The sequence below is a fragment of the Vigna umbellata genome, chromosome 4, assembly GCF_029865625.1.
Source record: "Vigna umbellata cultivar VRB3 chromosome 4, Vumbellata_1.0, whole genome shotgun sequence".
Lineage (NCBI taxonomy): Eukaryota > Viridiplantae > Streptophyta > Magnoliopsida > Fabales > Fabaceae > Vigna > Vigna umbellata.
The window spans coordinates 1,881,853-1,953,941 of NC_142168.1; the positions used below are offsets into that span (position 1 = coordinate 1,881,853).

At 32.1% G+C, this 72,089-nt stretch overlaps 4 protein-coding genes and 2 pseudogenes across 4 annotated transcripts; 5 read left to right on the top strand and 1 right to left on the bottom strand.

Annotated features, from left to right (window-relative positions):
* Positions 1–6,322: 6,322 nt before the first annotated feature.
* Positions 6,323–15,087, top strand: LOC148198954 (uncharacterized). The gene is made up of 14 exons (XM_088113751.1): positions 6,323–6,570; positions 8,771–8,854; positions 10,612–10,813; positions 10,980–11,071; positions 11,802–11,894; positions 11,982–12,120; positions 12,311–12,556; positions 12,930–13,069; positions 13,169–13,363; positions 13,512–13,602; positions 13,695–13,842; positions 14,099–14,209; positions 14,305–14,404; positions 14,597–15,087. The coding sequence occupies exons 1-14, from the start codon at positions 6,416–6,418 to the stop codon at positions 14,637–14,639; spliced, it is 1,839 nt and encodes a 612-aa protein (XP_087969877.1). The 5' UTR covers positions 6,323–6,415; the 3' UTR covers positions 14,640–15,087.
* A 3,275-nt stretch (positions 15,088–18,362) lies between these two features.
* On the top strand, positions 18,363–21,601 carry LOC148198955 (uncharacterized). Its single transcript, XM_088114166.1, has 8 exons — positions 18,363–18,594; positions 19,088–19,200; positions 19,610–19,686; positions 20,144–20,230; positions 20,318–20,456; positions 20,646–20,833; positions 21,208–21,325; positions 21,424–21,601. The coding sequence occupies exons 1-6, from the start codon at positions 18,444–18,446 to the stop codon at positions 20,808–20,810; spliced, it is 732 nt and encodes a 243-aa protein (XP_087970292.1). The 5' UTR covers positions 18,363–18,443; the 3' UTR covers positions 20,811–20,833; positions 21,208–21,325; positions 21,424–21,601.
* Positions 21,602–44,005: 22,404 nt separating this feature from the next.
* Positions 44,006–46,291, top strand: LOC148198956 (uncharacterized). Its single transcript, XM_088111552.1, has 3 exons — positions 44,006–44,015; positions 45,220–46,002; positions 46,110–46,291. The coding sequence occupies exons 1-3, from the start codon at positions 44,006–44,008 to the stop codon at positions 46,142–46,144; spliced, it is 828 nt and encodes a 275-aa protein (XP_087967678.1). The 3' UTR covers positions 46,145–46,291.
* Positions 46,292–53,209: 6,918 nt separating this feature from the next.
* On the top strand, positions 53,210–54,529 carry LOC148198957 (akuammiline synthase 2-like). Its single transcript, XM_088111869.1, has one exon. It carries the CDS (start codon positions 53,210–53,212, stop codon positions 54,527–54,529), a length of 1,320 nt encoding a protein of 439 aa, XP_087967995.1.
* Positions 54,530–64,639: 10,110 nt separating this feature from the next.
* Positions 64,640–65,986, bottom strand: LOC124841125 (pentatricopeptide repeat-containing protein At2g02980, chloroplastic pseudogene; annotated as a pseudogene).
* Positions 65,987–68,109: 2,123 nt separating this feature from the next.
* LOC148198958 (uncharacterized) lies at positions 68,110–71,302 on the top strand (annotated as a pseudogene).
* The last annotated feature ends 787 nt before the right edge of the window (positions 71,303–72,089 follow it).

Sequence of the window (72,089 nt, forward strand, 5' to 3'; positions counted from 1 at the left end):
AAATAATTTGGTCCTTTTAGTAAAAATAATTTTCTTTCAGAAAATTAATCGAACAGTTGATATACGTAAAATAAAATGAGTGTAGGGAATAAGAAGATCAACACAGAATTTTTATCCTGGTTCGAATCAAAAGATTCTACGTCCAGTCGTTAATCACTATAAATAGTGATTAACCTTTTTCACTAAAAAATTGTTTAACAGATTACAAGATAATAAACAAGAATAAAATGAATAGAACCACTCTACCAACTTGAAGAGAACCGCTTCAGCAATCGACCAACGATTCACAAGCTTCTCCTTTCACAAGACCAGGCAGAGCACCTTGCTAACTTGAAGAGAGTCTGCTCCGACTATCGACACACAATACGCGAACCTCTCCTTTCACAAGACCAAGCAAGGGAACAATGAACAAAAAGCTTTCTGAGAACGTTCCTCTGACACACAGTGTTCTAAGCTTTCTCAGTTCAAAAAAAACGTTACTTTCTAATTTCTCCAAAACAAAATATATAGCCAAGTACACTGAGTGCCAAAGGTCAGCTCCCAACTGCCATGAATAATCGATTATTGTAAGTGATAATCGATTATTCAAGTCCGTTATAGGTTTTCAAAAATGTGATAATCGATTATATGAAGTGATAATCGATTATTCAAGTATGACTTGTGATAATCGATTATTGCTTAATCATAATCGATTATTGTAGTTAAAAATGCAAGTTTACAAGGTTTACAAGAATTTCCTACTACATTTAATTTCTACAAATTGCTTTTAACTAATTCTAATATTTTCTGCAACTAAAACTTCTTGTAGCATCATCAAAACAAATTTCTTCAAGATTTACCAATACTCCTTATTGGTAACAGTACATTCTTTGTGTCAAAGAAAGAGTTGTTCGTGCCTTCAAAAGAGATGCTTTCTAAGATTTACTCTACTATTTGTTATTGTAAGTTCTTGTTATTTTTAGTGATTAGTTAATCCTTATTTAGAGAGATTAAGAACTGGATGTAGGGTCTTTTAATTTGAACCAATATAAAACTATATATGCAACTTCCTCTTTCCCTATATTATTTATCCTTATTGTTCTTTTTTAAACGAATAAATTTGTTATGAAATCAATCCATAAAAAGAGAAAATTTTAAAAAGGCACAATTTTTATTAAGTAAATTAGTTCACCCCTCTCTTGGTTAACCTCATGTGAACATTCTACTGTGTGATTCTAACACTTGTCTTGGTGGAGTTTCGGTCAAGGCTGACTCGGTGGAATTTCAGTTGGGGTCAAATTTTTATTAGGACCTTTTTAGATGAATTTCAATTGATGATGACTCGAGCCAACCGTTAGGGAAGGAAGACCAAGATTGACCTTCGATTGGGGATGACTAGGTTGTCCCTCAACTGGGAACCTTAGACAAATTTTAAGTTATCAAGAAGAAGATAAATTACTATCAGGCCAATGTTCTAAAACTATACCTCAAAAGAAAGTAACGTGAAGTCTAACTATAGTATCTGATATAATGTATGATTTCTTCTTAAAACTAATTAATATTTATGGCATTAACCAACATATGTATAGATTGTACTCTAAAACTTCATGATATATATTACATTGACCTAATAGTAATTTATCTTTGAAATAACTTGTAAACAATTCATAAACTATTATTGGTCAATTCCACAAATGTTAATTTATTTTAAAATGATTTTTTTATGTGATTTCAAAACCAAATTTTCATATTGAGTGAAAAAATTTCAATGTAAATAAATATTATATTTTTGGAGTCGAATGTACTATAAGAAGATGATTTTCATGGACTTTCTTAGTCTTCTATGTGTTATGTGAGCTTCCTTCTGTTATATTTTTTATTTTCGTTCTCCATAAATAAATGGTAGTGTGTCTGTAAAAATACTTTGACACCAAGTTAAAAGACTGTGCTTCACATAATAATTGATGTTGTATAAAAAAAAAACTTAAATCATTTACTTTGAGGTGTATACTACTTATAAGATGGTTATAAATACTATGAATTCTTACCTATAGGGTTATGATGCACACAGTGACTCATTTACCTTTGATGTGTATTATGCTAAGTTAAATAATAACATCCAATAGAATATGACAGACAAGTTTATGACCGAGTGGTAAAAGCTTGGCTTGTGATTAGGTAGCTTAAATCGTGTGTAGTACATAAATCCTCTGGTCTTCTCATGATTTAAAGACGTGTAAAAAATTTTTAGTAAAATAATTATAGTTGACTTTACTGACAACCGATATTTAGTGATTGTCTTGTACCACAAAACAAATGCAGAAAAAATTACATATTTATTAATAACATTACTGACAACCTTACTGGTACAAATATTTTTATGTTGAGTGAATAAATTTCACTGTGGACAAGAAAATATTTAGAATGAATTGAAGAAATCAAATCTACTAGTATATTTTATTGTTAACAAAGTTAGTTGAAATGACTTCTAAACAAAGTTAATTAGGAAGTTACTGGAAAAAGTTGTGAAGTCCCATATCACCTAATCCAAGTAACAAATACATGTGATACAACTTATATATTTGTTGACCAGTTTCACAAATGTAAATTTATTTAAAATGAATTTTTATATGGTTTTAAAACCAATGAAAATATCTAAACTAAATTTCCATATTGAGTGAATAAATTTCACAATAAATGTTTATAAGAAAAAAAGTATTTAGAATGAATTAAGCTTCTCAAATAAATAAAAATATACTATTTTAGTTATTAGTTGAGAAGACTTCTATGAAAATTAATTGTACAAGTCATAAAAAAAATACTCAGAAAATCTGGTATCACCTTACTCAAGTATCAACTTATACATAAGGATATGCTAATTTATTTTAAATTAAATATTTATATGGTTTCAGATCCAACAAAATATCTACAAATCTCACATCACCTATTAATACATTCAAAAATTAATGTATTAAATGATTAAAAAAAAGATCAATACACACATTAGTAATGAAACTCAAATGAACAAAATAACTAATAAAATGTATTTGATTTCGAGAGTACACGTGAAAAAGAAGGTTGAATACTAAAAAAAATATAAACATATATTTTAAAGAAATTATTTAAATATACCTTTAAAATAAAAGTATTTTTAACATACAATATATTTGTTTCGGCCTTTAATATTTTAATATTTTTTAGTCATGGGAGATGTATGGAAAATTTGATTTTTAATTTTTCTTCCATATGAAATTTAAATTATGTAATATCCCAATTACATAGTATAAAGGAACTGTCACATGTAGATTAGTTAACAAACAAGAATATAAAATTAATTTACAGTCATTTAATATAATTATAAAAATAAATTTTATATATATGGTATTAAGATCAAAACTATATGTATCTAGCTAGTTTAGAAAAAACTAAATATATGTTGTCCTTTTATCCAAAGTTTGCTCTACAAAAATTCTATTACCGTCTGCTCATACTTACTCAAATGATCATAGCCGAAACACACGAGCAATAAAAACACTTAAATACATAAGAAAACAAAACAGGGTAAGCTAATGTAAACATAATTATCATATAATAATTAAGATTCCAACCTAGATCACATTCCAAGCCAAATAATCAAACACCCTATAAGCATGCAATAAACTTAGATTCGACTCATCCGGATATCGTATGAATATCGAACTATGGTAGTTCATGCACTTATAGTGCTGAAACAGCTAGCCCACCCCAAACTACCACACAAGGTTAGTTCGTTAACAAATGCTCCCCTCGACTAGGATCTCCTACTATCATCTTTCTCTACTTGAGAATGAATGACCATTAGAGTGTCAAGATAAACTACTAGTACTTAGTTTCTTACATTCATGCTAACACATTGATAACCATCATTAAGAATTATCCTTAAAACTCTCATAAACCTCACATCCATTTAACCACATATTCCAAAACATATCACTAAGTATCATATACATTACACCATATAAATCCAAGCAAAAATAAGAAATAGAAAACAAATCAATCAAACAACTTCAACTCATTCGTCCAACTAACAACCTTTGCCCAGAAAGAGTCAAAACAACAAGCCTCTCAAACTAAGCAAGCTGGCTCGCTTAGCCTCTGCAACTCTCTGCCAAAAATCCTAAATACTCGCCCAATGACTTTCTTCACTTGTCCAACAAGTTCGAAACAGCAAGCTCCCCAAGCTAAGCGAGCTGGCTCGCCCAACCCCTAGAACCCAATTAGTGTCAGAACTTCCCTAAACTCGCCCAACGAGCCCTTGTTGCTTGCCTAGCCTCACTACACAATTTTACAGCACCAAAATTGCCTAAACAACACCTCTAGACTACACATGACCTATTATAACCATTTTTACCAACTTCTAACACTCCTAAATTGAATTCTAAACTACCATAGACCAAAACAAATGCGTATAACCTATCTTATACTAGTTTAACACTATTATGCAACAAGATTTCAACTTAAAACAACTAAATCCTCAACTTATAGATCAAAATCGAATTCCACCAGTTCTAGCTAACTTTTAACCAATTTAAGGACCCCAACAAGTAAAAAATGACTCGTTAACATACCACAAACCCTCCTCTTTGACACATAACTCCTAGTTCAAAATTTCACTAGTTCAAACCCCCATCCAAAATACACTGAAGCCACTTTGCAAACATGCTAAAACAACTACCACTCCATTCTAACACACATATAAGCTACTTCTCATCCCAAACAAGTTACAAATGACCAAAATAACTATCCTAAACCACACATTCTTACATTAGACCAATATTTTAGAAAATCACCTCTCAAACCTCCATTTTAGACCAAAATTGACCTATAACTCTACTCACACCATTACTCCTAGCATTTCAACCCAAATTATACCAATACAAACATATCAACTGCATTCACAAGGTTACTCCAAGTTCACACAAATATCCAAGCATGATATCATTCATTGTTCTCAATCAAACACAATTAACACTAAAACAATCATTTTAGACACAGCCAACAAATTGCAATAACATACATACTAGTAGTCACAATTTCATACATTATAATCCAATTTAAAGGCAAACACTAGCTTTTCTTGCCTTACACTAAAGCTACTGAGCTCTATAAATGTCGAAATCCTTGCTTAGAATTCAAGAAATTCTAGAGACACCTATAGAACATAGAAAAGTGATCAAAGAGAGTCCTTAGAACTCTTGATCAACAAGAAACTAAGAAATTGAGGTACATAACACATGCGACCAAAAAGTCCTAGACATGATCTCAAATTAAGAGCAAAAAGGAAAAAAAGAGTCAAAACTTACTTGCTCTAAATTAGAAACTGATCGGTAGATGTTGGAGAACGCACTACAATGATCTTCTAGGCACTTCTTGATCGTTAAATAAATGATTCAGGGGTTATAATTCTTAGAGAGAAGGTAGAAAAACTCAAGAAACAAATTTTACAGGATTTGTTTTAAGTAATGAGACGTGTTTAAAAAATTCTATTTATATTATTGAATTATTTTAAAACTAAAAATACTTAATCTCATTATTTTAAAACACCAATCAACTCTAATACTGTAATTTCTAGGTTCTTGCAAATCATATTTTATTTATCGTGGAGAGTTATTTTGGGTTTAAATTTTTTAATGTTTTTAGATAGATCTTTTAAAAAAAAATATGAAATATATAAATTCTAAATTTATTATAAAATATTAGCATAGGTACTCTCAGCACTTATATATACATATTTTTTAAATATTTATAAATTTTTTAAATATTAAAAATAGTAATTAAAGGGATAAAATTGATAAAATAAAATTTGTATATAATTATTGATGTAATTATAGATAAAATAATTTTATTTATTGAAATAAAAATATTATATGTAATATTGTGTAAATATTTTTAAAATTTTAAAAAAATAATTACTAAAATAATAAAAGAGTAAATAAATAATTCTTTTATAATGAATAGTTATTTGAATTAAAAAAAATAGTTACAATAGATTTATTTATTATTATTGCTTATTTAAATTTTAAAAATAATAATTAAGAGAGTAAAATTAGAAAAGGAATCACCAAAAAATATATCCTATTTATATATAAAGTAATATAATTAAATACAGTCATGAAAGAACCAAAGAATAAAAAATGGATAGAAGAAAAAAAAGTATAACTTTTATTTTTAAAAAATGTTTTGTATATAACAGTTTTCAATTAAAAAATTGGTATATAATTTTTAATTTTACAAAGTTTATGTAAAACAATAAAATATATTCATTTGTATTCATTCTGGTACTTTCAGTATAATTATGGAAACCTGTTACCAAATATAATAAAGTTCTGTATGATAACAATTCTTTGAGAGAAGAAGGAAGGAAAGCTGAAGCTATTAACAGAGCAACATCTCTGCAATGTCCGATGATGCGACTGTCCCCTCCGGCCGGTTCTTTATTCTTCACCATTCAACTCGCTCCAGACTCAGCGCTAAAGTCGGTCACTGCTTGTTCATCTGGGTTTCATACTTGTGCCGCATGGTGGTCGCAATCGGTTCATCTTGGTTCCTATGGTATTTGTTTTCACTCATTGGAAACCATATTTCTGTTCTTCTTTTCTCAACATATGAACTGAATCAGACCATACCTATGATGAGTTTGGAAGAAGTAATTTACTGTTAGGGTTTATATTAACTCACTCAAGTTCATAAGATCATGATTGGCCTTCTCAACTCAGAATAGTTCATAAAATTGGTAAGAAATTTAGAGCATGCACATAAAAGCTGTAGTTTAATAATAATAGTAATTATGAAAGGTCTATTGGTCTGACCTAATAGGTGTTATTTGTAATTTATGAAAATAAATTTTCTAAATTTGATACTGTAAAGACAACTTATACAAAGGTGTTTCCATTTCTGGTAAAAATATTATTTTTTTGGAAATTAGAGTGTTTGCATTTGTGTAAATGTTTGAAACGATTTATAAGTAGGTTAATAAACTATTTTCAGTTTATCTCCTCATAATGAGTTATCAAGACAACTTACACTTAAACTTACATCCCAAGTGTAACACCTTATTTTTAATTTATTTTCAATAATAGAAATAACTTGTTGCAAATGCTTGCATCATAAACACCTATAAGCACTTTGGTGGTGTTTGAATTAAATTCAGTCTTAAATATTTATAATGGAAGAAACCTGTTAAAACGAATTGAGTTTGTCCAATAAAGTCTACTTGTAAACTTCACTTGTTGACAAATTTAAATCAAAAGTCTGATGTAAAAGCTAACAGCACAAGTTATAAGAGAAATGTTTAGAAGTCCCACATTGCATACATCAAGTCTTTCAGTGCAACTTATATGTATGTGGGGGCAACTTCTTTGGTTAATACGAATCTGTTTTAAGATGGAATATTACTTACTCTAGTAGGATTGCCCAGTTTATCAGACATCATTCCCCTGTGGGGATGTGTGTTGTAAAGTCCCATACTGTCTGCTACCTTTGATAGTCCTCCTTAAATAAAACATAGGTTTCAAAACCAGCTAAATATTGTGGTTGAAAGTCTAATTCAAAGGAAGCAGTAGTTTAAAAGAATTCATGCACCTTTGATAGTCGTCCTTAAGACATAGGTTTCAAACTAGCTAAATGTTGTTGTTGAAAGTTTGATTCAAAGGAAGCTGTAGTTTAAAAGAATGAAAAAATGATACTTTGACGCAAATTTTTTACATTCATTTGACACTATCCTTCTTTACTTTTTACTCTATTTTATTTTCTTAAAAGTGTAAAAAATACTCTTTTATGAACATTTTATTCTTATAATGTTTGTCAAATGAATGGAAATGTGTATCATCCTACCATTACTTTGAAAGAATTCACACATTTGGGAGAAGCCAATGGAACACCTGATGTGTTGTCTAAATGTGATTTGGATTTGGAAATTTCCTTAATTTTTTTTATCAGATTTTCTTTCTTTAGCTTTATCAGCTAATACTGTTGGCATTACTTTCTTTTGAAGTAGCTAGTGTACTTCTGGGAAATTGAATTACATAGATTGTATTCATGGTAAGACATTTGATAATGGGTACTGAAACAAATGTTTGATTGTTAGAAAGTTGAAGCGGATGTTCTTGTAATCTTTCATATTCTTGTAAAAAGTTACTCCAAATAGCTTTATTCTTTCTTGTTAGACTGCTTATGTACATCTCTGGTTTGTTGATATATGCTGGATTTATCAAAAGAGGAAATTAATGTAAGTGTCTTAGGGATAACGTGTAATATTTTTCCTTTAATGTGTTATATTATTGCCATTTACAATTTTAAATTAAAGCACTTAAAAATATTCATCTTATTTTATTAAAATCTTACCAAAAAGTAAATCCTTCTCAAAAACAGACTATTGAATGCTGGATAATACTTATTGATAAAAACAAATTATATACACCAGCGACATGCTGTTTTTGTCTTATAGAAGATTATATAATATAAATTCATTAAGTTTTTTAATTGATTTAGCAAGTTCCAAAGCATATGTTCAAACAAGAGGAGGATATGTGGTTTAACTCTGTTGTTACTTCAAAACTTAATCATGAATGTTATTATCAAAATGTAGTGTAAATGTCATCTAGTATGTTTAAACAGTATGAGACTAGACTATTTGAGTCCTAACAGTTGTTTCATGTTTCTCTTGGTGCATTAATGTTTTGATTGAATGATCGTGTGGGTCACGTACTCTTCGTATTGTTTATATCCTGTCATTGTGCCATCTGTTTTGCAGTATGCAAAACTCATGCCATCATGCTTCACATATTCAAATGCTCAAAGCTTGTGGGAAACATGTGCAACTCCAATTCTTAAACAGGTAATCTCATTGTAGATTAATTCTTACCGTCATTGTTGGTTTCAATTTAAATTACTCATAATGTGTTATCTAAAATGGTCACATTTGGATGTATAGTCTAAAAGGCTCAGTGGTTGAATTGTGTGCTATGCACGAGTCAAACCGATATGAAATGTCAATTAACCTCAGTTGCAGGATTTTAACAAGATTAAACATGTTTGTTAATTGTTTCTGCCACATTATCTTTTTTATTCTGAACTAATATATTGGTTAAACAAAACTTGTAGTACAGAGTTCATTTTTGTGTAGTGTCCATGGATCATGCTAAAATTGTCAACAACATATAGGTGTACATACCAAGCAAATAGTTCATTCCTATAAATAGTCATTTTATACATTCAATATCAAGTTCATCCATACTTTTCAATTTGTTTTGTTTTCTATTAACATTAGTTCAAGTTTTCCCTCTAATCATTCCATTCTACCCGCTGCTTGTGTGTCGAACCTCGGTGGCTTTGAACATTAAATCTATCATGTGTTGTCTGTGATTTTACAGGTGAAGAGTGATTTTACCAGATATTGCTATGGAGATGAGCAGCATTTGGATGAGACATGAAAACAAATATTCTTATATGACCATGTATGTTATTTGAATTAGTGAATAGTCAATTAGGTGCTTTTATTTTTTGTATATTATTACTCCATTTTCATACTTTTAGGAAATACATAAAACATAAAAGTAACATTTATTTCTCTCTGTTCTCTGCTTGTGTTTGAAATGAAACACAACACAGTACTTGAACCAATTTGCTACTTAAATTTAGGGTGATTTGGTTCTGAACATGGTCAAAACTGAATCCTTCTTAATACATAATGATATATTTGTCATTAACCAACCATAAAATAAACTTAAACTATTAGGGGATTGCATGTGAATCTTTTTTCATACTACAGACTCTTAACAATCTTCATCCACACTGGCAGCATTAGCTAGACCATTAGATTGCCACTGCATGAACTTGTTGATAATGGAATTTAAACATTCTTCTAAAGTAGCCTGTGATATGTTCTTCAGTTTTGAGACATCATTTTGTCTGTCTTGCTTCACTGTTGAGGAATACGAATAGAAATTCTCCTGTTCTACAATTGATCCTTGTCGAAGTATGATTGTCAAATTTGCATTAGTTAACCAATCAATTGTACTATTACTCATTAGTAATTTTTCTAATTTTAATTTAAACAAAAAATTAGTAAATTAGTAGAATAGGATGCATAACTTATTTTGCTGGTTCATCTCTTCTCTTGTGCACACACTATCACCTCTCTCTGTATTGTTAGCTCTTTTAATCACGTTATGTTCCCTGGTCTTTTTTTATTCATTTGTTACTATTTATTTAATTTAAAACTCCATTTATGTTCATTTGGAGGTATATCATGGACTTTACCTCATCTTAAGCTTATAACTTCTATTCTTATCCTTAGCATTTATACCTCTTTTTCAAGCTTCTTTTTGTGTTGTCTCAGCATTTGAGATTCTACTAAATACTTTTGTATTGTCTCAGGCTTTTTTGGGATCACAGTCTGTGTTGGTTTTAGAATCTAAAGCTATGGCTAATTTCCATTGTAATTCACTTGGCATTTAGTAGACTACGTTTAGTAAATTAGAATAACATCTTCAGAAAATTGTTCAGATTTAGCTTTAATACATTTATAGGTTGATAAAAAAAATCAATATATTCATTGCCGCAATTAATAAAGTTTTTTTTAACTATATATAGAGAGAGACGGAAGGACACTCTCAAAATTCCAAACCAGCCGTCCTTCCTTTGCTACTCCCTTCAACTCAGCATTCAAAGAGAGAATTCCTTTCTCCTACTCAAAATGGACGTGAGATTATCTTCTGCTCAGACTAAGAACTCCGAGGATGTTGTGGCCAGTCCTCCCCTTCAAATTGGTGGAACTGGAAAATCTTGTCATCAAGTATTTTATTAATTCTCTTTTTTACTTATGTGATGTCTAATTTTTCATGTTGCATGTTGGAGTGTGGTGATTTTTTTTTATTACACTTTGTTGTTCAGTTTGTTTCTTGATTTTGTGGTACATTTGGATGATAACACATTTGTTTTGTTGGTTTTCGACTGTGAAGTGCCGGCAAAAGAAGGAGAATTTTGCTGCAACCTGCAAGAACTTAAAGAAAGGGAAGAAATCTCAAGTAGGTTACTGCAACCTTGGGTTTTTTTTTTTATTTTTTATTTTAGATGTTTGTATTTTTCATAGAAGTGTGATATGCTTGGCACCACTGTTGAGGAAGAAATCTCAAGTAGGTTACTGCTATATTCCTTCCTATCATATGCAGCATAGCAAAGATATATATGAAGATATGGGAACAGTGGAAGGGCATAGAGGAGCTCAAGGTCTTGTTTTTGGTCATGTTTATGGGAAAACCTTTTTTAATTTGCAACACCATACAAAGATCCATTGTTTTGCAAGAGTATACAAAGAAATATCAAAAATATCTTGTCTTGTACCAGGTCGCTGGTATCCCTCATGAGATACTATATCTTGTGAGAACAGGGTAGGACCATGAAACAGTTGTTGTCTATAGTGGTTCTGCTTACCTTGAGTAAGATTGTTTATTATGCTGGATACCTGTGTCCTTGTAAGGAAAAAAGACAACACATTTTGGTGGTTTTTGTGTGTTTCAACTATAGATGCAAAGCAATGGAATTTGGGACACACGTCCAATGCAAGGAACAACTTAAATTTTCCTAAAAACTATGACTAATATTGTTTTTGTAAATGTGAAATGTTCCAAATTTGGGGTCCAAACATTCTATACATTTAGAAGGAATTAGACTCTGATTGTCAGCTGAGATATCCTTGGTACAAAATGAAAGAATCGGAAGTATAACAATACAATACTTGTATATATGTATATGTTTTCTCCAATGACGATTTTCCTGTGGTAAATTAGGTATGGAGAGAACGCTGAAGAGGTTGAACAGTTGGCTAATTGGACATGTCCGAAGTGTCGAGGCATTTGCAACTGTAGTCTTTGCCAGTGGGTTTCTTTTTGATGTTTTCTATTTGCTTTTTGAGTTGGTAGTGTATCCATGAGTTCATTCTGATAAAGGAGTTATGTTTGTAGAAAGCGACGAGGTGAACAGCCTACTGGTCCCCTGTATCGTAGTGCCAAGGAATCTGGCTTTAAGTCAGTTGCAGAAATGCTTGCAATGAAGAAGAATTTAGAAACATCAAATCCATTAAATGAGGGTAATCTGATAAAGGTATGCTATTTTTCTACCTGTCCCCTTTGCTAATTCTCTTGTGGTTGACAGATTTGGTTGAAAAGGATCCCTTGTTTAACTGTGCGAATTCATGATAAGTTAATGATGATATGAGTGAATGTGTTTATATTTCAATTTATGATAAACTTTTCATGAGATGGTTCGTGTTCTTTTTTGTTATTTCTTGCAGGAGCCTGAAGTATTTCTCTCAGGGGAACTTGGAAATGAAAATTTTTCAGATGCAAATGTCACTGCAGTTTGCACCAAAGATGATGGTGGTGAGAATTTTGGAATGAACTTAGAGAGCAAAGCAATTGCAGAGGAAATTCTTTTGCCACCCGGCATGGAGTTAAAAGAAATATTTGGCATCGAGTTACCACCCAAAGAGGTTGGGAATGCGTTGCAGATTTTAGAGTTTTGCAGAGTGTTTGGAAAGGTATGGTTTCGTGTTAACAAATTTTCCTGATGGTTTTTCTAATTAATTGCATTTAATAGTTCCCTGATTGAATAATCACGATCGGCAAATTCCTTTAATGCTATAAGGGGATGTTACCAAATTGGAACTAATTATTTCTGTCAATATCACGCAACTTGAAAGTCAAATTTTAGATGATTTTGCAGTTGGTCATTTAATTGAACGTTTTGACCATGAATGATATTCCCTTCTGTTACATTAAATTATATACCCTAGAAAAAATGGTATTATTGTTCAAGCTTAATTCTTGCTTTATAGTTATGGTGTTGCAACCATTCATAATATATTAATTAAGTGTTTCTTCACTGTTATTCCTGTGTGTAATTTTAATCAGGCTCTTGATCTCGAGGAAGGAGAAGCTAAAGCCATTTTTAAAGAATTGATCAGTGATGAAAGTATGGATGAACATAATTCCTCACTGATTCAATTTCACATTAGATTGTTGGAATTGATTGCAAGCAATTCGAAAAAAGAGTGAGTTATCCCTTACAACTCTTATTTGGAGTTTTCTCAGTGATTAAATTTTTTTGAGATGCTTGAATTAAAGTTTCCATGTGGATTATTTTGGTGTAGGTCTCCATCCTTCTCAACCAAGAATGAAACTAATTCATGGTTGAAACATTTAGAGGATTTGATTATGCAATCATATCATCTAAATGATTTTCCTGTGGATTGGTTTCAAGAAGGCATCAGTGGATACTATAAATTGGATTTGTGTAAAAAGTTTAAACTGATGACTCTTCTTTGTGACGAAGCTTTGAACACTCAGTAAGTACTGTTAAAAAAATGTTCCATTTTGTGTATTCTTCTTTTGTTTTATTACTTTCACCACTTCATCTTTCTTTTCTTTTTTTTTTCTTACTTTTGTTGTCTTAATATCAATTAAAGTGGTGGGAAACTTGCTTAATATGTCCAGAAAACTAAGGAGTTATATTCAGGACGAAAATTCAAGGCATGCAAAAGCAGCGAAAGAGACAAAACTTAAGATTGCTGCAGCTAAAGAAAAGGTAATATAAAACAAGGTCTTATGATGCTCTTTGTATATGGATTATCCTTGCTGTTACGGTTCATAATAATTCTGTGTGTATGATATGTACAGATAAAGTGTCTTGGACAAAAGTTGCAGAATGAGAATGCCAAAGTGTCCTCCATTCCAGGGGAGGAGCATGATGCTCATATAAAGATAAGAACTGAGGTTGACGAAGCACACATTGAGATGTTAAGGTTAAAGAGCACAGGTGAAAAATGTATGACATGATTAATTGTTTCTTAATAGATGTTAAGGTTAAACATCTAGGTAGGTCTTGGTTTAATAAAGAAATAAATGTTGTTAATGTGGTAAAAACAGAAAACAGAGTCTGTGAAGGTAATTTTGTTTCTTAAATAAATTAACGCACTTAACTAGGTCAAAATGGAAAGTTTGGATACATATTGTTTTATATGTTACTAGTTTTAATGTTTATGCTATTGTAAGGGTTGACAATTGTTTTTCTTATGTTAAAGACAAAAATGGATGTGATGCTACGAGAATCAATCCAGAGTTTGTGGACAACAATGGGATGACATTTTGGAAGTTACAAAGTTACAATGACGAATCGGTTCTTCTGCTGCAAGGTAATTCTCAAAATTTATGAGCTCAATTTGTCTGATTGATGATACCATTTTGACTAGGGAATTAGCAAGTTTTCTAAAAGAAAGCATCAATGCAGATATGAAGATACAAGATGAAACTGCTACTTTACCTGAAGAAACCTGGTTTGTTTACGGTCTTCCAGAGAAGGACGAGATTGATAAATATATATCTTCAAGGTGAGTTGTTTTCTTAAACTTGAGTGAATTGTTGTTGTGATTTCAGATACTTTACATCATATTTGAAATTGAATTGCTTATATTTTGTCAATGAACATGATGGTGAATTTTTAATGTCCTATTTGGATGTTTTTATTTGTAGACTAAGCCACAGCTATTGAATCACATGTTTCTTTTCTACCTTGGTTGCAGGGCTAAAAGACTTAAGAGTCTCAATTCTCAAAAAAGTTTGTAGGAGTTTATGTTTAATGTTAATTGTTCTTAATAGCATAATGCTGGCAAAAACCCTCATTCCATATGGGTCTTCTTTCAGTGGAGTAATGGTATTGTATTAATGATGAGACTCTTGTAAATTTATCTACTAATAATAATATTTTGTTAAGATTCTTTTTGACATGATATCATTTTTTATTTTTGTAGGTTTCGGTGGAAATCTCCTTTGTTTTTGGACTCAAGGGACCTTCATTACTGTAATCATTGTATATAATTTTTTTGTATTTTATTTTAGTGGAATACGAAATGAAATGATTTTTTTTGTAATTTAATTACTATTTACAGTTGTATTTTTTTTATTTAACTAGTTAGATGTACTATATGATATATTCATTGAAAAGTGATCATGTATTCTGAATATTTCTAATAGTAACAATAAGAAGAATTCTAGATATTTTGTCTTGATCAAATGTTAGCAATATACGACTTAGTGTTACTATTTTCCATAACCATATAATCCATTATTAGAAGTATGTAGCAATATACCTTTTTTATGATTTTTATTTTAAATAAGTGAGTTCAAATATAAGCAAATTTAATAAAATAGATCTCTTCTGTTAGAAATTTATCATATACTTCATTTTTAATATAAGCACTGTGTCTCCGATCATTTAAGGAAAAAAAATAGTGGATACATAATTTAAAAGAAATTGAAATGTTCATATTTATGTTTTATTACATCTTTGGACAGTTATGAGCAAAGCTGTCTGCAATATCAGGTGGAAGCACTGTGTCTCCGATCACAGCAGGTTTATCTTTTCAATGAATCTTGTTTTTGTTGAAACGTTTTCTTTTTGCCTCTTTTTTGAACCAATGAGCTCAACAGGGACCATGGGCTATCAAACAATTTTGCTTGATATTTGTATTTCTGCAGAATGATTAGCTTTTCAATAAATATTGATTTCTTTGAAAACTGTTTTTCTTTGCCTCTTTTCTGAACCAATAGGATGAATATGAAAGAAAGGTAGTAGACGAAACCTCTCTGCAATTTCTAGGGTTTTTTCTATTGCCAACTGTATTCATCTTTTTCAATAGCATCTTTTTTTCATTGAAAACTGCATTTTTTCTGAACCAATAAAAGAACAACCAATTTACTGCTCTGCGTTTATAATAAAACTTCAATGGCATCTTTTTCTTTGAAAACTGTATTTTTTTCTGAACCAATAATAAAAAAGAACAACCAATTTACTGCTGTGTTTCTACTTTAAATGTGCATATCGATATTGCTTCCTTCTATAAATTAATATTAATTCTCGTAAATGTAATAATAGAAGAAATTGATTCAATAATTCAAGACAACCATTTTAATTAATATACAAAAACTAAGTTTCAAAAGTAATTGATTCAATAATTATTACTCTTTCAAAACTAGTTGTAATATGAGTTTAAGCAACAATTATCATCAATGGTATTACATAGTAATCACATCATATGAGTTGGTTTGACAATTATAAATAATTAGAGAAGGAAATGAAACAAACAATTATGCATAAAACGAAAATAACAAATCTCAAGGGATAACAACTATGCAAGCTTTTTTATATAATAGTTGATGTCCATAACAACATGTTATGTCCATGAATTATGAAAAATTGAATGTTTTGGGATATACTTATATAACAATGAAAATTCATAACACCGAGGTTGATGGTTGGGGAGATACTTGTGAAAGGAGAAAAACTACATAACATCCTTGAGGAAAACTACAACTAGTTGCCAATGACATCTAACATCGACTTATTGTTTATGATGTCAATAAGCTTGTGTAATACACTAAGAGAATTGTCTACAGATAAAATATTCTTCTTTAATTTAAATTTTTTTCTCTCAATACGAGTATACCAAGGGATCAGATGTAGAACCAATCAAACTCTTTCACAAATTTCAAACTTGTACAATTATTTTGTCTCTTTTAAATTTCTCATTTTCACTTACACTTTGCATATGTTTTAACAGAAAGAATTTTCAACTAAACTCTCACAAGTCATTTAAATGATGTCGGCCAAGCATGCCATGAACAAAGTTCCTTCATCTTTTTAAATAAAATTAAGATGTAGAGTCTTGAAAAAATAAAGTAAAATTATGGGAGGGATCAGCTCAACTCATGAAACATCCCAACTTTTAATAAAGTTAAGGAATTTTAAATTCATTGAAGTTATAAGAGGGATCATCTTAGTGAATGAAGCTTCCTTACCTAAACTTTTAATTCAATTAAGTTCTGGGAGAGATCATCTCGAATAATAAAGTTTCCCTACCCAAACCTTTAATTCAATATAATTATTGGAGAGATCATCTTATTTGATGAAGGTTCCTTACCCAAACTTTGAATTCATGAAGTTATGGAAGGGATAATATTAGTCGATGAACCTTCCTTATCCAAACTTTTAATTTAATGAAGTTATGGGAGGGATCATCCCAGATGATGAAGCTTCCTTATCATGTTTAACTAGAGTGAACATATGTGAGTAGAATAATTATAACATAATCACATGATAAAATATTGTGTTATTAATTAGATGTCTTATTAAAACCTCTTTAGAACAACATACACATATAAAAAAGAGTGCATCACAAATATATACAACAAGATTAACTATAATACAATTTTAAACGTGATGCATTCCAAGTTATAGATATAACAATTCCATACAAATAATTCTTTAAGTTTCACCTTATATCTTCCAAACTTCTTCTTATACAATAAATTATAAGAGATTAAATGTTATTTATTTTCAATTATTAGATTGAAATTAATTTTTTTTAAGGAAGTATAATTTTTCATATCACAAAATCATATATTTCATTCACATTCTCTTATTTAAATACATTAATGAAAAAGTAAACAAAAAGTATATAAAAATGGATGAAAAAGTAACAGAAAACCATCCCATGTTTAAAATTATGATTTCAAAATATTTTTGGAAATTACAATTTTTACTATCTATTCATTCATTTGTATTTATTTTCATTACTGTATACCTATTATAAATAAGAGAAATTACACTATAAGTCTCATGTTTTCTTTACTAGAGTCTGTATAATGAAACAAATTTTAATAATTAAAAAGATTTAAAATTAACCTCTTACAATATATATTGTACTTTTTAATTATATTAGAATCTATCTATTATGATTTTTCAAAATGAAAAGTTTAAAACATTAGAAATAAATGTTCAAAATAATGATTTAAAAAATTTAATAACAATATAAATTATATAAAACATAATAAATAAAATGGAACAATATCTCCTTAAGGAGCCACTCTATTAAACGAGACATCGGTGCTGTATAATTAAATTAATTGATTACCTAAGAAAATAAAATAAAGAATAATTATACATAAATATATATTCTCTACTAACCGTTAAATATTATAATATAAAACATACATTTTTTAATACTTTATTGATATTTAGAAGAGTAAAATAATGATTTAAAAAAAAATAATATGAGATAAAATATATTAACAATATAAAATATATAAAACATGATAAATAAAATAGATAATATCTCAGTAAGCGGTACTTTAATGGACTGGACATCGGTGTATAAAAAATAAAATGGACATCACGTGGTATGTCATTAAGGAGGCACCCTATTGGACGGGACATCGGTGCATGGCTGTATAATTATGGAAGCATTTTATTGGAGGACACATGGGTGATAACATTTCTCTGCAATGGCTGTATAAAGATGGAAACCTCTTACCAATAAAAATAAATTTTTGTGTGATAACAACGAAAACGCTATTAACAGAGCAACTGCAATGTCGAATGAAGCTACTGTAGATCACCGATTCTTTCCTCTTCACCATCAACTCGCTTCCAACTCAGCACTCAACTCGGTCACTGCTTTTTCATCTAAGGTTCATATTTGTGCTGAATGGTGGTGGCAATGGGTTCAGCTTGCTTCCAATGGTATTTGTTTTCTCTCTTTCTAAATCATATTTTTGTTCTCTTTTCTCAACATATGTTACTTTGTGCATTGAAGTTTTGATTGAATGGTCCCGTGGATGTTTTCTTTTCTTATTTTAGATGTTTGTATTTTTTATAAAAGTGTGATATACTTAGCACAACTGTTAAAGGAAGAAATCTCAACTAGATTTAGTGCTATTGTCCCACTAATCATACGCATCGTATCAAAGATATATATATATATATATATATATATATATATATATATATATATATATATATATATATATATATATATATATATATATATATATATATATATATATGTGTGTGTGTGTGAGAGAAAAGTGGAAGGCATAGAGGAGCTCAAGGCCTTTTTTTTGTCATGTCTATGGCAAAGCCTTTTTTTTTAATTTGCAACATCATCCAAAGATCCATTGTTTTGCAAGAATTAATATATAAAGAAATCACACAAAAATATCTTGTTTTCTGTCAGGTACTCTATATCAAAGTGCCAAAGGATATGATTTTAAGTCAGCTGCAGAAATGTTTGCAATTAAGAAGACTTCAGAAACATTAAATCTATCAAACAAAAGTGGTAAGAAAAAGGTATGTTATTTTTCTAACTTCTGATAAGGTAATGATGATGTGAGTGAAAAATCCTTACAGCTTTTAAACTTTTGGGAGTATTCAGAAAGCTATGGTTTCATGTTAAGAATATTTCCCCATTTCTTTTATTAATTACATTTAATAGTTGACTGATTGAACAATTACATTGGGCAAATTCCTTACATGCTATAAAGGATATTACAAAATTTGAAACTACTTATTTCTATCAATGTCATGCAACTTAGTCAAATTTTACATTATTTTACAGCTGGCCATGAATGATATTCTCCTTCAGTTACATTAAATTATATATTCTATAAAAAATGATATTATTGTTCAAGCTTAATTCTTACTTTACAATTTTTTAATTCTTCCAACACATTTGTTTTGTTGGTTTTCTACTGTGAAGTTTGCTGCAATCCGCAAGAACATAAAGAAAGGAAAGAATTGTCCGATTAAGTACTGCCACAGGTGCCTCTTGACTAGGTCAGCATCATAAATCTCGGGTTTTTTTTATTTATTTTAGATGTTTGTATTTTTCATACAAGTGTGATATGCTTAGTACCACGGCTGAGAAAGAAATCTCCAGTAGGTTACTCCTATTTATGATACCTGTGGCCTTCTACAGACAAAAAGATGACAACACATTTTGTTGGGTTTTGTGTATTTCGACTATAGTTTCAAAGCAATGGAATTTTGGACACACTTCCAATACAAGGAACAACTTAAAATTTTCTAAATACTATGACTAATATTGTTTTTGTAAATGTGAAATGTTCCAAATGAGGGCTCCAAACATGCTATACATTTAGAAGGAATTAGGCTCTGATTGTCAGCTGAGATATCCTTGCTACAAAATCAAAGAATAAGAGAGTATAACAATACAATACTTGTTATATATGTATATGTTTTCTCTAATGACGATTTTCCTATGGTGAATTAGGTACGGGGAGAATGCTGAAGAGGTCGCACAGTTGGCTAATTGGACATGCCCGAAGTGTCGAGGCATTTGCAACTGTAGTCTTTGCCAGTGGGTTTCTTTTCGATTTTTTCTATTTGCTTTTTGAGTTGGTATTGTATCCATAAGTTCATTTTGACAAAGGAGTTATGTTTGTAGAAAGCGACGAGGTGAACAACCTACTGGTCCCCTATATTGTAGTGCCAAGGAATCTGGCTTTAAGTCAGTTGCAGAAATGCTTGCAATGAAGAAGAATTTAGAAACATCAAATCCAATAAATAAGGGTAATCTGATAAAGGTATGCTATTTTTCTACATGTCCCTTTTGCTAAATCTCTTGTGGTTGACAAATTTGGTTGAAAAGGATCTCTTGTTCAACTGTTCAAATTTATGATAAGTTAATGATGATATGAGTGAATCGTTTATATTTCAATTTATGATAAACTTTTCATGAGATGATTCGTGTTCTTTTTTGTTATTTCTTGCAGGAGCCTGAAGCATTTCTCCTAGGGAAACTTGGAAATGAAAATTTTTCAGATGCAAATGTCACTGAAGTTTGCACCAAAGATGATGGTGGTGAGAATTTTGGAATGAACTCAGTGCCAAAACAATTGCAAAGGAAAAAGAGGTTCAGAATGCGTTGCAGATTTTAGAGTTTTGCAGAGTGTTTGGAAAGGTATGATTTCATGTTAACAAATTTTCCTGATGTTTTTTTCTTATTAATTGCATTTAATAGTTCACTGATTGAATAATCACAATCGGCAAATTCCTTTAATGCTATAGAGGGATGTTACCAAATTGGAACTAATTATTTCTATCAATATCATGCAACTTGAAAGTCAAGTTTTAGATGATTTTGCATTTGGTCATTTAATTGAACGTTTTGACCATGAAGGATATTTCCTTCTGTTACATTAAATTATATGGCCTTGAAAAAGTGGTATTATTGTTCCAGCTTACTTCTTGCTTTATAGTTATGGTGCTGCAGCCATTCATAATATATTTGTCAAGTATTTATTCACTGTTGTTCTTGTGTGTAATTATAATCAGGCTCTTGATCTCAAGAAAGGAGAAGCTGAAGCCATTTTTAAAGAATTGATCAGTAAAGAATGTATATGGATGAACACATTAGATTGTTGGCATTGATCGTAAACAGTTCGAAAAAAGAGTGGGTTATCCTTACAACTCTTGTTTGAAGTTTTCTTAGTGATTAAATTTTTTTGAGATGCTTGAATTAAAGTTTCCATATGAATGATTTTGGTGTAGGTCTCCATCCTTATCAACCAAGAAAGAAACTGATTCATGGTTGAAACGTTTAGAGGATTTGATTATGCAATCATATCACTTTCTAAATGATTTCTCTTCGGATTGGTTATAAATGTGATACTATAAATTTGGATTTGTCTAAGAAGTTTAAACTTTGGGACGAAGCTTTGAACACTGAGTAAGTATTTCAAGTGCTGTTAAAAGATATTCCTTTTTGTGTATTTCAACTTGCTTAATATGTCCAGAAAAAATAAGGAGCTATATTCAGTATGAAAATTCAAGACATGCAAAAGTAGTGAAAGAAGCAAAACTTAAGATTGATGTAGCTAAGGAAAAGGTAATAGAAAACAAGTGTTATAATGTTATTTGTATATGGATTATCCTTACTGTTATAGTGTGTTTATAATAATTTTATGTGTATGATATGTTTAGGTAAAATGTCTTACAGAAAAGTTGCAGAATGAGAAGGTCAAAGTATCTCCATTCGGATGGAGGAGCATGATGCTCTTATAAAGATAAGAACTGAGGTTGATGAAGCACATATTGAGATGTTCATGAGCCACGAGTCAAAACTCTATGTCATGATCAATTGATTATGAATTATATATTGGCTAAAGTCCTCCACTTTCATCTTTTTAGGTCAAAATATTTTGGTGTGGTACAAAAATCCATGGTTCAAAGTTATCAAGTTGTAAATCTTTATATGGTGGCCATTTTTATCAAACTTAGAGTAGGTTCCTCCTTTGTTATGGATTTATTTAAAATTCAAATTTAAATTTAATGTATTTATGGATTGTTAAAAATATTAGCCTCACCTTTTATATTCCAAAAACAAAAATATACACTGTGATAAAAAGAAATCATGACTAAAAAAATGTAGTTTTATATTAAATAAGTTCTATCATTTATTTCCTTTGTAAATCTCTAATTGAATGCGCAGATTCATATTACTTTCTTCTATAAAGTAATATTGATTCTCGAAAATGTAAAACTGGAAGTAGATCAATAATTTATTATCCTCTCATCAATGAGCGAAAAAGAAAATGATGAACAAGTAAGGTAAATGACTAACGTATCCTTTAATCTATTATGCTATAAATAAGAAATATTTTTCACCAAAGTTTTATGGTGACAAATTATTATAAAATTAATATGAAAATTAAATATTAAACATGTAAATATTTTTTTTGTTTCTCATATTCATGTATTATAGTATTAAACTATTAAAGAATTATTATATAATTAATAAAATAAAACCATCGACAAAACAAAGAAAATAAAAGTTTTTATCATAGTTATACAAAAATAATTATAAATAAAATAAGTTTGTGGTTTTATTACAAAACGCTGATAGAAAAATTCATTTTTCTACTTGCTAACTTAATTTAATTTTTGTATTGATACTATTTCTTTATTACAGCAACCTTCCATAATAGCTTAATTAAATTAATATATTAGAGTTTTAATTTAAAATAATTTTATTCAAATTTCTATGCGTATATGTATTCACTTTTAAACAATTGATGTAAGTACATACGTCTAACCCCTTATCACTCTCTTTTACTGCATGGAAATGAAAAGCTTGAGCAGTAATCACTATTATTCTATGGGTGTTGTTCTCTCCACCACCACACCTTTCTCCCTTCACCTCCATTTACTATTTTGTCCTTAAGTAAAATTTTATTTTTAGGGTTATTATTTTTCAATTTTACCCATTCACAACCTATTCCACTAATAACCTATTCTAGTCCCCCGTACATGAGTAAAATAATTTTCTTTCATTTTAACATTATATTTCTTTCTCTCTTTCTTTCGTCGCTGTGAGATACTACAAGTTGCAAAGGTTGGTGGTGGTGGAAAGAATTATCAAGCAGTCTCTCTCGTGGTGCAGTGTCACTCTCGTGGTACAGTGTGTGGAGTGGTGCAGTGCGTGTTGCTTCCTCCAGGTGCGTATTCGAATAAACCTTCAAATAAAACCCTAAAATAAAAAACGTAACCTTTAAACGGAGGTGACATCCTATAACGGATGTCAACATCCTTCAACGGATGTCAACATCCTTCAACGGATGTCAACATCCGTTTAAGGTAAAACGGATGTCAACATCCGTTTAAGGTAAAACGGATGTCAACATCCGTTTAAGGTAAAACGGATGTCAACATCCGTTTAAGGTAAAACGGATGTCGACATCCGTTTTTTTTTAAACGGATGTTGACATCCGTTGAAGGATGTCACTTTCGTTTAAAGGTTACGTTTTTTATTTTGGGGTTTGTTTTATTAGTTTATTCTTTATTTTGGAAATATTGATTTATTATTTTTGAATATATTTTTAATTTTAATAATGTAAGGAAAATGAAAAAGAAAGAGTTTATTCTTTATTTTGGAAATATTGATTTATTATTTTTGAATATATTTTTAATTTTAATAATGTAAGGAAAATGAAAAAGAAAGAAACGGGAGGAGGAGAAGTGAAACGGAAAAGACAAATGGGGTTGCAGAGTAAAGCAGAAGACAAATTGTTAAACGGAAATGAGAGATAGAAAGATTGGGTACAGGGAGTAAAGTAGAAGAACTAGGTTTCAAATAAATTAAAATAGTAAAAGTAAAAAATTTTAATCTAAGAATATAATTAGAATTAAAAAATATTAGGGAGGTGGAGGGAGAAAGGTGTGGTGGTAGAGGAAGCAACACCCTTCTTCTATCGTTTCTATTAGATTTTGAGGGCAGAGACGTAAAACACCAGAAAGATGCACTTTACTCTTTTAAGAGTAATACCCACGTGCCAAGAGAGAGAAAACAGAAACAGAGAGAATGAGAGGGAAACGTAGAGAGGTTGCTCTGCTAGGGTTTTCACCCTCCTCCACCAGGCACCACCACCACACGCCGGAGCACTCACCGGAGCACACACACACCAGAGAAAAATGAGACTACAGAGAGAGAATCACACAACAGGTACTGAATATACTTCTAATTTTCATTAACCACAAATAGAGTAGGTTTACAGCATTTATACAAGTGAAATTAACTGAAATCTGTTTTGTTTATCTAACACTCCTCCTAAACAAAACATGATTTTGGAGAAACAAAAAACTTTTCACCGATCAAATCGGTAAAACTTTGCATCTGATGAATCTAAGCGTTTTTCACCGATTAATAATCGGTACAAATGCTTCCTTTGGACTCGGAAACGATTTTCACCGATTAAACTCGTGAAAACACTTTCCTCTAGACGAATATCCTTCCAGAGATGAAAACCCTAGGTTTTCATAGCTCTGTTCTGTAGATCTGCCTTGATCTCCACCTTCTTTACTCCGATCTGCTTTCTAAGTATTAGAAAGCGTTCTCCTTTCAGTGCCTTAGTGAGTAGGTCTGCAATCTGATCCTCGGATCTGCAATATACAACTTCAAGCTTCCCTTTACTAACTTGTTCCCTGATGTAGTGGAAACGAGTTTCAATATGCTTACTCCTGCCATGCGATGCAGGATGTTTGGTCAGGTCTATGGCTGACTTGTTGTCCACAAGCAGTCTCACCTTCCCTTCCACTTCAATCTTCAATTCACTCATTAAGGAACTTAGCCAAGCCGCCTGACAAGTAGCTTCGCAGGCTGCAATATATTCAGCCTCACATGAGGAAAGAGCCACTACTGGTTCTTTTATAGAGCTCCAGGAGATTGGTGCTCCATTCAAGAAAAATACATATCCTGCAGTGCTCTTCCTATCACTTTTGTCTCCACACCAATCTGAGTCAGAGTAAGCACTAATTCTTACTTCTCCTTCTGATTCTCCTCCTGGCAGTAGAATCCCAAAATTATGTGTACCTTTTAGATATCTTAGAATTCGTTTAATGGCCATCAGATGAGAGATTCTAGGATTCTGCATATATCTACTAACCAGACCAACACTGTAACTGATGTCTGGTCTAGTGTTGCACAAGTATCTTAGGCTTCCAACCATTTTCCTATATTCAGTAGGATCAACCCCTTCCTCTTCAGGATCCTTCTCAAGTTTCAATCCCACTTCTGCTGGAGTGTTTGCAGAATTAAAATGAATCATGTTAAACTTGTTTAACATATCCAATGTATACCTGGACTGATGCATTACCAATCCCTCATCAGTTTTAGTGAATTCAATCCCAAGAAAGTAGTTTAGTTGCCCCAAATCACTCATTTCAAATTCCTGTAACATTTGGAATTTGAAATTAGCAATTCTCTCAACACTGCTCCCTGTGATTAGCATATCATCCACATACAAGCATACTATTAACATCTCTCTTCTTCCACTGTGCTGATAACACTGAACATACACTCCATGTTCAGAAGCACACTTCTCAAAGCCGATGTTACTCATTACCCCATCTATTCTCTGGTTCCACGCCCTTGGAGCCTGCTTAAGCCCATACAGAGCCTTCTTCAATCTGTATACTTTGTCAGGATGCTTCTTTACTTCAAATCCCTGCGGCTGAACCACATACACTTCTTCTAAATTACCATTTAGAAATGCAGATTTTACATCTAATTGATGTAATGTCCATTTCAGTTTTGTAGCCACAGAGACCACCAGTCTAATAGTTTCCATTCTAGCCACTGGTGCAAATACTTCTCCATAGTTTATTCCTGCCTGCTGCAAGAATCCTTTTGCCACTAGTCTAGCCTTGTACCTTGTCACCACACCTTGTGGATTTATTTTGGACTTATAAATCCACTTAAGTGCAATTGGTTTCTTGTTGGGAGGCAACTCAGTTAATTCCCAGGTTTGGTTCTTCTCAATTGAACCCAACTCTTCTAGCATAGCCTTGTACCACCTTTTATCTTTCACAGCTTGTTCAAACTCCACTGGTTCGGCTTCTGCTATCAAGGCATAATGAACAAAATTTCCTTCTGCTGAAACAGTTGCATCATAGGCTAGATCATAATCTCTCAGATATGCTGGTAGTTGAGTCATTCTAGATGACCTTCTCACACTCTCCTCCCTCTTGACTACCTCGGGTTCTGCTGGAAATTCATCTTCCAACTCAATAGTTGGTCCTCCATCTTCTTTTGACTCCCACTGCCATGTACCAGTCTCATCAATTACCACATCTCTGCTGATAGAAGCTGTCCCTGTTGTAGGATTATACAGCTTATATCCTCTTGTAGCATGATATCCCACCAGTATCAAGGGAACTCCTCTATCATCCAGTTTTTTTCTCAGTTGTTCTGGCACATGTTTATAACATAGTGAACCAAAAATTTTCAGATGCTTTACATCTGGTTTAACTCCTGTCCAGGCCTCCTCTGGTGTAACCTCATTTAATCTCTTTGTTGGAGATAAATTCAGGATATAGGTGGCTGTCATCATAGCCTCACCCCATAGAAAATTAGGTAACTCCTTGCTCTTCAACATGCATCTCACCATGTTTAAAATAGTTCTGTTCTTCCTCTCTGCAGCCCCATTGTGTTGAGGTGTGTAGGGAGGAGTCACTTCATGAACTATTCCCTCTCTTTCACAGTAGTTTCTGAATTCAGTGGAGGTATACTCTCCTCCTCCATCTGTTCTCAGAATTTTTAACTTCTTTTCACTTTGCCTTTCAACCATACTCTTAAATTTTTGAAACTGTTGCAGTACTTCACCTTTTCTTTTTAATAGGTAAACCCAACACTTCCTGGTCCAGTCATCTATGAATAATAGAAAATACCTGCTGCCCCCAGGTGTTTCTATTTGCATAGGCCCACATACATCTGAGTACACTACCCCAAGTTTTTCTGCTGATTTCTGGGGTAAGATGCTTTTAAAACTTCCCCTTGTCTGTTTGCATTGTACACATTCTTTGCAAACTGTTTCTGGTATATCAACCTTAGGTAAACCCATCACCATCTTCTTTTGGCTTAGCTGAAACAGATCTTGGAAATTCAAATGTCCAAATCTGAGGTGCCACATCCATTCATCCTTACTCTCTGTAGCAGTAAAACAGTTGCGATTTACTGCTTCCATTACAACCTTAAACGTCCTATTCTGTGACAGTTTAGCCTGCACAACCACTCTTCCATTCTGATTGAAAATACTAAGGCAATTATCCTCCATTTTCATCATGTAGCCTTTCTGTAAAAGTTGTCCCAGACTTAACAGATTGGTCTTCAAACCTGGTACAAACAGTACCTCTTCTATGATAACTTCTCTGCCATCTTCACCTTTGAGCACAACTCTGCCAGACCCCTCAGCCTCCAAACTGCTGTTATCAGCAAATCTGATTTTCCCATGTTCTACCCCCTTCATTTTCACAAACCAGTCCCTTCTTCCGGTCATATGAGTGGAGCATCCAGAGTCTAAGTACCATACAGTGCTTTCTGGTTGTTTTTCATCTTCTTGAGCCATTAATATCACTGGTTCAGAATCTGAATCTTCCTCTTGTGCCAAGTTTGCCAGTTTCTTGGGTTTATTTTTCGCCCCTTCTCCTTTCCAGCATTCTTTAGCATAGTGACCCAGCTTCTGACAATTGTAACATTTTACCTTCTTCTTGTCAAATTTCCACTCAGCTTCAGAATTCTTTGAGTTTTTCATTTTTCCTGACCCACTGGACTCTACTCTTTGCTGGTCCTGTGAGTCTTTCCCTTTCTTGAACCCTTTTCCTCCTTTCTTGAGCCCTTTCCAGCCTTTCAACTGTGATCTAGCTTGTAAGGCTTGTTCATGACACTGTTTTCGCTCATTGATGCGAAATTCATGTGCCTCTAATGAGTTCAACAGCTCTTCAATTTCCATAGTTTCTTTCCTTCGAGTCTCTTCAATTGCAACTACTACATTGTCAAATCTGGATGATAGAGTCCTCAAGATTTTATCAACTATGTATTCATCTGAAATCCCATCTTTACAGGCCCTCATCTTGTTCACCAATTCTTGTACCTTATCAAAATAGTCAGCCACAGTTTCACTCTCATCCATGACTAAGATCTCAAACTGTCTTCTCAATGCCTGCAATTTCACCTTTGTGTTTCTGTCTCCATCACCATAGGACTTCACTAAGATATCCCATACCTCCTTAGCAGTGGCAGCCTTGGAGATCTTGTTGAAGATCTTTGGGCTGACACACTGGTATAGCAAGAACCGTGCCTTGCTTTCCAATTTTACTTGCTGTTTGTAAACTCTTTTCTCTTCTTCAGTGGCCCTGTCACTCAACTCAGGTAACCCTTCTTGTATCACCTCTGAAACGTCCTGGAACCCAAAAATGGCTTGCATCTTGATGCGCCAGTCATCAAACTGCTTTCCATCAAATACTGGTAATGGTCCCTGTATACCTCCAAATCCTGCCATCCTTTCTTGCTGAAATCTTGTGGTTTCTTTGATTTTTCACACAGCCAAAGATTTTCTTTTCTGGATACACACACTTCCAGACAAAGATTACACACCCACTTCACACTTTCACCAAGAAATAGCCGTAGCTCTTGATACCATATTAGATTTTGAGGGCAGAGACGTAAAACACCAGAAAGATGCACTTTAATCTTTTAAGAGTAATACCCACGTGCCAAGAGAGAGAAAACAGAAACAGAGAGAATGAGAGGGAAACGTAAAGAGGTTGCTCTGCTAAGGTTTTCACCCTCCTCCACCAGGCACCACCACCACACGCCGGAGCACTCACCGGAGCACACACACACCAGAGAAAAATGAGACTACAGAGAGAGAATCACACAACAGGTACTGAATATACTTCTAATTTTCATTAACCACAAATAGAGTAGGTTTACAGCATTTATACAAGTGAAATTAACTGAAATCAGTTTTGTTTATCTAACAGTTTCAATCACTAGGTATCTTTTGAAAGCTGATACTACTGGGCCTGTTTTGGAAGGCCACCCCACTTCATTTTATCTTTCCTTTTTCTCTGTTCGTCTTTTCTCTTTTATTCTTTGAACGCTGCTACTCTGTTGACTGTGCTAGGGATTTCTCAACTTTCAATTCATTGTGCTTTCTTTCTCTTTTGGGTGTACGTTTTCTGCACTTCATCTTCTTTCTTCTTCTTTATCAATGCTATGTGCTTTATTCATCATAAAGCTTGCTGCTTTTACCTTCATCATGTTTTACTTTGTAAGTTGCATCTACCACTGTAATATGGTATCAAATTGAAAAGCTCTGCTGCGCATATCTCTGCCTTCTTTTTCTTCCTTTTCTTCTCGTTTTTCTTTTGTCTCCTTTTCTTGCTCTTGTTTCCTTTATCATGGCAGAAGACAACAGTTATCTCTACATTGTGAAAATCCTGCCATAGCCCTTGTTTCCTTTTTTTTGTCATGTTTATGCCAAAGTTTTTTTTAATTTGCAACACCATCCAAAGATCCATTGTTTTGTAAGATTATACAAAGAAATTACAAAAATATCTTATCTTGTATCAGGTACTCTGTATCAAAGTGCCAAGAGATATGATTTTAAGTCAGTTGCAGAAATTCTTACAGTTAAAAGAAACATTAAATCCATCAGACAAAGATAGTATGGAAAAGGTATGTTATTTTTCTAACTTGTGATTAGGTAATGATGATGTGAGAGAAATGCCTTGCAACTTTTAAACTTTTGCAGACTATTAGTAAAGTTATGATTTCAAGAATATTTCATCGTTTTTTTTTATTAATTACATTTAATAGTTGAGTGATTGAAGAAGCACATTTGACAAATTCCTTTAATGCTACAAAGATGTTACAAAATTTGGGACTACTTATTTCTATCAATATCATGCAAATTAAAAGTCAAATTTTAGATTATTTTGCAGCTGGTCATTTTATTGTGTTTTTTCACCATGAACGATGTTCCCCTTATGTTACATTGAATTATATATCCTATAAAAAAAATGGTATTATTGTTGAAGCTTAATACTTGCTTTATAATTATGGTGTGGCAGTCATTCATAATATATTTATCAAGTGTTATTTATGTGTGTAATTTTAATCAGGCCCTTGATCTCAAGGAAGGAGAAGCTGAAGCCATTCTTAAAGAATTGATCAGTGAAGAAAGTATGGATGAACATAACTCCTCAGTGATTCAATTTCACATTAGATTGTTGGCTTTGATTGTTAGCAATTCGAAAAAAGAGTTAGTTATCCCTTACAACTCTTGTTTGAAGTTTTCTCAGTGATTAAATTTTTTTGAGATGCTAGAATTAAAGTTTCCATATGGATTATTTTGGTGTAGGTCTCCATCCTTCTCAACCAAGAATGAAACTAATTCATGGTTGAAACATTTAGAGGATTTGATTATGCAATCATATCACCTTCTAAACGATTTTCCCGTGGATTGGTTTCAAGAAGACATAAGTGGATACTATACATTGGATTTGTGTAAAAAGTTTAAACTGATGACTCTTCTTTGTGACGAAGCTTTGAACACTCAGTAAGTACTGTTAAAAAATATTCCTTTTTTTGTATTCTTCTTTTGTTTTATTACTTTCACCACTTCATCTTTCTTTTGTTCTTTTTTCTTACTTTTGTTGTCTTAATATCAATTAAAGTGGTGGGAAACTTGCTTAATATGTCCAGAAAACTAAGAAGTTATATTCAAAACGAAAATTCGAGGCATGCAAAAGTAGTGAAAGAAACAAAACTTAAGATTGCTGCAGCTAAGGAAAAGGTAATAGAAAACAAGGTCTTATGATGCTCTTTGTATATGGATTATCCTTGCTGTTACAGTTCATAATAATTCTGTGTGTATGATATGTACAGATAAAGTGTCTTGCACAAAAGTTGCAGAATGAGAATGCCAAAGTGTCCTCCATTCCAGGGAGGAGCATGATGCTCATATAAAGATAAGAACTGAGTTGACGAAGCACAATTGAGATGTTAAGGTTAAAGAGCACAGGTGAAAAATGTAGTCATGATTAATTGTTTATGAATTATGCATCATTCATGTTATCTTGGCTAAAGTTGTCCACTTTCATTTTTTAGGTCAAAATATTTTGGTGTGGTACAAAAATCCATGGTTCGAAGTTATCCAAGTTGTAAACAACTAGTTATTAGCTCAGGACTCTGAAAGCAAAATAAAATGTTGGTTTTGTTTTATGATCATACTAGGACGAAAAAGAACTAATATGAAAGGCAAACAACTGTTGGTACATCATAGGTTTAGTCTTAGGTTTCGCTATAATTTCGTTTGCATTATATACTGTTCAATACTTTTATCATTTAATATCTTGTTCTTTTCTTGCACAATAGTATTAGCTTACATAATATCCTGTAAGATGTTATTTTCTTAGTTTAAATTCCTTGATTTTGTATTTTTCTAAACATCTAGGTAGGTCTCGGTTTGATAAAGAAATAAATGTTCTTAATGTGGTAAAAACAGAAAATAGAGTATGTGTAGGTAATTTTGTTTCGTAAATAAATTAACGCTCTTAACTAGGCCAAAATGGAAAGTTTGGATACATATAGTTGTTTTATATGTTACTAGTTTTAATGTTTATGCTATTGTAAGGGTTGACAATTGTTTTTCTTATGTTAAAGACAAAAGTGGATGTGATGCTACGAGAATCAATCCAGAGTTTGTGGACAACAATGGGATGACATTTTGGAAGTTACAAAGTTATAATGACGAATCGGTTCTTCTGCTGCAAGGTAATTCTCAAAATTTATGAGCTCAATTTGTCTGATTGATGATACCATTTTGACTAGGGAATTAGCAAGTTTTCTAAAAGAAAGCATCAATGCAGATATGAAGATACAAGATGAAACTGCTACTTTACCTGAAGAAAGCTGGTTTGTTTACGGTCTTCCAGAGAAGGACGAGATTGATAAATATATATCTTCAAGGTGAGTTGTTTTCTTAAACTTGAGTGAATTGTTGTTGTGATTTCAGATACTTTACATCATATTTGAAATTGAATTGCTTATATTTTGTCAATGAACATGATGGTGAATTTTTAATGTCCTATTCGGATGTTTTTATTTGTAGACTAAGCCACAGCTATTGAATCACATGTTTCTTTTCTACCTTGGTTGCAAGGCTAAAAGACTTAAGAGTCTCAATTCTCAAAAAAGTTTGTAGGAGTTTATGTTTAATGTTAATTGTTCTTAATAGCATAATGCTGGCAAAAACCCTCATTCCATATGGGTCTTCTTTCAGTGGAGTAATGGTATTGTATTAATGATGAGACTCTTGTAAATTTATCTACTAATAATAATATTTTGTTAAGATTCTTTTTGACATGATATCATTTTTTATTTTTGTAGGTTTCGGTGGAAATCTCCTTTGTTTTTGGACTCAAGGGACCTTCATTACTGTAATCATTGTATATAATTTTTTTGTATTTTATTTTAGTGGAATACGAAATGAAATGATTTTTTTTGTAATTTAATTAGTATTTACAGTTGTATTTTTTTATTTAACTAGTTAGATGTACTATATGATATATTCATTGAAAAGTGATCATGTATTCTGAATATTTCTAACTGAATATTTCTAATAGTAACAATAAGAAGAATTCTAGATATTTTGTCTTGATCAAATGTTAGCAATATATGACTTAGTGTTACTATTTTTCATAACCATATAATCCATTATTAGAAGTATGTAGGATTATTATTAGAAGTATGTAGGATTATTTGTAGAAGTTGTTCATAATAAATAATTTTATTAGGTCAATGTGTATGAATTATTTATAAATTTCAAAGGTTAGTTGAATATCTATAATCTTGTTATTAGTTTTGTTTTTTATGTTTTTATAAAAATTTTATGAATTTTTTTAAACAAATTCATTTTTCTTGACTGTTCTACATATAATCGCAAATATCAGGTGGAAGCACTGTGTCTCCGATCACAGCAGGTTTATCTTTTCAATGAATCTTGTTTTTGTTGAAACGTTTTCTTTTTGCCTCTTTTTTGAACCAATGAACTGAGCTAAGCAATTTTGTGGCTGTTGCTTCACTTGATATTTGTATTTCTGCATAATGGCTATTGGCAACACAGCATGTTTAGCTTTTCAATGAGTATTGATTTCTTTGAAAAACGTATTTTTTTTGCCTCTTTTCTACACCAATGAGCTGTATACGAAAGAAGCAATTTTAGTATAGAAGAAAAGAGAGAAAAGAGGTAACATCTTTCTGCAATTTTTATAGGGTTTTCTCTGTTGGCAGCGGTATTCATCTTTTCAATAACATCTTTTTCTTTAATTGAAAACTGTATTTTTTTCTGAACCAATAAAAGAATAACCAATTTGCTGCTGTGTTTGTACCTTTATGATAAAAAATTGAATATGCAGATTGAAATTGCTTCCTTCTATAAAGTAATAATGATTCTCGTTAATGTAATAATGGAAGAGGATCAATAATTTATTATCCTCTCATTAATGAACAGAAAAGAAAACGATGAGCAAGTAAGATAAATGACTAACGTATCCTTTAATCTATTACAAAAATGCCATTAATAAAAAACATTTTTTACCTAAGTTCTATGGTGACAAATTATCATAAAATTAATATGAAAACTAAATATAATACATATAAATATTTGTTTTTCTGTTTCGCAATATTTACATCCATCACAAATTTCTCAACTCAAATAACATAATGATGGTCGTCTTTCTCAACTTCCCAAATCTGTTCTATTATACCATAGTACGTCATTGATCCAAATATAGGATTTTGATCTTTGGATGTGAAAAGTTTTGGGAACGCAACTTCAAGATTGACTCCACTATTTTGTACTGTGTTTTTATCATTCAAATACTTCGTATAAAAAGTGAAATTATTAATTTCGCAACATGTACAACATATAATATCAAACATCAATCCATTTGCTAGCCACATCAAAGTCTCAAAAGATTTTGAACATTTCAAAACCTCAGCTTTAAACTATTGCTTTAATATACTATAATGCTTCATCAACTATTATTTCTCTTATTGTCTTAGAATGTTCTCTTCCCAATGACTTTGTATGCATATAAGTAAGAGATTGCATCATCTGTGTTGTTCAGTACGTATAGATGTGCTTGCAATAATTCATTGCGATCTTCGATTACCACATTTACACCTCAAAAGCACTTACATATAGAACACCTTTTGTTAGAATTATTGGACTTTGTTTCTCAACACCAAGAGAGGGGAGAAGGGGGGGGGGGTGAATTGATGTTTTATAAAAACTTGCACTTTTCAAATCTTTTTCGCAAATGGTATGGTTCTTGAAAACTTTCTTGTGTCGTAAGCAATGTGTGCAATGAAACCAGTATGTGTGTAAAGACTATAACATAATGAATGCGCGAATGTAAAGAGATAGGGAGACGATAAATCTTTTCAGTCTAGTCACGTTTGCTTCTCAAGAATGCTTCAAGGTATGTAAAACCACTTCTCGTTCTTGATTCTTGGAGCCTTTGATCAATCTGTAAAACCTCTCACATGAAAATCAATCAGATATGAAAGTGTAATTCTCAAATGTTCTACAGAAAATCAAACAATGCGTCAATATATAGTTTTTGTCAATTCTGATGCAAATCAATCGATTACTATATTAATGTAATCAGTTACATTAAACACATGTAACAAACTTACAAATTGTCAAAGCACATAATTGAATGTTCAATTAATGTAATCGATTCTCATTAAATGCTTAGTCAAACACATCTAAAAATATGATCGTTATAGTAGTTATGATAAGCATAAGTCAATTTTAAAATCTTAACAGACTTAATTGAATACATAAACTTTGTAATCAATTAAGCTTTAACACTTAGAAGAATTTTGAAAACTTTTCTTTCTAAAAACTCGTCACAACACATTTGAAAAAGATATGTGCAAACACACGAGTTTTAATCGATTCACCGACTAATGTAATCGATTCAAAACTAGTTGTTTTGCCATAATTTAAAAACTCAAGCTGTCTGATGACCTTAATTGATTATCACACCACTGTGATCGATTAAGTCATGCAGACATGCTTTTGTGAATGTGGATTTTATATCACCAAAACGTATATTGTACATACACATATATAATCACTTCATAAAGACAATAATATGCATTAATCAATATAATATGTCAATAAAACGTGACAAACACAATATGTGCATATTTCACACTAAGCATGAACACATATAACTCATAAGACAATACACATACATGTGTTTTTATTAACAATGTGTTGTCATCATAAAAAACAACATCATAGGGATTTGGTTTAGCTAACACTGTGCCCCCTATCAACACCTTTCAACCATGATCTAGAAGGAACTCCTATCATATTTGGTTTTGTCCTGTAATTTGAACAAAACTCAATACTTATTTTAGCAATAAAACTCTCAATTATCGAAGCTTTTGAGCGATATTGATTTTTCATGTACCATTTCAAAATCTTCATATAAAGTTCAATATGATACATCCATCTTGGGTGACAAAGGAATTTGAGTAGAGGAAGGGGTATTGTAGGGTTCTATGAGATGAAGGGTGAAGAAAAATGAGAGTCATTTTTGTGTGATTGATAATGTGGGAGCAGATGATGAAACATCTTGGTTAGACAAGAAGAAATATGTAAATATGAAAAAATGGTGTATGTTTTTGTTGAAGTTGAATGAATAAAAAAGGGGAAATTCAAAAATTAGAGAAGAGGATGGAGTGGTTGTGTCTTCTATGTTGTATGAAAATTGGAAGGGTTGATAATGGAGTTGAAAAATAGAGAAGTTGTGATGATTGTTTCTAGGTGATTGATGAGAAAAGATATCAATGACAATAGAAGTAGGATATCTTGAAGTTGAGACATGGAGGAAGAAAAATAATACTTTTATAATTTAATTAAAAAAATGAGCATGTTGTAGACTCATATAATCAGACGTGGAACAAAATTTATCACAAAGCATAAAACTTAATGTCGTTTGAAATTAGGGACCAAAACCATTGTTTTTCAAAGTAAAGGAACCAAACAATATCAAAATTTTTTAGCATGAACTATTTATAACTTTTTGGCTTAATACCTATTTTTGTCCCTATATTAGTTAGTTTTGTTCAAAATGGTCCTCACTTTTTTTAGATGTCCAAAGTAGTTCATTCTTTTGTAAAAAATGTTCTTTTTTGTCCTTTTTACTGACGATGTTTAAATCGATAATGGCGTAATGCCCACCTTAGCCAATATTCAATGAAATGTTCAGTTTTAAAATACGTGGTACTATCAACCCAAGTGTTGTGACAATGTTAAAAGTGAAATGGTTTTTCTAAAACAAAATTACAATTAGTTTCAAAGGGATTTGCAATTAGGGTTAAATTGGGGTTGAGGAAACTAGTGAAATTGGTGTTCAATTTGGGTTAGTGGTTCATATAAATTGCAATTGGAAGAGCTTAGGTCAAGTAAGTGTTTGTAACCTCATGTTGTGTTTGTTGGATTTTGGTAAAATTCTCTCGGGTTAGCTCTGTTCATGCACTACGCAATCTGCTTGAAGTTGTTTCTTTGTTACTTCTCTTTTTCTTTTATTCTTGCTTTAGAGAAAAATTTCAAATAAGAGATAAGAGAGACTTGTTGGGTCCACTCCCAGGAAAGAGAGGTACATCACAATGGACAACTTAAGTACCAAGTCTTTCCTAGCCAGAGTGTATTCAAACTAGCCTTAAGTATTTCTCAAGAGAAATTCTTAATTAAAACAAGAACAAAGATTTTTTGCTAAAACAATAATGACTAAAGACTAAAAAATAACTCAAATTAAATTAAATGTATGTGCGTTAAAAAAAAAGTAAAGATAAAAAAAATAAAAATAAAAATAAGAATCAAAATATTCAAAATCCTAGGGTATTCGTCTTTCCTCTTTCGATTTCTTTGGTAACCTTCGAATCCGCTCTCAATTTAGAGTTTTCCAAACATTTTCCGCTGCGTTCTACTCTCGGAAGAAGCTTCGAGGAGCTCGCAACATGTCCACTCAATCTCCTCCTCAGATGCTTCCATCAGGAGGAGAAGAGGAGGTCGTCGCACATCAGGAGAAGAGGAGGAGAAGAAGAGAGGGGATAGGTTTTGGGGGAAAAGTTCTTGCTTTCTCGATTTAAGCCCCACAGTCCAAGCCTAATATGCCTCGGGTCCATCTGCCAACCGAGGTCGTATCTTTGCTACGTGAGGGTTATGCCTCGGTTCACCCTTGCAACTGAACCAATATTTTCTTTAGACACCGGTTGCTTAACAACCGAGGCATATAATGCTTTTAAAATTACGAGACTGTGTTTTGACATGCTTCGATTCCATTAAAACCGAGTCATAATATACGAGTTAAAAACGTCATTTATTATAGTGTAAAGTTCTTCATTTCATCTTAGGTCAAAATATTTTGGTGTGGTAGAAATATCCATGGTTCGAAATTATCGAAATATATTGTAGAGAGAGGTTCCTCTCCTATCTTTCTTCTTTTGTGCTAAAGTTACTTCTTTGTTATTCATCCTATGATCCCAATTCAGTTCATTATTTCATAAAAAGCAAAGAAAAACAGTTTTTAAAGAAATTAATATTTATTGAAAAGCTTAACCTTAATAAATTTTGTCTTCTTACATAATTCAAATAGATCTTTACTATTCTTCCGCCAAAACTCTGCAAATATGTAATAAAAGTAACATAAATACATAAATATAAACATTTCAATTTTTTTATAAAACTTTGTATTCATTAACTTTTTTTTAAACTTTGTATACATCAATTTCGCCATGATGACATAAAACATTTTCAAGAGTATAGAAAACACATTGGTTCTATGATAAAAAAAAAAGTTACTTGACTGAATGATAAATTTAATTATATTTCAAATATTGGTTGAAAAAATGACCCTAGATAAAACACAAAGTAAAGACTTGCTTTAGAGTGAATCTTTCTTTTTATATATATATATATATATATATATATATATATATATATATATTTCTCTTATTTTATGATATTAGGAGAAGAGGATGATCATATGAATTCAGTATAATACGGAATTAATGCTAAAATTTTGAAATAGATAATTTAGTTTTTTTGTCTATATTAGTTGAAAATCAGTATTATATTTTTATATAGTATAATATCACTTTTAGAAATATAAAACTTTATATATATATATATATATATATATATATATATATAAATAACTCAAATCAATTATTACAATTATTTAATATAATTATAATATCTAATATATATATATATATATATATATATATATATATATATATATATAATATCTCTTTTAATAATTGTAGTATTATAGCTATCATAAAAAACTTTCTTTATAAACGGCAGAATATTATAAAATTTTAAAAGGTGATATCATTTCTTTTTATCAGGAACATTTTTAGTTCAAGAATAGATGTAACTTTTATGTATCATTTACTTTTTAGTTTCATTAATATATTTTTCATTGTACCTTCTGAAATTAATATTTTAATTTTAGTTTTTTACCTATTCATTCATGAGCACTAATTGTGTATCTACTAATTTCTTAAAACTACATGTATATATATATATATATATATATATATATATATATATATATATATAAATATAAATATGTATATATATATATATATATGTATGTATATATATATACCGTTTTATGATTTTTCATTTTTTTTACTGTTCTACATTGGAAATCATTAAAAGAAATTGATAAATACACTAATGTTCATCCATAGAAAACTAAAATTAAAATATTTACTATAGAAGGTACCGTTTAAAAAATATTAATGGAACTAAAAAGTAAATAATACATATTAAGAACATAAAAGTTATGTAAATCTATTTTTCAACAAAAAATGTTCCTGATAAAAAAAAGTTGATACCACCTTTAAAAGTTTATAATATATATTCTATCGTTTCTAAAGAAAGGTTTTTACTATAACTATAATACTACAATTATTAAAAGAGATATTGTATATAAAAGTAGGAAAGAAGTGATAACTCAAATAACCTATCACAATTATCTAATATCTAATATCAAATATAAATAAATATATATATATATATATATATATATATAAATAAAAAGTTTTATATTTCTAAGAGTGGTATTATGTTGGGTCAAGACATAATATTGATTTTCAATTAAAGTAGACAAAAAAACTAAATTATCTATTTCAAAATTTCAGCATCAATCTCGTACTATACTGAATTCAAGTGATCATCTCATCTCCTAACATCATAAAAGTTATCATTGTAAGAAAGACAACAAAAAAATATACATAAAAGAAAAATTCACTCTAAAGCAGGTCTCTCCTCCATGAAAAATAAATGAGAATAAAATTTATCATATACTTCATAAATATACCATATTCATAATTTTTATTTAAATAACTGAGTTTAAATATAAGCAAATTGAATAAAATATTTCTCTATGTTAAAAGTTTATCATATACTTCACTCCATATTTAATATATTTATAGGCTTACGAACTTAAGACGTACTGTATATGACTAATTTATATTTGGATTATCCAATATTGGGAGATAAAAATATTTTGTTTACTGCTCTACCTAATAATTATCTGTATTTTATCTGTCATTTTTTTAACCAGAAATATATTTAAATTTATCAGTAACTTTTTTTTTTATTATAGAAACCAATGTGTTTTCTATTATGTCACATCAATAATTTAAGAAGAAGAAAATTAATGGATACATAATTTAAAAAAAAAATTGAAATGTTCATATTTAAGTATTTATGTTACTTTTAGTATATATTTGGAGAATTATGGCGAAAAAATATTAATCATCTATTTAAATTGTATAAGAAGACAAATTATATTTAAGAAGCAGAGGACTAGCTAACCTCTGAGGTGGAAGCATTGTCTTAGATCACAGCAGCTTTACCTTTCAATAAATCTTGTTTTCGTTTCAGAAGAAGAAAGGTTGGAGACGGAACCTCTCTGCAATTTCTCTGGCTTTTTCTATTGCCAACCGTATTCAACTTTTTCAATACCATTTTTCTCTTTGAAAACTGTATTTCTTCTGAACCAATAAAAGAACAACCAATTTACCGCTGTGTTTCTACCTTTATTATAAAAAAATGAATTTGCAGATTGAAATTGCTTCCTTCTATAAAGTAATATTGATTCTCGAAAATGTAATAGTGGAAGAAGATCAATAATTTATTATCCTTTCGTCAATAAGCAGAAAAGAAACAGATGAACAAGTAAGGTAAATGATTAACAAACTATTATAAAATTAATATGAAAACTAAATATAATACATATAAATATTTTTTTTTCTGTTTTCCATTATTTATATCCCCCAAATTTCTCAACTCAAATAACGTGATGATCGTTTTCTTTCTCAACTTAAAAAATAGTTTTAAAATCTAGCTTGTCAAAGAAATTAAATGTGTACTTGTACACCTTAGTTACATTCGTAGAATATAATTTATGTATTTGTTAATCAATATCTAAAATGTTGAGTTGTTTTAAGACAAAATCTTTAGTGATATGTGAGTTTATATTGAAGATTAACATTAAATTTGTTTTAGATATGATAAAAATTTATCTTTTGATATTATATGTAAATATAGAGTTAGATATGATAAAATAATTTTTAGAAAATATAAAATATTGTACACCTCGACCATGGATGTAGAATGAATAATTTAAATTTAATTAACATGACTGAAACAAAAATATTAACAGGATGTGTATAAGGTAAGAGGAGAGAAAAACAATGAATTATGAACGTATGAGTGACTTTCAACCAGCAACAATGATATAAAATTTCTTGTTATGACTTTCACTCCAAATCATATATCTCAAGCATAATTGTTTTCACCGTTTCCACTAAAATAATTGATCAAAACTCATTATAATTTATTCAAATTGTTTTTACATATACATATACAAGCATATAAAGGCAAAGAAATTTTGTTAAATATTTGAACTTTTGTTAGCAAATCCACCAATAAAAGGATGTACTTGTTAATTAAAGAGTTATTTACAAAACTCATTGTAATATTTCTAAGTTAAAATTTATAATGGATTATTTTGCTGTTAGAATGTGTTCATAATAATTCTGGAATATTTAATGTCAAAACTAGCAAAGATTTCTAAAAAGAACATAAAATAATCCAGAATAAGTTTAGAGGAGAAAAGAAAAATAGAATGAAGCTAAGAAGAGAGGAGAATGAGAGAAAGAATGGATTTGGTGTGTTTTTGATTGAGAAAAAAATTCTCTATTTATATAGCTAGGGAAAAATCAATTAAATAAAAAGAATTAAAAATCATAAAACATATTTTTTAAGTTATTATGCTTAAATCACTAACTTTTGTTATAAAATTAAATCACTAACAAAATTGGTAGAAGAGAGAGAAGAAGAATAGTACAAGAGATAAAAAAAAGCTGCTGTGTTGCACAAAAAAAGTAGAAGAGAGAGAAAAATAATTAACGCCGTATTATTAAGTAAGGACGTAATTGACGCACTTTTTAAAGGATGGACTAATTTTATATTTTCGACCGAAACTGGGGACAAAATAGGATATTAAACCTAAATATAAGAACTGAAGTTGACTAAGCACACACTGAAATGTTCGGGTTAAAGAGCACAAATCAAAAATGTATATCATGATTAATTAGTTATGAATTAGGCATCATTCATGTTATTTTGCTAAAGTTCTTCACTTTCATCTTTTTAAGTGAAAATCTTTTGGTGTGGTAGAAAAATCCATGGTTCAAAGTTATCCAAATATTTTGTTCAGAGAAGTTTCTTTTCGTACCATTCTTTGTTCTAAAATTGCTTCTTTTATATTCATCCTATGGTCCCAGTTCATATTATTGGTTCAGAAAAGAGACAAAAGAAAAACAGTTTTCAAAGAAGTTAATATTCTTTGAAAAGCTAAACTTGTTACGTTGCCAATAGTCATATACAGATATTAACTAGCCACATTGGAATGAAAAATTCTATATATTGTTTCATAGCCTATGGTTCAAGTTCAGCTCATTGGTTCATAAAAGAAACAAAAAGAAAACGGTTTTCAAAGAAAATAATATTCATTAAAAAGATAAACATGCTATCATAGGAAACACAATGCTTTTTCTTCCTAAATAAAATTTGTCTTCTTACAGATTTTAGGTTTAGGTCATGATGGATTTACGAATTGCGGGAGAAGATGAAGTGAAAATTGAATCCAATTTAGGGATGACAACAATGCAAAACAATGAAGAAGACATTGAAAAGAGAAGAGAAGCGATGTCCATTAACGAATTGACAAATGACCGAGATTGCGAATGGTGAACACAGTGAACGGAGAACAAAAGACAGACCCAGACGACAATGGCGACACACTTACCTTAGGGATTTCAATGGAGGAAGAAGACTCAGTAACGGAGGAAAAATAAAACCTGAACTTAGGGATTTTAATGACAAACCGAACAGCGATTTCAATGTCAAACTGAATGGTGAGTTCAATGGCACGACGGTAGGGCCAAGAACTGTGATGCACAGGAAGGATTTCAATGGAGCAAAAATTTGATGCACGAGGAAGAACGATTTCGGAGAAGAAGGGTTTCAAAAGCGAAGCATATGCGACCACAACTAAAACAAAGTGAAGAGGAACGCGGTATCACGAAATTAGGGATTTTAATATCCCTTACCGGCGGTACAATCCAGTAACCGCCGCAACTTTAGGTAGGTTATTAAAACCGCCGGAAAATAATCTCTAGTAAAATTATATATTTTTGTAGTGGGTCAGTTTGTCTGACAAAACACAAATTTAACTTTTCGAATCTTTTATATTTTTCAATTTTAGAGATTAAAACAATAAAAATTTAAATATATCTATTGAAACCTATCACCAAACAAACAATAATAGAAAATCTCTTACGTATGAAGACAAATTATCTATTGAAACGAAACTGTGTACAAGATCTACTATCTAGGGTTTTCTTTACTCTTTCACTTATTCCAACGTAGGTCACTATTGTTATAAGTCCTGATTAATGCATATTTTATAATATTGTAAAATGCTTTCTGAGCATACAACATGATGACAAGCGAATAAAGATGAAAAAAATATATATATTAAAATAATAATGAAATATAAAATTAAACTTCTATAAATTGATAATTAAGAGAGAATGAATCAAAATTTTCATGTTTCTTCCATGTTTTCATATACTTTTTTATTTCAAACAAAAAATTAAAAATTAAAGAAATTATTAATCGAATTTCAAAGTAATTGGAGTGACCTAATCTATTGAACAATAGAATTTAACTTGGATAAATTATTTTGAACTAAGAAAAAGCCAATTATTTATCAATTTTTGTTTTATGATTGTGTTATTAATTATTATGTAAATTACCTAGAAATGAGTGTTAGCCTTATACAGAAGAGAGGTTACATTTTAATATTATATTATATAATATTATATCTTTCACATTTATTTTTATTCCTTTTCAGTTAATATTATAAAGCAGTTAATATATATTCTGAAAGTGGTCCATTTATTTTTAAGATAAAAAACCGTTTTTAAAAAACGTGCCCATGATTCTCCACCACAATCTCTTTTAACGTTATATACTCTGTGATGGTTTTTGGAGTAATACAGACTCTTTCAGAAAATTTCATATCAGGTCACTGAGCCTACTCTTTCCTTCATATATACATCACCATCGTGTTTTAAGAGCAAGGGTTCAGAAACCAGAAATTAGGCAAGCGTATAACAATGGCTGGAGGTTGGTCTTTTCTGCTTCCGCTTTTATTCTTGTAAATCTGAATATGATTAAATGTGCTTGTTTGATATATTTAGATTTATTGAATCTTCAGTATGAATCTGTTACACATTTTTACATTTGGTATCAGAGCATGTTTATCCTCTGCCTTGTTTGGTTCACTCCTTTGCGTATTGTGTTTTCAATTTTATTAATTGTTTTGAAACTGGAGAAAGAAGAAATTTTTGGTGAAATTTTCTGTAAAATTTTTCGTGAAAATTTTGATGCTGAAAGGTTGAAGATGATTGAAACGGCATTTGGCATTGCGTTTCATTTTGGGTATCTTTCATAAACCTATATTTCAATTTTTTATTTTTCTTCTTTACCTGTTGGATACGTACGTGCACTGGAGGTTTGGAAGTGAAAGTTACGCTCCTGCTTCTGGTTTTAATTCAGATTTTAATCTAGAATTGTCTTTTCACTCTGCACACTGATTGCTTTCCATACATATATTTTAATATATATTATTACGTTTTACTGGATGTCTTTTAAGGTTACTGATATATGCACGTTTGATAGGCATTTAATTATGCGCGTTGAACATTTAGATTGAAAGTGAATTTCGTTGCTTTTCATGTTACTGTTACATGCTTAATATATTTGTATATATGTTAGGCACTTTTATAGGCATGTTATACACTTTATTAGGATTAAAGTGCGCGTGGAATATTTACTAATATTTTATATTAGTATAATAAATTTTGAATATTAATTATATTTATAATATAATTCTTATATTTAGATTAAATATAAGACCTAAAGATAATTTAATGTTTAGTGATAAATATAATTTTTAATAATTAGAGAGTAGCCACAGCATCTTTAATTAATTAAATTATATTATAAAGATCACGTTATTGAAACATTAATTGTAATTAATTATATATAATGTGATGAAATATACCCACAGGATTTTCCTTACATTTGTATGATTAATTAGGATAAAATATTTATTATAATTCTTAAATTTCCCACAGGAATTAGGAATGTGATATAATTTAATAGTTTTATCATAAGGTTAAATGAGTCTAATTGAGTAAGACTTTAGCCCACAGGCAAGTTTTATGTTAATAGACTTATTGGTAAAGACATGTTTTACATTGGTAAAACATGATATTTATTTTAGTCTCAAATTTTGATAATGAACATGGAAATTTTGAATTTGCAGTTTCTCAATCTGTGAATATTTCTGATATCAAGTGTGGTATTCCCGAATTGAAAGGAGATAATTATAAGATTTGGAAGGAGAGAATCCTTCTTCATTTAGGCTGGATGGACATAGATTATGCTATTAGAAAACCTGAACCACCGGGTATTACTGAGACTAGCAATTCAGATGCCATTGAACTTTATGAAAAATGGGAGAGGTCAAATCGTCTCTCCGTAACGTTCATAAAAACCAATATTTTCGCTGGAATCCGGGGTTCGGTTGATCAGTATGAGAATGTCAAGGATTTACTGAAGGCTATTGATGAGCAGTTTACGACATCTGACAAATCTCTTGCCAGTACTCTTATAATGCAGTTTTCATCCTTAAAGCTCACTGGAATTAGAGGAGTGCGTGATCATATCATGCGCATAAGGGACATTGTGGCTCAACTGAAAGCTTTGGAAGTTACCATGTCTGATTCTTTCCTAGTGCACTATATTTTGTGCACTTTGCCTCACCATTACGCTCCCTTTAAAATCTCTTACAACACACATAAGGACAAATGGTCTATTAATGAATTATTGACTATGTGTGTTCAAGAAGAAGAAAGGCTATTGATGGAAGAAGGGGAGAAGGTGAACTTGACTACTTCATTTAAGAATAAGAAGAACCAAGTTAATAAGAAGGGAAAGATTCCTGCTCAGCCAGTTATTAAGAAGGAGTCCAGATGTTTCTTTTGTAAAAAGAAGGGACACATGAAGAAGGAATGTCAAAAGTTTAAGGATTGGCTTGAAAAGAAAGGTAACTTGTTTGCTTTTGTCTGTTATGAATCTAATTTGACTAGTTTTAATCATAACACATGGTGGATTGATTCTGGTTCTACAATCCATGTTTCTAATACCTTGCAGGGTATGGAAAACCTAAGGAAACCGATGGGAAGTGAGCAACACATCTATTCAGGAAGCAAGATGAGTTCACATGTTGAAGCCATTGGGACGTGCAATTTAGTTTTAAGCAGTGGTTTTGTTTTATGTTTAGAAAAGACCTTTTATGTTCCTAGTTTTAGCAAGAACTTGATTTCTATTTCACAACTTGCACCTTTGGGTTTTTCATTTAATGTTATGGATTCTGGTTTTACTTTATTGAATAAATCCAAGGTTATTGGCTTTGGGGAATTATGCGATGGTCTTTACTTTATTAAATTGCAAAACAACGCTGCCTATAGTTCTATGCATGTTTCCGCTGGGTTAAAAAGATGTGTTATGAATGAGGATTCTTCTGTTTTATGGCACCGAAGATTGGGACATATCTCCATTGAGAGAATTAAGCGATTAGTAAATGAAGGAGTACTTAGTACTTTGGATTTTACTGATTTTGAGACTTGCGTGGATTGCATTAAGGGTAAGCAAACTAACAAGTCCAAAAGAGGTGCTAAGAGGAGTTCAAAGTTACTAGAAATTATTCATACAGATATTTGTTATCCGGATATGGATGCAAGTAGTCCGAAATACTTTATCACCTTTATAGATGATTACTCACGATACATGTATCTGTACTTACTTCGTTCTAAGGATGAAGCCTTAGATGCCTTTAAAGTTTTTAAGGTTGAAGTAGAATTGCAATGCGGAAAGAAAATTAAGATTGTGAGATCAGATAGAGGTGGAGAGTACTACGGTAGATACACGGAGAATGGACAAGCACCTGGTCCGTTTGCTAGATTTCTTCAAGAACATGGGATTGTTGCCCAATATACCATGCCTGGCTCTCCAGATCAGAATGGTGTAGCAGAAAGAAGAAATCGAACCTTGATGGATATGGTGAGAAGTATGAGAAGTAATTCAAAACTTCCTCAGTTCTTGTGGACTGAAGCACTTAAGACGGCTGTGTATATAGTAAATCGGGTCCCAACTAAGGCTGTTTTAAAAACACCTTTTGAGTTATTCAAAGGTTGGAAACCTAGTTTGCGACATGTACGCGTTTGGGGATGTCTGTCTGAAGTAAGAATTTATAATCCACAAGAGAAAAAACTAGACTCAAGGACTATTAGTGGGTATTTCATTGGATATGCTGAAAAGTCCAAAGGGTATAGATTCTATTGTCCAAACCATAACACTAGGATTGTGGAATCAAGAAATGCAAAGTTTCTTGAAAATGACTTGATTAGTGGGAGTGATTTAAATCAAGACGTTGATCTTGAAAAAGATCACTATGAAGCTCAAACCTCTCAATCAAATGAAAGATTGGTAGTCATTCACGCTCCTTCAGTTCAAAAGCGTATTGAACAACCAATAATTAATGTTCCACAAATTGCTGAAAATGATAATATAGATCAAGTTGTTAACGAGGAGCAACAAGTAAATGTTGAACAAGTTTCTCATCAAGATGTTGACACAACATTAAGAAGATCTACTAGAATCAGAAGACCAGCAGTTTCTAGTGATTATGAAGTGTATTTACAAGAATCGGATTACAACATTGGAGCCGAAAATGATCCTGAAACGTTTTCACAAGCCATGAGTTCTAAAGAATCAAACCTATGGTATGATGCCATGAAAGACGAGATGGATTCTATGGCATCCAACAAAGTCTGGGATCTCGTTCAGTTGCCTGATGGTGTAAAATCCATTGGATGTAGATGGGTCTTTAAAACCAAGAAAGACTCAAAAGGCAACATTGAGAGACATAAGGCAAGACTTGTTGCCAAAGGATTCACTCAAAGAGAAGGAATTGACTACAGAGAGACTTTTTCTCCTGTATCTAAGAAAGATTCCTTCCGAGTAATTATGGCATTAGTAGCTCATTTTGACTTTGAGTTACATCAAATGGATGTGAAAACAGCATTCCTTAATGGTGATCTAGAGGAAGAGGTTTACATGAAACAACCTGAAGGATTCTTTTCTAAAGACAGTGAGCACTTGGTATGTAAGCTTAATAAATCCATCTATGGATTAAAACAAGCCTCCCGCCAATGGTATTTAAAATTTCATGATGTTATCACTTCATTCGGTTTTGAAGAAAACATCATGGATCAATGTATATACCAAAAGGTCAGTGGGAGTAAGATTTGTTTCCTTGTTTTATATGTGGATGACATTTTGCTTGCAACCAACGACAAGGGTATGCTATATGAAGTGAAACAATTTCTCTCAAATAACTTTGACATGAAGGATATGGGAGAGGCATCTTATGTCATTGGCATTAAGATTCATAGGAAAAGATCTCGAGGCATTTTGGGTTTGTCTCAAGAGACCTATATCAACAAAGTTTTAGAGAGGTTTAATATGAAGAATTGTTCACCAAGTGTAGCTCCCATTGTAAAGGGTGACAAACTTGAATTAAGTCAATGTCCGAAAAATGATCTTGAGCGGGAACAGATGAAAAATATTCCATATGCTTCAGCTGTCGGAAGTCTTATGTATGCTCAAGTTTGTACTAGACCTGACATTGCATTTGCAGTTGGAGTTTTAGGAAGATATCAGAGTAATCCAGGTGTTGACCACTGGAAAGCTGCAAAGAAAGTAATGAGATATCTTCAAGGAACAAAAGATTTCATGCTCATGTATAGACGAACTGCTAATTTAGAAGTGATTGGCTACTCCGATTCAGACTATGCTGGCTGCGTTGATTCACGAAAATCAACGTCTGGTTACATTTTTATGTTAGCTGATGGAGCAGTATCTTGGAGTAGCAAAAAGCAGACCTTGACTGCTACTTCTACTATGGAAGCTGAATTCGTTTCTTGTTTTGAGGCTTCTTCACATGGTGTATGGTTGAAGAGTTTTATATCTGGGCTTAGAGTTGTGGACTCAATTGCTAGGCCACTGAAGTTGTACTGTGATAACTCTGCTGCTGTTTTCATGGCTAAGAATAATAAAAGTGGAAGTCGAAGTAAGCACATCGACATTAAATATCTGGCCATAAGAGAACGTGTTAAAGAAAAGAAAGTGGTTATTGAGCACGTTAGCACTGAGTTGATGATTGCTGATCCTTTAACTAAAGGCATGCCACCAAAGAATTTTAAGGATCATGTAACGCGAATGGGACTTGGTTCCATGATGTGACAATCATTGTAAGTACTTTCATTTTGATAAAACTCTTATTCAATTTAATGTTTTCTCAATTATTTGTGCACATATTTGGTTACTTTGAGAAAACTCATTTAATTGTGACCTAGAATAGACATATGGTTTATTCATTTAAGTTAAGAGATTGCGATGTGAGACTAAATATATCGTAATACATGGGAGATAATACTCATTATTAGAGGAACTATCACCATGATTCATATATTTGGTCTCTTATTAGGTTTGATGGTTGAATAAAATGGACCAAGTGGGAGAATGTTAGCCTTATACAGAAGAGAGGTTACATTTTAATATTATATTATATAATATTATATCTTTCACATTTATTTTTATTCCTTTTCAGTTAATATTATAAAGCAGTTAATATATATTCTGAAAGTGGTCCATTTATTTTTAAGATAAAAAACCGTTTTTAAAAAACGTGCCCATGATTCTCCACCACAATCTCTTTTAACGTTATATACTCTGTGATGGTTTTTGGAGTAATACAGACTCTTTCAGAAAATTTCATATCAGGTCACTGAGCCTACTCTTTCCTTCATATATACATCACCATCGTGTTTTAAGAGCAAGGGTTCAGAAACCAGAAATTAGGCAAGCGTATAACAATGGCTGGAGGTTGGTCTTTTCTGCTTCCGCTTTTATTCTTGTAAATCTGAATATGATTAAATGTGCTTGTTTGATATATTTAGATTTATTGAATCTTCAGTATGAATCTGTTACACATTTTTACAATGAGTTGATTTGTTTTGGTCTGACGATGACATTAATGAATTTATAAGTTCTTTATTTATATAATAAAGAAGAAAACTTTCTATAAGTGTGTGAAATTTTTTTTGTGTTTAATAGTTGCTTGGTTTGTGAGGTATAATTGGTGCTTGAAGAGTAGAGTTCTCAGTATTATAATGCTTATATTTTCTGGTCTAGTTGTTAAAGGATATGACTTTTATAATTCAGTTGCTACATTATATAATTTTCAGAGGGGTAGTTGACATAGGGATGATATTAAGGTGTCTTAATGAGCTGAAAATACTTATGTGAAGGTAGGTCAGTGAGTGCTTATATCCATTTCAGAATTTAAACTTATGTATAAGATATTAGATTCTGTGTAGATTGATTTTAAAATATGTTTAAATGGGTCAGTGTGAATGTCACTGTTAGAGGAAACATTATATATGAAGAGAAATGGATTTGCAGAGAAATTATTTTGTGATTTTTGAACTCTGAAATTGGTGGAAATTTAAATGAGTTTATATTTTTTCATCCCAAAAAGGAAAGTTTATGGATTGGCACAAACTTATAGGATTTTGGAGATATTTGATCGGTGAGCTTTTTTAATAAAGATTTTTTTGGTTTTATAAACTTTTTTTTGGTTCCAATCTATGTAGGCTAGATCAAGTCCTATAATGTGGGTTTTGACAAATCTAATAATATGGGCTTTGACAAGTCTTATAATGTGGGCTTTAGCAAGTCTAAAAAGATATATGTGTTTAACCTAATATTTGTCTATTTTGGTTTTATAGACTTCTTTTTGGTCCCATATGTAGGTTAGGATCAAGTCCTGTAGGGTGAGCTTTGACAAGTCTAGAAAGATATATGTGTTTAACCTAATATTTGTCTATTTATAATAATTTATATTGAGTAAAATTTGAGATTAAAGAAATAGTTTAAAAGAAAATAATTATTTTTATAAATAATATTGCTTAGGTATTAAGAAGAAATGTTTGCATTAGTATGAATATATGAAATAACTTATTAATATGTCTATAAGTTATTTTTAATCTACTTCTTATATGTGATAACTTAGGTTGGGATAAATTTTGAAAAGTTCCATATAGTCTGAGTCATTGAAAGTACAACTTATTTCATATTTATAGGTCAACTTTACAAATGCTAATTTATTTTAAAATGAAAACTTGTAAGGTATTAAATCATGAGGTTTAAATAAATGACTTAACAGTATATTATCTCTTCATGATAAATCATGAGGTTTAAAGAAATGTTTCTTTGTTTTTTTTTTCATAAATACTATTATATTTGTAATAAGAAGTGTTAAATTTATATTATAAATACAAAACTTTAGTCTTATTTTATTGTATTATATATATAAAGATTATTTTTCTTTGAGAAGTGTATGAACATTATATATAACATCTTGACCTAAAAACTGAAAACAACTTATTTTTCACTTTGTTAATAAAGACTCTCGCACATCTCAACATCAAATAGAAGATACGTTAGGTGTTTCAATTTTTTTTCTTCATGTAACTATCTCTTTTCCTTTTTTTTTTTGTATTCAATTTAACTACTCCTTATAATTACTATCAGTAACATAATCTACATTGATGTGGGATTTCACGTTTCTATTATATGTCATCATAACTTTCAGAATTATATTGAACTGTAATTAAAAATAATATATTTTTCTACAACGTTTTTTTTTATGAATTCTTATAAAATTTCTAACCTTATATAGTTTATATGTTCTCTTGACATTTTTCATATAGTTTGTCCTTAACTCACAAGGATAGACACGTGAAAGATTCACATAATCAAAAAGTTTTCAATAAACATGGTTATTTGGTTATATAAAAAAATTACATAATAAGATAGGATGCTGAGATTCTTAACTTGTTTGTTTACACAGCAACATGGGACATTAAAATCTTTACTAATTTAACATAAATAAAACATTAATATGTTAAATATTCCATTGATATTTGTATTGAAGGTATTATTTATATATAGTAATAACCACATAAGAGTTTTTAAATATAAAATTAATTTTTAAGATACTATAATAATATATTTAAAATAAAATAACTGAGAATAATGTTAAAACAAGTATATTGGAATATATATATATATATATATATATATATATATATATATATATATATATATATATATATATATATATATATATATATATATATATATATATATATATATATATTGATATGTTACATTGTTGATGTAATGAATTAAACATTATAATGAAAAAATGTTAATCTTTTTTATAATTATACTAAAAGTATGTGTTTTCTTCTTATTGACTGTTAACTTACAACACCACCATTAAATTTTACAAATTATACTAATATATGTACATTTAATTTTCAATTAGTTAAGTTTTTATTTAACTTAAAATAGTTATGAGTAATGAAAGAAAGTAATAAAAAATTGCTTAATACTACTAAGGAGCTATAGCCCGATCCAAATTTTATCATCCCTTCACATGGGACTTTTGGGGCTACGGTTTTAAAAAAAGTCTATAATGAGAAAAAAAAAAAAAAAAAGCTCTACATTTAGAGATGTCGCGTCAGACTCAACTCATGGATCAAAAACCTAAATGACACCTCTAATCCTCTAGATATGAAATTCACATTCAATAGTTTCTCTATGTTTCCAATGAGCATTTAAAAGTATCTAAACTTTAAATATGAAAATAGGCTGGTTCTTTAAATAATTGATTTGAAAAAACGGGCATATTTATCAGTGAAAAGTAAAATATATATTTCAACATCAAATACAAAAGTAAATTAGGCGTTAACAATTTCTTTTTCATATAACTATCTATTACAATTACTTTTAATAACATAACAGGACTTAATGAATAAAACGTAAACACTAAATGAATTTTGTTAACAAAATACTATAAAACAACAATGCATATATTGCTTGTTAGAAGGTTATTTGATGTTTTAATGTTGCATTAAAAAACTATAACTATTGATTAAAACAAGAAAAAAAAATACATAGATATTTTGAAGTGATGGTTCAAAACCAATTAAAAAAGTCATTTTCTACATTGTTTCGACATTCCTCAACGAGTGTATATAAACAAATACCAATGAACAAATTTATGATGAGATCTCTTATCCATATTTAAATTCAAGCTTGTGTGGTGATAATAGTTGAGAATGGAAATTAACATCACATCAAGAGAAACCATTAAACCATCACTGCCAACTTCTGTAGAATGCAAAACCCTAAAATTATGCTTGTTTGATGTCTTTCAACTCAACACCTATTTTCCATTGATCCTCTTTTACAAAAACACCACCAACCTCGAAGGATTTTCAGAATGCTCAACTCAGTTGAAGAAATCACTATCTGAGGCACTAACCATTTTCTACCCTCTTGCTGGGAGAAGATGTGATTTCTTTTCCATTGATTGCAACGATGAAGGTGTAATTTTCATGGAAGCTTCGGTGAAAACCAGCATGGAAGTGTTCTTAAAACCACCCAAATTAGAACTGCTAAACCAGTTACTTCCATGTGAGCCTAACAAGTGCCATCCTCATGAAGAAGTGTTGCCTCAGTTACTTGTTCAACTAAACAAATTCCAATGTGGAGGAATAGCCATTGGCTTGTGCAACCTCCACATTCTCTTGGATGCATATTCTTGCAGTGCCTTCTTGAAAACCTGGTTTGCCATTTGCAAAGGGTCAAAGGAAGAAATCTCATGGCCAGATTTCTCTTCTGCTGCTTCTTCGTTCCCTCCAAGAAACATCACTGGTGTACGTGCTGGCATGTTGAATATAAACAAAGACTCGAACATAGAAGAAAACTGCACCACAAGAAGATTCTTGTTTGATCACAAAGCCATCAATGAGCTAAAATCCATGTCAACATGTGATGAAACAAAACCTACACGATATCAGGTAGTATCTTCATTCATAAGCAAACATATGATTGTAGCAATCAAAGGGGACAAAACAAGACCAATGGTTTCATTGCATGTTGTGGACATGAGAAAAAGAATGGGGGAGCCTTTCTCAAAAGGTGTTGTTGGAAATTTGTTGTGGCCTGCATTGTTTGTTCTTGAGGGTGTAAACAAGAACACTGAGATCATAGATTTGGTTGACATTCTAAAAGAAGGACTTGGAAAACTAACTAAAGATTTGTTTCTGAAAGTGCAGAATGATCCTTATTTTTTGTGGAGTGATGAGTGTGCAGAACTAATGCTTGAAGGTATAGCAGAAAATAAACCAATCTCATTAGTGTTCACAAGTTGGGGTAATATGGGATTCGATGAAGTGGATTTTGGTTGTGGAAAACCCTTTTGGCTAGCTCAAAGAGGAGGTACTAAAGAAAGTATCCCAAACACAGTGATATTGATGGAAACAAGAGAGGGAATAGAAGCATGGATCACAATGCCAGAGAAACATATAAGTATCTTGGAACATGATGTGGACTTCCTCCAATTTGCATTGCTTAATCCTACTATTTTAATCTAAATTAAACTGATGAAGTTAATTAAAATGTAACGAGACTTTCTTGTGGTTTTTTTTTTTCTTAACATCAATGTCGAACTAAATTAAACTGTTTTATCTTCCTAATAAGAAGAAAGAACGGTGTGGTTAGAGTTGCTATCTACCTTAGAAGATTGAATATTTTTTTGGTAAATTTTTAATGTTGATAGTACTTCCACAACTCACGAATTTGATGAGGACTATTGCTTTTTGCACTTCGATAATTACTAATTGCATTTCCATATTAATAGAGAAAGATTAAATTTTTTGTTATGACTGCATCTATGCTTCAATCATTGCTGTTACTGTAAAGTAAAGGAAGGAAAAGTGAGGGAAAATTTGGTGCTCTTTGATATTTACTTGTTTGAGTTTTTGAAGAGTTGAAACAGTTCGTTTGTGGATGAGGGTTAGAGTTGAAACACCAACAATTTTAGGAGTTAAAAAATAACAATTTCAAAAGTTATGGATGGACATAACTTCTTACTAATTAATTCATGTCAGTCCATTGGCTTTGATCCTATATGATTCAAAAAATGAGTGAGTTAATTTTTATTATTCTTTTTTGGAGAGTATTTTCGGTGGTTAATTTATTCTGAGGTACTCCAATTAAAGTTTTGTAGATGATTTTGTTGTAGGTCTTCTTCATCTTTATCTATTAAAAATGGAAGTAATTCATCGTTGAAACATTTAAAGAATTTGATTATACAATCATATAACCTACTAAATGGCTTCAAGAAGGCATCATTCCATATTATAAAGATTTGTATAAGAAGTTTAAAATTGATGATTCTTCTTTATATTTTGTCATTGAACATGGTGAACTTTTAATCTCCTATTTTAGATGTTACATTTTGATACATTATGTGTTTATAGACTTGGACTACGGCTACTAAATTATATGTTTCTTTTACCTTGGTTTCAAGACTTAAAAACTTAAAAGCTTTCTCAAATAAGTTTGTAAGAATTTATGTTAATTATTCTTAATAACATAACGCTCGCCAAAACACTCATTCATTTTTATTTAATACAAGTTCTTATTTTCCTTAACAATATAATCCATTAATATATAAGATTATTTATAAAAGGTGTTCATAATAAATAGTTTTATTATGTCATGAATTATTTATAAGTTTCAAAGGTGATTTGAATATCTATATTAATATTATGGCTTTATTTATTTTAATGTTTTTATACTAATTTAAATTTATTTGAAATGTGTTTAAATAATATATATTTATTTTAATGTTTAAATAGTAATATATATAATTTTATGATTATTCATTTTTCTTGACTTTTCTTCACACCATAAAAAGAAATTAATGAATACACGAATACTCATGCATAGGTAAAATCACTACATTAAAATATTTAATTTATAAGGTACTGTTGAAAAAAGAATCTGAAAGGGTAAATGATATACATATTTTAAAGCACAAAAGTTATGTAATTTTTTAACTAAATGATAAAAAATAATTGTTACAGCCTTTAAAAGTTTATAATAGTATATGCAGTTTCAAAAGAAAGTTTGAGTGGTAGCCTTTGTTTTCTTATAACAGCGAATTAGTTTAAATTAAATTTTGTTTACTTAGTGTATCGAATATAGTGTATATTAAACAGTTAACATCACAAGCCGTTTGGTCACTACCACAACAATGTGATGTCAACCGCATCAACTAAAGTCAACCGCGTTAAATAACATTGGACCATAATTGGGCCAACACTTAAGGTACTATTGGGCCAGTAGTCTAGCAGAAGATAAAATAATCAAAGGAGAATAAAATAATCAAGAATATCTGATTGAAGATGTGAAGATGTTGATAAGTAGTTAAAATATTGATAAGGCCATTTATGAGTAACTAACTGGATCTCTAGGTAATGTTGTTTTTATTTGATCTGTGAAACACTTATAAATACAATGACAGCGTCAAAGGCCAGGTATATTCAACTCACACTACGAGACTCAAATATTCAACTATGATAAACAGTTCATAAAACTGCTCCTAACTTGAGCGTCAGAGTGCATTTTGCAGATACCTCCCCCATCAAGAACACAACCGAACGACATCTGAAGTCCAAGCGAGCGGAGCACTCAATTCCAGTGTCTGAAAGCAGCAAAGCCACGTCAGAAAGGTTAGTGTCCCGGTCCCACAAAATCCCCACCGAAAATTTTGACGCCCACCGTGGGGCCGAGCGGCATCCCGCTGAAATCGCAAGGAACCAAGACGAGCACTCGGTCTCGACATTGCTACTTCAGATCGACACCAGAAACTTTTAGCAAAGCGAAAGTTACACTACATGGCAACTCTACGTGAAACTTCATCAACAAGATAAGTATTTTTAAAATATGAATATGAAAATAAAATAATAAGAAATCTGCCCTTATATTATTTTACAACAGTGTTTGAGTTCTATGATAAACCACGATAAAATCCAAATATATATATATATATATATATATATATATATATATATATATATATATATATATATGATTAACAATATAATATATAATGCTCTCATAATAAAAACATTGGTTACAAGACATTATTTTTACATAAGCTAATAATTAAACGGTGGCAAGCAGCATCTTTATTTTCTAGGACCACTAGATAAAAATATATGACGTCATTATCATTCTATTTAAAGTCTAAGACTTAGACTAATGTCTTCTAACACTGTTGGTTAACGTTTATTAACTCCAACACTTGTCTCTTACTTATTTGTTGTCGAAAGCCACCTTCATTATTCTATTACAGATCATGGTATATCTTAATCCCATCAAAAGTGAGTGACGGATAGAAAGCCACTTCTTCCATGACATGCCCAGAGGCAACAAGAGGCCTTGCATCATCGTCCAATTTATTGGAAGAACGACCGCAGATACAAAACCCATGGAACGTTCTTCGACAACCCCTGGTCCTTAACTGAGCGGTGAGGAATGTTTTCCATGAATTCTCGCTCTCGTCCACAAAACTAGGGACGTTATCCGAAAAACTCCTGGTCCAAACCGAGCAGTGATAAAAGTTCTCAGCGAACTGTCACTCTCATAAACAAACCCAGGGACGTTATCCGAAAAACTCCTGGTTCAAACCGAGCGGTGATAAAAGTTCTCAACGAACTGTCATTCTCGTAAACAACACATGCCTTTGAGATAAATGAATGTGTTTCCCCCGAATCAAAAAGTACACAACAGGAATTACCATGCAGCAAACAAGTACTAATTATAAGATTACCTGAATTTGCTGCCTCGACTCCTGTTAATACGTAGGCTCGTCCAACAGCCTGCGCCCTTCCACCAACACCACCACTTCTTGATTAGAACTTGCCTGCTTAATGTGGCTGTTCACTAGCCCTTTTTCCCAACGGACAATCCCTCTCATAGTGTCCTTCTTTTTGGCACCTGTTACACCTTTTGAAACCAGTCCCTTGAGGACACACAAATTGATAGTGAGGACCTCCACAGATAAAACACCTCATTGCCCCAAAACTTGGCTGACCGAGCGGTACTGGAGGCCTTGGAGACTGACCTCTAGATCCTGAAGAAAGAGGTCGAGCATAAGGAGTCTTCCTAGAATCGAGACTAATTCGGGAAGAAGGAGGCCCTCCAATATTATGTTGTTGCTTCTACTGTCTTTCTACTTCCAGTGTATTTTTCTCTAATACCTTGGATCTTTCTCCCAAAGAAGGAAACGACTTGATGCACAAACTGGAGATCAACAATTTAAGATCCCCTCTCAATCCATTTTCAAACTTCCTACACTATCACTCCTCATCTATAGTCATCATATGAAACCTCAACAGATGCTTGAACTTATCTGTATACTCAGACACTATATCATCCCTCCTTGAACTAGTTGGAGAAATTCCACCTCTTTGTCAAACCGAACACTATTAGGAAAGTATTCTTCATAAAACTTATTCTTGAATATTTCCCAAGAGATGAGAGTACCACTGCTCTCTAGTAGCATCCTCATGCTACTCCACCAATGATTGACATCTTCAGTCAGTAAGTACTCAAAGAATGCCAACCTACTGTAATTTCGACATCTCTTAGTGTTATAAATCCTTTCCATATCACAGAACCACCGATCGACCTCATCCGGACTGCACTTGCCATCAAACTTGGCCGGATGGTGTTGAAGGAAGCTCTTCAAGCTCCATTCTTGTTGATGACTAGTGGAAGAATTAGACGACCCAACTATATTTCTACCACTTGTCATCATGTCCACAAGTTGTCTTTGGGTCATCTCTGCGGATACCCTGGCAGCCTCTAAATTCTGTAGAGCCACTATGTTTTGTTGAACTAATGCAACATTTTGTTGCTGCATAGCCACTATTACCGACTCTAACAGTCTCGTATTATCAGGTGCATCCCTATCTGCAGGTAGGAGAGGAGGAGGTCTAGGTTCCATCTTCTGGTTTAACAGAGAGAAAGAACCATCAATTTAACTCAAGGAGGCAAAAAAACTATCTAAACCAAACACTAAGTACACAACACAAGCATAGTATACTCATAACCTATAGGATTTATAAGGAACTAACTGCTCTGATACCATTAATGTAACATCCTAAAATATAACATAATACTATATCATAGATTAATCACATATAATAATATGATAGATCATTTCTCTAAGAGTTAGTAAAGTATTTAACATTATAGTTATCCAAAAATAACCATAAAAATTTAAACCTTTAGAAAGTTCTTATACTATTGCAAAACAAAGTAAATAACCGAACGACTATTACAATTATAGATTTGTGACCGAACGGTTCACCAAAAACTATATACAACTGATGACCAAACGGTCTTAAGCTAAGCAGCAAGATCCTCGCCTTCCAACGCTTGTTCCACCGAACACTCATCGCCTTCTGCTCACATCCACAGGATGATCATTGCAAAAGAAATACGAATGAACGGAAAACATAAGACAAGACAGGAAAAGTAGGGTAAGCTAATGTAATTTAATTATAAACACAACTATACATTTCATACGAAGTTCAAACCATGCGAGACCGAACGTTACCTCATGCCAACACCCAATACAAGCAATCGTATACAAAATGAACAACACAATTCATGTATATACCGAACACTATTACTTGACCATCTGAATTGTATGAATGTGTAGCTACAGGTGTTTCTGCACTTGTGGTGGTGAAACAACAAGACCCCCATCAAGCTACCCCACAAGGTTAGTCCAGTGAAAATTACCTCGATACCCTGAGGTTAAAGGACCTCCTGCCATTCTCACACATGAGTTACTCCTCTCTACTTGAGAATGAGTAATCATAGAATATCAGGATAAACACCAGCTTAACACGATACCCACATTCATACTTTATCATTTAACACCATCCACGAGCCATTCCTCCTTGAAATTCTCTTTCACATTACTTGAAAACAAAACTCCTTATCAATTATCATAGCATATCATGCATAATTATATAGGCACCCATAAGACTGAAAATCTTGTGAACATTGGAGACCAAACAGTTTCTCACCACCCCAAAGGATATGACCGAACGCTAACACTAGCATAACTACTAGTACAAGACCGAGCGTTAACACTAGCATAACTGCTAGTACACGACCGAGCACTACCAAGAATGAGCACTAGTACAAAACCGAGCACTAGTACGAGACCAAGCACTACCAAGAACGATCGCTAGTACGAGACCGAGCACTACAAGTGTTAAACCATGGACAAGTGTAACCGAATCGTATCAAGTAATAAACCTTGTAAGACCAAGTATCGTTCTCCCAAAGGACTCACGGCCTAGACAGTTGTGTGGTTTATTGATTAACTAAGACTTGCAAAACTGATTGATTAAGATTTAAATGTAAATACTCAAAAGTAAATATGAATGCATGGATTGATCAATGGTAAGAAGAAACAAAACACGTGAATTGAAATATATGGATGATTATGTTGTTGGGGTTTATCAATTTCATCCTATCTACTCTCATGTATTCAGGAATTCATCTTTCTTCATTAATTGTTAATTCCACTTTCTAAATTACCTTAAACCCGATGTCTCGGCGAAGAAAGCCTAATCATAATCACTAGTTTACAATGTCTTGTCTCCCTAGCAATTAATCATGCATTATAGTGAACAGAAGCTTAAAGGCAACAAACAATCATACTCCTATGTCTAGGTTTATACTACTATTGGGAGAGATTCCCCAGATCTAGATTTCCCCGTATGTGTCCATATCGACAAAATCAATGATCATCACATCGAATGAGTTAAACAATGCATGCTTGGAGCAAAGAGGAAAAACCCTAATAGTTAATGGAAGAAAGCATGTATCTTAAAGAAGATTTTGAAGAACAAATTCCATACATAAGAGTTTCAAAAGGATTACATTGATTCCCCAACAACAATAAATGTTTAGTTCACCATATTCATGGTGAAACTAGATGAAATACACTGAAAGAGTGAAAGACAGAACCCTAGAAAGTTGAGAAAGGAGCCTTAGCATCCAAAATCCTCCTCCAAGGGGTGAAAGAGTGTGTTTCTGCTTCGTCCCAACCAAAGATACTTGACATAGGTTAACTAAAACCTTATATAGTATTCTAAAAATTATAGAAAAGTGAGCCCAAGCCCATCAGAATGCCGCTCAGTGGTAAAATACCGCTCCGCGGTAAGTGTGTGTCCTCTATTTCACCCCTCAGCTGCACTTCTGCTCCTCAGTGGTGTTAACGAGTCTTGAAGAATACCGCTCAACGATAATTTCTGTTGAGTGACACTTGGTTCTTCTCTTCTTGTGCACTTTTTGTGTCCTTTTCTGATTCCATCTCTTTCCTACTTCTCTTCTTTCATCAAATTCATCTCAAAATCTGCAAAAACAAGGAAATCAAGCATAAAACCTGTCCAACTCTCTTATTTCCACAAACATAACCAAAAGCATGATTCCAAGCTAGTTTCTAAGTCATAAAGGTTGTTTTTTTATATCAATTTAAGTATAAAAATAACAGTTTTTCAATTGTTATCAACAAGAAACGATTGCTAGTATGAGACTGTTAACACTTCGGCAAGTGTACCGAATCGTATCAAGTAATAATAAATGGTAAGACCAAGTATCGTTTCCCAAGAGACTCACGGCCTAAACAGTTATGTGATTTCTTGATTAAATAAGTCTTGTAAACGAAATCATTGTGTTTATATTGCGAAAAATAAACATGAATGCAAGTGTTGATCAATTGGATTTTAAGATGCAAAAGTGATTGATGTAAAATATGGAATGATTATGTTGTTGGGCTTTCCGACTTATCCTATCCACTCTCATGTATTTATGAATTCATCTTCTTCATTAATGTTAATGCCACTTTCTAATTTACCTTAAACCCGATGTCTCGGTGAAGAAAGCCTAATCCTAATTACTAGTTCACAATGTCTTGTCTCCCTAGCAATTAATCATGCATTACATTCGCACCGAAGCTTAAAGGCAACCGATCCTCCTATTCCTATGTCTAGGTAATATTGCTTCCGGGAGAATTTCTCCAGTTCTAGATTTACCTATATGTGTCCATATTGATAACATCAATGATCATGCAATTGAATGAGTTAAACAAAGCATGCATAGAGCATAGATGAAAAACCCTAACAATTACATCGTTTCCCCAACAACAATGGAGGTTTAGTTCACCATAGACATGGTGAAATTAGATGAAAATAATGAAAAGAATGAAAGATAGAACCTTAAAAGTTGAAGATCGGAGCTTCCGCATCCAAAATCCGCCTTCGAGGGGTGAAAGGAGTGTAATTTTGCATCTTTCTGTCCAAAGATATAAACCCTAGGTCAACTAAACCCTTATATAGTTTATTAAAAATATAGAAATTTGGCCCAGGCCCAAGTAGAGAGCGCTCAGCGGTAGGAATTGCACTTAGCGGTAAGTGCGACACTCATAATGACGCTCAGCGATGGTGCCCAAGCGTGAAACAGTGAACTTAACAACAAACTCTGGCGCTCAGCGGTGACTACGATACTTGGATTATCCCTCAGCGATGGCGCTTAAGCGTCAGATAGAGAACTCAACAACAAGCTCGGCGCTCAGCGGTGAAATGGCGCTGAGCGGTGGCTGCGATTCTTCTTTTGTGCAATTTTTCTTCCTTTCCTGAGTCCAACTCCTTACTACTTCACTTCTTCATCCAATTCATCTTAATTCCTGTCAAAACAAGGAAAAACAAGCATAAAACCCATCCAACTTTCTTATTTCCACAACTTAAGCAAAAGCATGATTTCAAGCTAGTTTCTAAGTCATAAAGGGTGTTTTTAATATCAAAATTAAGTATAAAAATAACGGTTTTTCAACCGTTATCAGAGAACGAGCACTACCAAGAACGAGCGCTAGTACGAGATCGAGCACTACCAAGAACGTTCGCTATGACGAGACCGAGCACTACCAAGAACGAGCGCTAGTATGAGAAATCATCCACACACCTAAGTCCGAACGGTCATGAACGGGTAAGACTAAAGAGACCAAACCCAGTTAATGACTGAGTACGGAATACGATCGAATGATTAACTTCTGCAGAATTCTGAATAACACTCCCAAGACCAAAACAAAATATTTTTCTTACCTTCTAAACCTCCAAACATGATTCATAAGTTATTTTAAACCTATCCTATTGAACCTATTTCACACTGACCCCCAACTCACAATTTCATATACTCTCTTTTCCAAAACCATAAAAGACCGGACGCTCTACTGCAAAAAACTCCAACCCAGTTCACAGGTCTCGGCCAAACACAAAATTTCAATACAATTCAATCAATCATACAATTATTCATACATGCAAACGTTCAAACAGAAATTCCAAACACAGAAAAACATAATTAAATTACTAGCTTCCCTTACCTTTTTAACCGAATAGCAACTCAGCAAACAGCAGAATTCGTTCCCCAAAACCAAAATATTTCTAGAATACCTATAACCCACCGATCAAGAAAGAATAATCAACCAACAAACCAAAACATGATCAGAATTTGTGAAGATGAAACAGATGAACACATGCAACTAGAAATTTGACTTGCAAGTGTCCGAAAATAGTTTTCTTAGGAAGAGAATGAACTTACCGGCTCCAAACTTAATTTGATCGGTGAAGATGGAAGATTTTGACACTCTGATTACTCAACACTATCTGATTGATGATCATAAGGAGGAGAAAGTGAGAATTTGTAGAGAAAGGTGGAGAATTGTAGAGAGGAGGAGAAAAGATCTTCAGAAAATTTGGAGAGAAGAGGTGCATGCAGAAAGTGGCTCGAAGTTTTGAAAAGTTTACTTATATACTACCGTTAAAAAACCGCTCAGTCCAACCAACTGCATACACCTAGATTCTACTTTTCTCTGAATTTGATGGTGGTGACACTATTCATCTTTATCTACTAAGAAGAATGAAAGTAATTCATGGTTAAAATATTTGGAGGATTTGATTACGCAATCATATTCCCTACTAAACTATTTCTTCCTAGATTGACTTCAAGAAAACATCACTTACTATAAATTGGATTTGCCCTATAAATTGGATTTGTCCTATAAATTGGATTTGTCCTTATGATATGACTCTTCTTTGATCAAGTCCACAAGCTTGCTCAATATGTCAAGGAAACTTAGTAGCAATTCAGGATGAAAATTCAAAACAAAAGAAGTGAAAGAAGATTGCTGCAGCTAAGGAAAAGGTAATAGAAAACAAGGTGTTATGAGCTCTTTGTATATGGATTATCCTTGCTTTTACAGAGTGTTCCTAATAGTTCTGTGTGCATGATATGTACATATGTTGTTTCTTCTCATCTTTAAATTTTGGTTAAAATATACGTTTTAAAATATATTATTAATCGAATTAAAATTACCTGAAGTATATAATATCTTAATCTCGAAGACTAACACTGTCTTAACAAAACAGAGTTGAAAACAGTGTCTTAACAGTGAGGGCTTCCCCGTGCAGTTACCTGTTTAGCTGTAAGCAATTAACAATTCAATGAACAGATGACGAACTTAGAAAGATGGTCCTAAAAACCATTACCTCTATGTTCTAAAACTTATAATGAAGCTTCTCTCAAAGCTCAAGATACAATGAATATCAATTTTACACCTCTACCCAACTACAACCAGGAATTTTCTCCAACCCTTTCTGTTTCATGGCTAACCTAATGTTATTGGCATCCTGGAAGGAAGCAAATGTAGAAAAAACATTTGCAGTGAGCACATAGTTAGCTCCCAATTCGGACTCCAGTTTAGACAGAAGATCAGCATCCAAACTAGGAATCCACCCGTGATTCCTGCAAGCCGCCAGAAAACTCCTCAGTATAACACCATTCGGCTCCATAGGCATGCCCTTGATAATATCATATGCCTCTTCAATCAAGCCAGATCTTCCTAGCAAGTCAACCATGCATCCATAGTGTTCAACACTCGGTTTTATGCCATACATTCTCACCATCCGATCAAAATACCTTCTTCCCTCACAAACGAGTCCAGCGTGGCTGCAGGCCGAGAGAATCACAGCAAAAGCCAAACTATCTGGTTGCAGTCCCATATCCTCCATATGGTTAAACAAAGAGATAACATCTTTATGTCTCCCATGATCAGCAAGAACGGACATCATGACAGTGAAGGACTGCAAATTCTTGCCATCCATTGAATTGAAAACGACAACGGCCTCATTAATTTTTCCACATTTACCATACATGTCAAACAAAGCTGTTCCCAATGCAACATCCATGTCAATGTGACTCATTATAAGGTAAGAATGAATGGACTGACCAGCACGGACATCAAGCATTTTAGTACAAGCAGAAAGCAAGCTAACCAATGTGACAGAGTTTGGCTTTTCATTCGTTTGCCCCATCTGATGAAAGACACGAAAAGCATCCAAAGGGGAGTTGGAGGCCACGTAAGCGGCAATCATGGAGCTCCAGGTCACAACATCTTTAACAGTCATTTCTTCAAACACCTTGCGCGCTGACCTTACAGCATGGCAATCAGCATACATGTTTAAAAGGGCATTACACACATAGGGATCGGAGCAGAATCCAGTCTTGAAGGTGAGAGAATGGAGGGTCCGACCGAGGGGGAGGCAGGAAGAGCGAGCGCAGGCTTTGAGGAGAAAAGGGTAAGTGAAGCAGTCCGGGTTAAGGGTTGAGGTTTGGAGGAGGCGGAAGAGGGAGAATGAGTAGTGGGGGTTGGGGATGGAGGCGAAGGCTCTGATGAGGGTGTTCCAGGCGAAGAGGGGTGGAAGGGTGGGGAGGGAGTGGAAGAATGTGGTGGCAAAGGGGAGGGAGATGGCGGAGGCTGATAAGAGGAGTTGGGAGATGAAAAGAGGGTGGTGGTCCAGGGAGGTTTTGAGGAAGAGGGAGTGAAGTTGGAGGAGATGAGTAAGGGTTTTGGAACGCCTGACGAGGGTGATGGCGTTTTCCCATACCCGCCCTCCCATCTATTTCACCTTCTTATTGTTGGAATTACAAGTTTTACTCTTTATTTATTTGTATTTATTTTTATCATTTAATTTATAAATTAGAAAATTAACACTATAATTATATTATAAGGTATCTATTACATGAAAACATTAGAAAGAATTAAATTCAATTTAACATGCAGATGTCTAACCCTAAATAGAAAGGAACCTTGTTAGAACGAGAGAATTGTTTACCGTGTTTTCTATACTCTAACCCCATTAATTAGTTCTGACATGAACATATTTTTTTTCTTCTTTTTTTATTAGAGAAAATTGAAGAAAGTAGTGGCATGGTGAGAGCACTAGTACAATATTTGCTTTTAAACTCGCATAATATACTTCATTTTACATTAAATGGCTGCCTATCAAAACGCAGTGACAAATTTATAATTAAGACGACCTTATAGGCCTTGGTTGCATGCATAACCGAAGCATTACGGTAAGTTCTAATATTAGAAAAGGTTACGGAATTTTGTGCATTTCTTTTTGGAGTGAACACTGTTTAAATGGTGAATGGGGCGGTTTATGTTATGGAACCAGAAAGCTAAAACTGTTATCGATTGTTGTGTTTATTATTATGGATTGGATGGAAGAGAGTAGAACACAAGGTTTGTAAATAATAAGGAATTATTCATGAATCAGTTTTTAAAATTATTTTGGAAACATAAGCAGATCAATTTTCTTGTAAATTATGCAAATGTACTTATTCAAAGGAATTCTGGAATAATATGGAAAGTGATACTCAAAATAAATGACCTTCTGGCAAATGAAGTTTTGGTTCAAAATTGTGTTGTATGAATCTAAGCTAACATTACCTAAACCCTTTGCTCACACTATAGGAAGACTTTTATCCGTTCAGTAGGAAAAGATGACAACATTGTTGGATATAGGGTATTCAGTTAGCTGGATAAATTAATCAAGTTGTTAATAGTATGTAATTGGCAAAATCAATCCTCCATCGTTTAACTTTGAACAAATTTAAGATGAGATAAGTAAGGCACTAAAATTACTTTTAAACAATATAACCCTTTATTTAATCTAAATTAAATTACTATATTTGTTGTGTGTCTAATAATAGATGCATTAAAGAAAAAAGATTGGTGAACATCTTATTTGTTCTAAACATCTAGAGAGAATTAGCAATGAAGAAAAAAAAAGATAATTCATAAACATGACTAACAAATAATGAAATGATAAAAAAAAGGGTTAAATATGTTTTTAGTCCCTAAACTATTGGGCGTTTCTGGTTTTCGTCCCTCTTTCAAAATAAGGTACAATTTGGTCCTCATTCTTTTCGAAACGTTCGTTTTAGTCCTCGGAATTTTGGTTTTAGTCCTCGTTTTGTTGACTAAATGAGGACCAAATTTTTAACGGTGTTAGTTTTTGAGGACTAAAACGAACGTTTTGAAACGAATGAGGACCAAATTGTACCTTATTTTGAAAGAGGGACGAAAACCAGAAACGACCAATAGTTTAGGGACTAAAAACATATTTAACCCAAAACAAAATCAAGTATGTTAATAAGTTCTTATAATTATCGATTTATTATTCTCATTTGTTGTTTGCTTCAATATATTGTTTGTTTGAATATATTGCATGCTTGTATATGTAATTATTTGTTTGCCTTAGTTTCCCGTTTGAGATACAATACAAAAATTATTTACTATCTCCAGATTTTTTGAACAAACGTACTTTTTACAAATGAATAGAGGAGATGATAATAATAATTTACAAGTTTTGAATCTTCAACTGTCCAGTTGGACAGTTTAAGAAGAGTAATAATTTTTTTATAGTTTATTATAACATATCAATTTTAATATACATGTCTTAAATTTCATGAAAATTTGCCGTTGTGTTTTGTATTGATCTTCGGGTGCATATTTGATTGTGTTTTATAATCACTTTCATTTCGTGTAACCTGAAGACCAATGTGAAATGTTGGAAAAATTTCGTGAAATTTAAGATAGGTTGTTTAAAATTGATATGTTTAATAAACTAAAAAAAGTAATCTTCTTGAATGGGATATGGTCACACCTTGAATACAAACAAGATCAAAGTGATCGTTCAAGATTATTGAAATTATGTAAACAATTTCAGTAAACATGCGTACAGATCGAGGATGGATTAATTTACCATGCATCAGCACTGAGTACGATAGAGGGATAAAAGAATTTATAGAGTTTGCGCAACGTAATGCGAGTACAAGTAGTGATGATGAAGTCAAGTTCAGATGTCCCTGTGTGAACTGTTTGAATGGGAGGAAGTTGAACGCAACTGATATTAGGGAACATCTTATATGTGATGGTTTCATACGAAGTTATACAACATGGATATGGCACGGCGAATTAATAGACTTTCCAACTGTCTCTCCAATTGAAAATGTATATGATTCCACCATGGATATGGAAGATCGACCAAAAGAAGACAACTTAGAGGACATGATCTGCGATGTTGGCGCAAAAGCTTTTGCCCAAGCGCATGTGTATGAAACGATGTCTACTGATGCAGAGACTCCTTTGTATGCCGGTTCAACTAAGTTCACACAGTTATCAGCGGTGTTAAGGCTCATGAATTTAAAGGCGACCAATGGATGGACCAATAAGAGTTTTATAGAATTGTTCTCGTTGTTGAATGAAATGTTGCCAGATGGAAATACATTACCCACTCGTAATTATGATGCCAAAAAAATTATTTGTCCGATGGGTATGGAGTTTAAACGGATACATGCATGTCTGAATGATTGCATATTATATAGGAATGAGAATGGAGTTTTAATAAAGTGTAAAAAATGTGGGTTATCACGATACAAGTCAAGAAACAACAGTGAAGATAGTGGTCACATAAAAAAGAATGGTTTTGCTTTGAAAGTAGTTTGATACCTTCCACTCATGGCTAGACTTAAGTGTTTGTTTGTGAATCCCAAAGACGCTAAAAACCTAAGATGACATGCAGACGAGAGAACAACAGATGGGATGCTTCGTCATCCAGCTGATTGAAAGCAATGGAAAAATATTGATCAAGAATTCCCTCATACTGGTAGAAATCTTAGGTTTGGCTTAGCTACTAATGCTATGAACCCATTTGGTAATTTAAGTACCAATCACAGCTGTTGGCCCGTTATACTGGTAATTTACAATTTATCTCCTGGATTGTGCATGAAAAGAAAGTACATGATGTTGTTAATGTTGATATCTGGTCCAAAGCAGCCTGAAAATGACATAGATGTTTGTCTCCGGCCACTAGTTGAAGACTTGAAGTTGTTGTGGGTTGATGGGGTTGAAATAATTGATGCCTTTGGTTCAGAAACTTTCATGATGCATGCCATGTTATTTTGCACCATTAATGACTTCCCAGCTTACGGTAATTTGTCAGGGTACAGTGTGAAGGGTCATAAAGCATGTCCTATATGTGAAGAAAACACTGCAGCTCATCAATTAAAACACGGAAGGAAGACAGTGTATATGCGTCATCGACAATTTTTACAATCTAATCATCCATATCGAAGGTTAAAGAAAGCATTCAGTGGAGAACAAGAGAAAGACAATGCATCATGAGTTACTGGACTTGAAGTTCTTGAAAAAGTTAATAGAGTACATCATGTATTTGGGAAAATGTCCAAGAAGTCTTATGTAACTACCCCTTGGAAGAAGAAATCAATATTCTTTGATCTTCCATATTGGTCAAAGTTAGATGTTAAACATTACATAGATGTCATGCATGTAGAGAAGAATGTTTGTGATAACTTGATTGGTGCACTACTAAACATCCAGGGAAAAACAAAAGATGGAGTGAATGCGCGTTTGAATTTGATTGATATGAAGATCCGAGAAGAGTTGGCACCAAGAGAGATTGGAAAACATACTTATTTGCCCCCGGCATGTTACACAATGTCCAGACAAGAGAACATAAGTTTTTGTCTTTGTTTAAAGAGTATCAAGGTACCACAAGGATACTCTTCAAATATCAAGAGCTTAGTGTCAATGCAGGACTTAAAGCTTGTTGGACTCAAGTCTCATGATTGCCACGTCTTAATGCAACAATTGTTACCGGTGGCAATTCGTGGAATTTTGCCCAAAAAAGTTAGGCAGACCATAACTCGATTGTGCTCATTTTTCTCGTCAATTTGTAGTAAAGTTATTGATCCTACAAAGTTAGATGAACTTCAAAGCGAAATTATCATCATCTTGTGTTAGCTAGAAATGTTTTTCCCTCCATCCTTTTTCGACATCATGGTGCATTTACTTGTTCATTTGGTCAGAGAAATAAAGTTGTGTGGACCAGTATACTTAAGATGGATGTACCCTATTGAGCGTTATATGAAGATTTTGAAAGTGTACGTCAAAAATCAATATCGTCCAAAAGGTTCAATGATTTAAAGATATATTGCTGAAGAAAGTATCGAGTTTTACTCTGATTATATGACTAAGGCAAATCCGATAGGAGTCCCTCGGACATCATGCTTGAATAGATATTCTACAAGTAAAAGAATACGAGGTGTGAATCTGGTGACGAAAAGTCATGAAGAATTGATGCAAGCACATATGTACATATTAAACCACACATATGAAGTGATCCCATTTTTGGAAGCACACAAAGTCGTTGTAAAGGACAAGTATCCAAGACAATCAGAGAAATGGCAGTTGATGGAGCATAACAAAACATTCTTGTGTTGGTTCAAACATGAAGTTTTGAAAGAATCACGGTCTTCTGAGACTTTGTTGTGGCTAGCAAATGGTTTGAAGTTTGTTGTTGTGTACATGCTATGAAATTAATAATTGCACATTCTATACAAAAACTTTGGATGATAAAAGCACAATACAAAATTGTGGCGTCAATCCAGAAGCTGAGTCGTTACAATTTTTCACATCCAAAGATCAAAATCCTGTAATTGGATCCATGAAATATTATGGTAGAATTGAAGAGATATGGGAGGTTGATTACACTAAGTTTTCCGTTGCACTCTTCAAATGTAAGTAGGTCGACAATAAGAGTGGTGTCAAAATAGATGAATCTGGTATGACACCTGTTGATTTTCGAAAGGTTGGTTATAGAGACGAACCGTTTATCATGGCATATCAAGCAAGTCAGATTTTTTATGTCAAAGATCCTGCGTCTGATCATTGGTTTGTTGCTCTTCAAGGAAAAAGACAAATTGAAGACAAAGAAGAGAATCTAAGTAATCTAGATATTGCTGACAACCATCCATTTAAAACGACAATAAATTTGGATGACGACCCTCTAATTGATGATATACAAACAATTCGGGAAGATCACAATGAGGGAATATACATATGACCAATCCATATGATTATGTATGAATTTCATGTTTGTGTAAATATTTATGGCTTTTGTTAAATAATATATGTTATTTTATAAGTGTTTTATTAATCTTTCATATTATTTATTGTGACAGATATATGGCTGAGTCACCTCATTCGTCAGGCGATGAAGTCCCCACCACTTCTAGATGGACGAGAGGAGCGACGAGGTTACGACAACTTATACTTAGAAGAAATTCAAGTGAGAGGACACCTGTCATTATTGACGTGGTCACTAGAGTTGCATCTGGCCCAAATGCAGATGTATTTAGGTCTTACCTTGGAGTACTAGCACGTGATCATATCTCTATACTTACTCCATCCTTTGACCATGTATCTGAGGCTGATCGAAATCTCATCTGGCAAGATCTATTGGTAAGTTAAACAATATTGCTCCAAATTCTAGATTCATTATATTGATAAATTTGTATTGATATAAGGTTATTACTTTCTTTGTTGCAGATGACATTCGATATGCCAAATGTCGAAAGCTTAAGGAATAGGTGTTTATCAGCAATTCTAGAAAGATTTCGAGGGTTGAAGACAAAAATTGACGTCCAGATATATATTTGGACCAAAAAGTAATGAAAATCCATGTTTCAAATATTCAGCAATTGACGAAGAAACATGGCGTCAGTTTGTAGAGCTTCGTTCATCCGAGACGTGGCAAGTTAGTGTAGGTAAAATCATTCAATTTATCATACACTATTCTTTTTTATGACAATTGTTTCATTTTGTCACAGGAAAACAGGTCAAAAGCACAA

Excerpts from the sequence above, each read along its gene's own strand:
- LOC148198954 (XM_088113751.1), top strand. The coding sequence starts at position 6,416 with ATGTCCGATGATGCGACTGTCCCCTCCGGCCGGTTCTTTATTCTTCAC. Across the intron at positions 10,814-10,979 it reads CTGGAAAATCTTGTCATCAA|TGCCGGCAAAAGAAGGAGAA; the intron begins GTATTTTATTAA and ends TCGACTGTGAAG. Across the intron at positions 13,603-13,694 it reads TTGCTGCAGCTAAAGAAAAG|ATAAAGTGTCTTGGACAAAA; the intron begins GTAATATAAAAC and ends TGATATGTACAG.
- LOC148198955 (XM_088114166.1), top strand. The coding sequence starts at position 18,444 with ATGTCGAATGAAGCTACTGTAGATCACCGATTCTTTCCTCTTCACCAT. Across the intron at positions 19,201-19,609 it reads ACAAAAGTGGTAAGAAAAAG|TTTGCTGCAATCCGCAAGAA; the intron begins GTATGTTATTTT and ends TCTACTGTGAAG. Across the intron at positions 19,687-20,143 it reads CACAGGTGCCTCTTGACTAG|GTACGGGGAGAATGCTGAAG; the intron begins GTCAGCATCATA and ends ATGGTGAATTAG.
- LOC148198956 (XM_088111552.1), top strand. Across the intron at positions 46,003-46,109 it reads GGATTGGCTTGAAAAGAAAG|GGTATGGAAAACCTAAGGAA; the intron begins GTAACTTGTTTG and ends AATACCTTGCAG.
- LOC148198957 (XM_088111869.1), top strand. The coding sequence starts at position 53,210 with ATGGAAATTAACATCACATCAAGAGAAACCATTAAACCATCACTGCCA.